Consider the following 63,616-nt stretch of genomic DNA (forward strand, 5'->3'; position numbering starts at 1 on the left):
CCCTTTGCAAAAGCAATTTGCAGTAGCCAATGAGCCTGAGCATGGATAATATGAGACTTCTTCTCCTCCACATTTAATTCAGCTTCTTCTATCTGCCCCTTTTGATGATCTAGATCGTAAAAAACAAGAAGAATTTCTGTTATTTGGCGCAATTGTTTGTGATTTGATATGGAAGCACTGAAACTAGGTTCATTTTGAGGGTTACTCCCCGAACCTTAATTATGTGTTTGCAAAGACTTCCATTTTGTTGAAAGATCATGGGAGTGCAAGATCCACCTTCTCCAGCCACTCTTGTCCTCACTCATTTAGCCCTCCTTCTGTCTGGTCCAATCCAAGAAGATCAATGATAAAAATCAATGTTGATGCGGCCCTAAATCCAATTAGTTCTGCTATTGATGTTGTGGCTAGAGATTGGAGAGGGTAGTTAGTTTTTGCGTGCTCCAAGAAGGTAAACACCAACCTTCCTCTCCAAGTGGAAGCTAAGTTGTAATATGGGCCATAAAGCTATATGCCAACTTGGACTTTGTAGCTATTTTCATTGGAGCGACTCCAGAGCTATGGTTGAGGCCATATCTAAGCCAAAGCCTGAAATCTCATGGAAAATTCTCAACACCTGCTCAGATATGTCTTATTTGCTTTCCCAATCCCCAAACATTCTTGCAAACTGGGTTCCTAGAACCTCAAATGGCGCTGCCCATTCCTTGGTCAAATGGTCTCTTAATCATGAATATTTTTTTTTTTTTTAGGGTGCTGCCTCTCTTGTTTTGAGTCTATTATCAAGGTTGAGGCAAGCAATCCTGCATCTTTGTAGCTTCACTTTTTCTTTAATAAATACTTCTTTTCCATAAAATAAAATAAAAATTAATTGTTTTAAAGTGAAAACTAAAATTTCAAGTACATCTATATTCACACTATATTTCCAAAATATTTACAATTTGATTGTTTTATGTGTCTATGTTAATTAATATAATACAATTCACGTAAAAGGAATGTTGACTGCCAAAAATAATAATAATAATAATACAAAAAAACAAAATGACTTATGCTTGTGGCAAAAACATCTAATTGATAAACACAAGACAAATATTTTTTTCATTAAAATATTGCTTATTGTTCACAAAATTGTTTTTAGTTTTTTAGATTAGTCTCAAGTAATTTCGTGCATGTGTCTATTTGTAGTAAATTTGGCCCTCTTGACATCAAATCCTATATGCATGTGTGCGTGAAAATTTTTCGAATCACTTTCTTTTTTGAAAATTTTAACCTTATAACATTTAATTAGATGACTTGCTATTAGTTATNCAATCCAATCTTTTTTTGCAATTATCGAATTAAAAAAAGTAAGCCTTTAAATTATTTAATATTGTCATAACTAATAGCAAGTCATCTAATTAAATGTTATAAGTTAAAATTTTCAAAAAAGAAAGTGATTCGAAAAATTTTCACGCACACATGCATATAGGATTTGATGTCAAGAGGGGCAAAATTTATACAAATAGACACATGCACGAAATTACTTGAGACTAATCTAAAAACTAAAACAATTTTGTGAACAATAACAATATTTTAATGAAAAAAATATTTGTCTTGTGTTTATCAATTAGATGTTTTTGCCACAAGCATAAGTCATTTTGTTTTTTTGTATTATATATTATTATTTTTGCAGTCAACATTCCTTTTACGTGAATTGTATTATATTAATTAACATAGACACATAGACACATAAAACAATCAAATTGTAAATATTTTGGAAATATAGTGTGAATATAGATGTACTTGAAATTTTAGTTTTCACTTTAAAACAATTAATTTTTATTTTATTTTATGGAAAAGAAGTATTTATTAAAGAAAAAGTGAAGCTACAAAGATGCAGGATTGCTTGCCTCAACCTTGATAATAGACTCAAAACAAGAGAGGCAGCAGAATATAATATAACCTATGATTCATTAAAATATATATATATATATATCCAAAAGATTTTTTTTTTTTAATTTATGTATAGTGGTTATGAAAAAAAATTGTAAATATGTAAAGTCATTCATTTCTTTTTCTTTTCTTTTTTTGAATTTTTTTCATTAAAAAAAAATTATATCTTAAAACCAAGAAAATATAGGGACAAATTAAACTTGTACACCATAAACTATCACCCATGTTTTTTTTTTTATAGCAAAAACAAAGTCTACATCCTTTAGCCAAAAACTATCGTCCACATTACACTTGCTCTATTTATATATGCTTTGGTTCTTATACTAATATGCATGCAATATGAAATTTGATTAATCACTTATATTTGGTCTAATTGCTAGTTTAAAATTAAAAAGTGATTAAGCCGTAAAATTAGTTATTGAGGCCTAAATATTTGCCTAGGTTGTTCGATATTGTCTTTTAATTCTCATTTAAACCTTCTACTAATATCACTTATTTATCTACCGATAATAATTTAATGATACAGGCAGACAACTCGGCATAAAAATATTATTTCGTCTGTCTTGTTCAAATTATATAATGATTATAGATCTGCTAAAATTTCAACAAAAAAGTACGAATCTCCATAGGACCAAGCTCAACAACAAAAGTTGAATTGTTGATTGGACCGCCTTTAATTGGGTTAGGTTCCGTTCTGCTGTCCCCTTCAACTCTCCATGTCATCCTCTTCATCTCTGACTTCTCTTGGTTTGTTGATAAGCTCATTTCCTTCGCCTCCTTTATCTGAAAGTTCAAAAACTAATAATCACATTGAGATTTTACACCCTCATAACATGGCTTTTCGGATTATCCTCTCTTCCAAAGTATCTGTTAATAACAGTTCTTTGTGTACGTGTCTTCTCAAGTATTAGTTTCAGATTAAATGACTTAATCAAATGATCTGGGACCATATTTTTACAACCATTTTAGGATAAAAATCACTGCAATAACACTAGGCAGAAATCAGACATACCGTTTTCCCAGTAAAAATCTTCTTCAGTTCAACATTGGCTAGTGTTGAATATTCAGCATCTTCACCCACCTGAATGCATTTTCACCAACACCAAAAAGTGTATAAGAACTACATATTTGACGTAGCAACATGAAAGGAAATTATATTAGAGCCCAGGAAAAGAAAATGAAAAAAAGATGTAGGATATCTCATGTTTGGACCAGGGCTTGGTTGCTATCACTACTACGAGAGCGGTAGGTACTATAGGAAACCAAAAGCAGCGCTTTTAGAAACCGCTGTAATAGGTTGACATATCTAAGCGTCACTCATACTTGGTTCACATCAATTTGAGTACAAAGATAAGCTTGATGCTTTTTATTATTTACCTCGTATAAATGAGCCAAACGGAGGAGCACACTTCCATCATCCAACTCCTGCAACATTAGTGTTAGGGAGCAAGAAAGAGAGAATCAAAAACTCAATTTATTCTACATTGAGTAAACATAGAAACCTGAAGAGTAATCAAAGCAACATTGATAGGCAAGCTGTAGTTTGGATCAATGGCAGTTGCTTTTGTCAAATGAGATGCTTTCCAGTCCTCCAACTTCTGAACATTAATTATATTAGTATGTAAACCAGCTATGAAGATAACATCCGAAACAGCAATCCAGCCATACCTCATGTGTGAAAGCTAAAAGAAGAGGCGAGTACACTTCTTGGCCAGTTGTTCGGCGCCAGCGTGCTCCAGCTCCTACCTGGTTAATGCTTACATAATAATTTCCGCGAACCTGTATGAAAGATATCAAATGAGAAATCAGGATTATGGATAATACAATCGAGTCATTTTCTATCTTTGAAGCAGTTCAATTTTATGGCCATTGGGCACTAATATATAAACAAATAACAACCCTACAATCAAAGTAAAAATAAGAAATGCAAACTGACCAAAAAGCTTTCAACTCCAAAATTAATCCAATGGAAAAGCACACTCATTGTAAGTCCAGTATGTAAAGATTAAATTAATAAGACATGTGGGAGTTGTTTGGTACATCAGTTTTTAGTTTTTAAACAACATTACACGCATTTTCATACACTTTTTCACCCACACGTATTTCCAAAAAAATTGAAAACTGTTGTTTAAACACACATACCAAACAAGTCGTAAACTTTCTAAAATTATATATAAAAAAAAATGTATGAATTTGACACCAATTAAGAACTCCCATGCCTTTTGTCAAATAAAAAAAAAAAAAAAGAATTCCCATGCTTTGTATAAAAAAAAAAAAAAAAAAAAAAAAAAAAAAACCCTTAATCAATCAATAAGCACAACTTGGATTAGTAACGGTGAATAAAAATTAAGACAACTTACATATATCTCATGCGTTGATGGTTAAACGGCTGAAATTGAAGAACCCAGCTTCTTTGGTGAGTTAGCCGTCAGGGTTCTTGTGGACCTTGTGGTTGGTTTGGCCGAGGAGGGAATTGAATAACTCTGTTTCTTCTTTCGTGGGTCTTCCAAAGGGTTTTGTTTAGTAGCCACTGGGTTTCTTGTGGTTGGTTTAGACGAGAAGAAGTGAGATGAAATAAGCAAGAGAAGAAGAGCAGAGAGAAGAGAGAAGCGTAGGAGAAGAGTCTCGGATTTGTTTTTTTGTTTGTGATTTTTTGTTTATATATGTTACCTGTTTTACCGGTTACTAGTATCCACTTAAAATAAATTAATGGTCAAGATCAAAACACAATTGAATTAATGGTTTAGATTTAAGTGGGCACCGTACCCCCCAAAAAATGAAGGGGGTACAGTAGAATGACCCTTTTTTAAATGACATTTGTCCTTTTGAGGAAAGAGAAATTCTATGTTAAAACAAAATCAATGAATATAATATAACCTATGATTCATTAAAAAAATATATATATCCAAAAGATTTTTTTTTTTTTAATAATTTATGTATAGTGGTTATGAAAAAAAATTGTAAATATGTAAAGTCATTCATTTCTTTTTCTTTTCTTTTTTTGAATTTTTTCATTAAAAAAAATAAATTATATCTTAAAACCAAGAAAATATTGGGACAAATTAAACTTGTACACCATAAGCTATCACCCATGTTTTTTTTTTTTTATATATAGCAAAAACAAAGTCTACATCCTTTAGCCAAAAACTATCGTCCACATTACACTTGCTCTATTTATATATGCTTTGGTTCTTATACTAATATGCATGCAATATGAAATTTGATTAATCACTTATATTTGATCTAATTGCTAGTTTAAAATTAAAAAGTGATTAAGCCTTAAAATTAGTTATTGAGGCCTAAATATTTGCCTAGGTTGTTCGATATTGTCTTTTAATTCTCATTTAAACCTACTACTAATATCACTTATTTATCTACCACTTTCTCAACAAAAAAAAAAAAAAAACTTATTTATCTACCAATAATAATTTAATGATACAGGCACACAACTCAGCATAAAAATATTATTTCCTCTGTCTTGTTCAAATTATATAATGATTATAGATCTGCTAAAATTTCAACAAAAAAGTACGAATCTCCATAGGACCAAGCTCAACAACAAAAGTTGAATTGTTGATTGGACCGCCTCTAATTGGGTTAGGTTCCGTTCTGCTGTCCCCTTCAACTCTCCATGTCATCCTCTTCATCTCTGACTTCTCTTGGTTTGTTGATAAGCTCATTTCCTTCACCTCCTTTATCTGAAAGTTCAAAAACTAATAATCACATTGGGATTTTACACCCTCATAACATGGCTTTTCGGATTATCCTCTCTTCCAAAATATCTGTTAATGTTCTTTGTGTATGTGTCTTCTCAAGTATTTGTTTCAGATTAAATGACTTAATCATAGAGAATGATCTGGGACCATACTTTTACTACCTTTTTAGGATTAAAATCACTGCAATAACACTAGGCATAAATCAGACATACCGTTTTCCCAGTAAAAATCTTCTTCAGTTCAACATTGGCTAGTGTAGAATATTCAGCATCTTCACCCGCCTGAATACATTTTCACCAACACCAAAAAGTGTATAAGAACTACATATTTGACGTAGCAACATGGAAGGAAATTATGTTAGAGCCTAGGAAAAGAAAATGAAAAAAAGATGTAGGATATGTCATGTTTGGACTAGGGCTTGGTTGCTATCACTAAGGGCGGTCTTCACTATAGTAAACCTATAGCAGCGCTTTTAGAAACCGCTGTAATAGGTTGACTCGGGAGAAGGGCCTAAGTTGTCACATATCTAAGCGTCACTCATACTTGGTTCACATGGAGTACAAAGAGGAGCTTGATGCTTTTTATCATTTACCTCATATAAATGAGCCAAACGGAGGAGCACACTTCCATCATCCAACTCCTGCAACATTAGTGTTAGAGAGCAAGAAAGAGAGAATCAAAAACTCAATTTATTCTACAGCGAGTAAACATAGAAACCTGAAGAGTAATCAAAGCAACATTGAGAGGCAAGCTGTAGTTTGGATCGATGGCCGTTGCTTTTGTCAAATGAGATGCTTTCCAGTCCTCCAACTTCTGAACATTAATTATATTAGTATGTAAACCAGCTATGAAGATAACATCCGAAACAGCAATCCAGCCATACCTCATGTGTGAAAGCTAAAAGAAGAGGCGAGTACACTTCTTGGCCAGTTGTTCGGCGCCAGCGTGCTCCAGCTCCTACCTGGTTAATGCTTACATAATAATTTCCGCGAACCTGTATGAAAGATATCAAATGAGAAATCAAGATTATGGATAATACAATCGAGTGAGTCATTTTCTATCTTTGAAGCAGTTCAATTATATGGCCATTGGGCACTAATATATAAACAAATAACAACCCTACAATCAAAGTAAAAATAAGAAATGCAAACTGACCAAAAAGCTTTCAACTCCAAAATTAATCCAATGGAAAAGCACACTCATTGTAAGTCCAGTATGTAAAGATTAAATTAATAAGACATGTGGGAGTTGTTTGGTACATCAGTTTTTAGTTTTTAAACAACATTACACGCATTTTCATACACTTTTTCACCCACACGTATTTCCAAAAAAATTGAAAACTGTTGTTTAAACACACATACCAAACAAGTCGTAAACTTTCTAAAATTATATATAAAAAAAAATGTATGAATTTGACACCAATTAAGAACTCCCATGCCTTTTGTCAAATAAAAAAAAAAAAAAAGAATTCCCATGCTTTGTATCCTGCAGAGGCAGTGTGTGGAAATCAAGTTATAGCATTAAATCAGGATGTATTGGTTTTTTTTTTTTTTTAATATATATATTGAGAACGAAATCATCGTATTGAATGCATCTTTTGGAAAATATTAGAAGAGCAGGAAGAAAGCTACGGTGGATAACAGAGAACAAAGCTATATATAACTGTGCGCGCCCAATACCGAAGCCCGTTGGGCTGGGCCTCACTTGGGCTCACAACTTATTTATATGGTGGGCTTGGATTTCCTACTCTGGGTCGTTCTTCTCGCTAAGACTTAACGTCCTCTCTGTTCTTTCCTCGTGAGTCTGGGTCACCTTCTCTTTCTGTTCACTCTCTGCATACACTTTTCTTACCGCCCATTTTTCCAACCCCCCTCTTCTTAATATTTCCTGTATTTATAGTCCATAGTTTAGTGGAGACGTCATAATTACTTGCCAGTAAGTGCAACTGGCGGTCCAGTATTAACGATCGTAAATGGGTGGTTAGGTGGGAGTGGGATGCGGTGAGGGTGGCGTTGGAACTTGGTTCCCATCCTCACGATAGTTCTCGGCAGCGGTGCTTCTCCGAGATACTGCCGGGCAGGTAAAGGGCGGGCGTCCCGAGAGTCGTATATTTACAGCTGTTCGGAAGGCCGTTGCTGAGAAATGATGAAAAGGCAAGGATTGGGCCTGCAGCACGCGTGGCCCGGGGGTGGGACGCCAAATAGAGGGAGACCGGCCTTATGGGCTATACTCCCAGGCCAGGGTCCAAAGCCTAATATAAGAAAAGGTGCGGGGGCCCGTACAATAACATAGATCAATGTATTAGATTATTCAATTACTCACTCAATGAAATTCATTCATTTCTTTACATTTTGATATGGCCATCCTCACATAGAGGTAAGTGTAGAAAAAAAATGGTAATTTAAAAGCATAAATTACTCATTCTATGTGCTATCATACCGTTAATCCTTCACATGATTCATCAACGCACACACTTTCATCCAATGCTTCACCCACTCCTCTAGAGTCATCATAGATTGTACGCCTTGCATGAAAAGAAAGGATAATCAGCTTGGCATGCCCACATCTAAAACAAAACACACATTTAACCTGAATGTTAAACAACAAGAAAATATGAAATTTGAACCTATGGAGCATTAGCTCTATTTCTCCATCTTCAATGCTGGCTCCACCAGTTGCACGGTCAACCAAGACTGATAATTCAGATTTATTATCTCTGGTATAAATTCCAAGATTAAGCTGAAAAAAGAAGAAGAAGAAGATTACCATTACAGAATTAATGTTATTTTAGTCATTAAACACAATGAGAAAGAACAGGTGGGAGCCTCTTTATCACTTTTTAAGAAAACCATATTTAATTTTAAAGAGCCCGAATATAATTATTGTCCTATACTAGTATTGGCCTTAAATGTGTCCTTGATCTTCATGCATTTCAAAAGTGAATAGCAGCCTAGGCTAGATGCTGTGTGATTAACCATTCAAGAGGAAAATTCTCCTCACAACCAGTCAACCACACACCTAAAACACGCATGCATTATTATATGCGGACATGGAATTATAGTCTTATGTTCGAATGTTGTTTCATATTTGTATATTTAAATGATAGGACCTATATAGACATCAAGAAATTATAAATCAGAGAGTTCGAATTCTTGATTTTTGAATGCAATTAGAAACCACGAGTCTACTCTAATCTCAAAATGAAAAATTATAATATAAAAAAAAAATAAAAAATAAAAACTCATAAGGATTGTCAAGATCAAGAATTAACAAGATCCTTGTAAGCTCAAACAATGCAGCCTAATTCATTAATAATGCATTTTTCCTAATGCACCCCCAAGTAAAATAATCCAGTGCTGCTAGTGTTTTACACATATATTGTTAATGTTAATTGATAGAGTGTTAAGAAGATTACTGGATAGTAGTTTCCTGCTACAGGTTGATTAACTGAAAGTGGCCAATCTGCTCTATAATCACGAATCTGCAAAATTATGACCACAGATTTCCAGTTACAACACAATAAACATTGAGAACACTAAACTCCATTGAAGGGGGCAACACTCTTAATGTTTTACACACTGCAAATGCAGGAAACTCAAAAATAAATAAATAAATAAATATAAAAAATAAAAAATAAATAATAAAAAAAGAAGAAAGAGAAGGGGGTGTTAAGGAAAGAAGAGAGGATTTTACTGTGAAAAGATGTACTACAATGATATTCTAGAGATATAATTTTAAGGAACTGAAATTCATTGGCTAACTTCTTGAATGGAAACTTAGCATAAAACTGGACAAATGTGTTATTTGGAAGCTATGATCAGCCAGCCAAGAGGACTAGAATATAACAGTTTATATTTGTTGCATGATTTGCATGCCAGAGAGAACCAAGAACAGATCTCTATCCATAGAGAGTACATTATGTAGGACTTCAATTTATTTTAAAAAATCAAAAACTTTTCACAGGATTGAGGTCAAGCCTACAAACATGCATAAATCAATGAAAATCTTCAAGAGTTAGGATTTAAATTTTCCTACCTCGCAAAGAAAAAGGAAAAATATATAAATCTACCATCTATTGAGTCCTAACCTGTGGCCAGGTTGGGATACTCTGAAGCTTATAGCTGAAAGTAGCACTACTACATGAAGGGTTACCTATTATTATTATTATTTTTAAAGAGGAAAATGGTGTGAGACAGAGTCATGACTCATACCCGTTCTAGAAAATCTCTTCCATTAGAATCAGTATAAAACACCTTGTTAGTGACCATATTTGTTGTCATTCGCGTGATGACCTCTTTACCAACACTATCATCCACAGGAATTGGACCAATCTGCAAATAAAATTTGTCAAAGACACTTAATTTGAGTTCAGAAAGATTAGACAATTTTTACTTTACATGCAGTAAACAGAAATCATTACTGGCCACAGTTTTCATATTATTTACATAGTTAAAAATATGTATAGAAGATGTTTCTTTCATCAAAATCTTTAGAAAAAGAAAGGTTCTGTAACTCACAGTGAATTCAACTTCTGCATGCTCCTTGTCTCTGTAAAGTCTGGTGATCTAATTAAAAAACCACCAGTAAAAATAAGCATGTCATGGATGGTGGAAGACACAAAACATTGAAGTATATAAATAAAGAATAACAATAAAACTTAATGTATTTATTAAACAGTTGTCACTGGGTCATAATCATAAGGTGTTAAGTTCAGAGATTTCTTTGTTGGTTTTGGAATTTCATATTGCTATTTAAAAAATATAAAAAGATGTAATAATTCCTATGTATGATTGGTAATCCTGCATGCTAATAAGAGACATATGAAGGTATGAAAGTCCCTATAAATTAAAGTGGTAGTATAGCATTTGTTTAAGAGTGTGAATGTCAGAAGATAAATCTTGTCCTAATATGTGAGTTAGTGTGAGAATACCAGAATAAAACTTTCTTTGTGGAGCTTGCTATTTTATTATTTTGGATATTTTTCACAACAATTTTCTTTTGCAGCTCATTCAATATGGTGAATTTGCAGACAAAAAAAAAGGCCATGTCCTCCTGTCTAGATTATGGTGGACAAGTGAGTTTAACGTCACATACCCCACAGTGATTTGCAACAATCATACTAAGTGTTCACAAATAGTAGGGGATAACATAGCCATAGTTATAGTGCCTACAAGTTCTAGATCACAATACAACTTGCTGAATTACGGAGAAAAGTACAAGCACCATACTAATTGATAACCTGACAATGCAAAACAGATTGCACTTGACAAACCAAACATGTAAACAAATTGATAACCTGGTATATCCATGAATTAAACCGTTGATGAACCTCATCAACCAATGGTCCACGAATGACCTTCAAGGGCACCTGTAGCATATCAAATTGCTTTTAGAACATAAAGGAAACCATATATAACAGATATTATTAGAACAAATACAAGAAAAAGTAGAATAGCATCCAGTGCAGCAAACCCTTAATTGTTAGGAAAGGTTTTGTTGATTTGAGTTGAGTACATTATTAGTTTCTAACGCATGTTTATTATTTAATTATATTCACATGTCACTGGTGAGTGGTTGGACATTTGGCAAGCATGAGTGACAATGGGAAAAGAAGGCTTACTGATCTTGCAACAATATTGGGACGGCCACTAGGCCGGAAAATATATGCACCAGAAGCCTGTAAGAGAGACAATATAACTATCATATCACTGAATCCAGTCATAATTACTTCCAAACCTGCATAAATATTGCATACCTGGGGATCGGCATCACCTGGGCTTGAAGCATACCAGAGATAACTCTGTCGTGTTGGTACATCGACCTGGCCATGACAATCATTTAAAGACAATTTTCAGTTTAACTAAAATAGTCTCTGAAGCATCTCTAGTAGTAGAATGAAACAAACTAAATATATTTAGGTAGAACAAGGTAGAACGCCCAGAGAAAGTGAACAGTACCCATCACTGCTAAACAAAAATTCTCTTCTCTTGAAGCTACATAAGATTGAATATCAACTTCCCAAGATAGAATGAAATGAAAATTGAATTTGTGGACATTCATAAAAATCATATTGGGTAATGCATAATAGTTTTGCAGTAAGACAGATAGTTACAACCTTCAAAACTGAAAAACAGACCACAGAAGAAGAGACAATCCCGCTCTTTTAAAAGCCCAGAAGGAAAATTGGATTGTACCAAGAAGTAATTTTGGAAGGTTTAAAAAATGATTGAATAAATGGGGCAAACAGGTGAAGAAGTCAACTTTAATGCTTACCCCGACAAACAAAGTCCTAATCTAAACCCTCTTTTGCAACTTAAACAGATTCTAATGTATTACATGGATGACTTTGAGGATTTTGGTAATGACAAAATAAATCATCTACATGCACCCGCATATAATATTACTGGGAAAATCTTACATGCACCAAGCGCATGAGATACTGTCTCTATATTACTCCTCCTTCTTGACTTTCTAAATCTATATATATATTCTTTAGTATGATGCCACAACAATCTAACTTGGATCATTTGGTCAGCAGTTTATAATGTACAAAAACTGGTTCAACCAATACTATCCAAATTCAAGGCTACTATTTGGGTACTGTGAAAGAAATTACCCCTGTTTTAGTATTGTAAATACGTTTGAGTTGACCAGAAGTCGAAGAAAAGGACATCTTTAGATTCCCAGGTCCAATTTCAATGGTCTCATTCTGTGTAGTGTCCATCGTGGAAAGAAATCCATTACGTATTTCCCCTGCACCATATGGGAGTGCATATAATATAAGATTAACTAGAATAAGTTCAGCCTCAATATTATAGTACTATCTGCGCCAAGCCATTCTAGTAAATGAACTTCATAGGAGTCCAAAATAGTTATGTAGCATTCATAGCCTAAAAAAATAATTAGTAGGGAATAGAAAAAAGAAAGAAGTCAAATGGCATTCAATAATGAGAAAAGAAATCAGACATATACCTTTCCCAGATGCATTAGAAATGAAGTAAGTGTTCCAACCAAGTGGCGGCACAGACGCTTGAAAGAGAAGCCAGTATTTAGGGATTTGTTTTGATGACTGCCCCAAGTAGGCCTTTGTATAGAAGATTCTTAAGTTGGCTGTAACGTTATCTAAAGTTACATATTGTGCCTCAATGGTATTGCCAGAAGAATCTTGGACAACAAGATTGGCGTCGTTAACCTGGTAGATATTTCCACTTTCAGATCACGCTGAAATGTAAACATCCTATCTATTTGCAAAATCAAAGGAAGCAAAGAGAGAAAATTTCTGTACTAAAAGTTTAAATTTTGCATTTCAAAGAACAAGTAGACGCGATATTGACTCTTAAATTACTAAGATGTAGAATGAGAAAGTCAAACAATACAACAAGATATATTAACACAGCAGACACTACACTACATACACTAAATGAGCAAATCAATTCCTTGACATGCTCAATGCATAATAATTAAAAATTCAAATTTTCAAAAGGCAACTACTTCTGATAACATGAATCAAATCAAGTACCGTCATTTTTTTTTTTTTTTTTGTTTTGAGCATGCCATAAACTTGAAAGTCAGATTCAAGCTTACAAAATAGATCCTTTTGAGGATTTTCTTCTGTTGTATACTTCTCGTATACTTGGTTGAAGACCCCTTGATGTCTTTTGGATGAAATTAGAAGATTATGTCACAGTCACAAAGTAAGCTTGTACTCACCGGTATTTTAATGATGTCCGTACGGTTCCATCCAAGGGGATTATATGCCACTACAACCTGAAAGTAACCATTAATACATAATGAATAAAAATCCCAATAAAGCATTATCTAATACCACAGTTAGAAAGATTAGAAAGGATTACCAAACTCTTCCCTTCTGGAGTATCTTCTTCTGTTGGTGGGCAGTAACTGATATTGAGTAATTGACACTGTTCAAACATTGAAGGAAAAAGGGAGAAAAAAGAGAAGAATCAGGATTAGGCTAGGGGGGGAGCAACCTGATTATCTGAGCTGCCACATATAACAAATGATGGAAAGTTCAAGAAAAATACTAGGAAAATAAATTCCTTGAAATAGACATAGAAGTAAAAGTACTAGGAACCACATTGAAACACCACCTGAGTAAACGTAAATGCAGGCGTCATACGTTGATCTCTTGATTTGTTGTTGGCAAGGCATGATAGGGCAACATTAACAACAGCTTCTGTCTATGAAAAAGTTGTTTCATTTTAAAGGATAGCTTAGAGAGATGTATCATACAATAACAATGGTGTAAAGACTATAAAACAAGACTCAAAAGGTCAAATTTAAATGAAGATTAGCTGCCTACCTCAGAGGCTCCAAAAGCCAAGCGTTTTTCGTAGTCATTGGTTGTATGTTGTTTAGCAGTGCCACTGATGGCATCATGATGCTGTGCAATCCCTAAAGCATCTGCCAAGCTGCTAGTGTTGGGACCATTGGATCTCTTTCCAGCCAAATATTCAATTTGTCGTGCTGCCTATTTTTAACAGAAGGAAATTTACTTCATTATGTTTATAGCCCAAATAAATGATGAGAAAACTCCACCCTATTGATGATAGGAAGAAGTTATCCTCTCTCTGCATGGAACACATCTTTGTGTTCCTTGCAGAGTTCTTGCTATCTAAGTGAACAACTTTTGAGACCAAATACCAAGCATGTATAACCAGGATTTTCTAGGATGGTAGCATAAGATGCTAGGTCGTTTGCATCCAGAAAACCAAGCTTACAGGAATGGAGGAAATAGCTACTCCCTATCTATTGTGATTCAACATAATCAGCGAGGCAGAGTGACACTGATGTCATACCAAATAATATCCACTCAGAATTCGGACATATCGCTTCAAGGCTGGGCGACTAGTGAAAAAGCCAGTCCAATATGCATTTGCTCTGTCTGCATATCTGCCAACAAGCATTTGAGAAGCTTATTAATGCAGTAGATAATTTCAATTGCTTAGTCAACTAAAGATAGAAGGAAAAAAATGTAATGCTTACGGTAAATAATCATTGGTTTTCAGTGGCCATGATTCATTTGCTGCATTTTTTGCCTTAGTATAGATAGATGGTGTAGAATACAAGGCATTAACTCGACCGTCCTGAGAATATTAACCACACTCATAAATGGATTACTATATTGAACAACTGATAAAGAGAGAGGAAGAAAAACAAGAATGTTCTAAAGCTCCATTCCCAATTTGAAATTAATTAAAATACATACCAAGAAAAGATGCATAATCATTTATAATGATAAGAATAGAATTATAATAAGTGAATACCTCTATAAAAGTATATTTATACAATGACTAACTAAGAGTATCAAACAAAGAGTAAAGATTATCAAAATTAATTTAGAAGATGTCTCCTTGAAAGACACAATCTACTGATATCATGATAGGAAATCATAATATCTTTCGAAGTACCAAGCTAAATGTTGTAATTATTAACATACCAACTCACAAATAAGTTTTAGTATAGAACATGAAATGCAGCATGATTTAACACACAGATTCTAAGAACACTTTAACCTCAAATATGCTAGTAGAGAAAGAAGTGATATAAATATGTGGAGAAATCAAAGAAAATTCCACAACTTAAATGCTCAATCTTTTTTGAGAGCCATTATCCAAATCATCTAGTAATGGTCTTGATATCAAGAGTCATTATCTAGCAAATCTAGTGCTATATTTGAGTTTTAAAAATTTCTCTAGTATACCAAGGGTCATACCTAGTGCACAAATCTTCCACTTTTGCTAGACCTAAGAGAGGTGATTGGTAGGCTGCCTAACCCCCAATTTATTTAGAGAGGCTAGTTCCCTGACTCTAATACCTATTGCTTTTGAGGAAAATTATCTAGTTTACATTTGAGGGAAATTACACATTGATTATAACATAAACCTTTATTGAAAGCCATCATACAAATTGGGATACTTATCGGTATATATATTTTTTAAATGTTGCAAGCCATGAAACTAGTATGGATTTGATATCCAGGGGAGGGGCAAGCTGGACCAAATAAGGAGTTATTGTGATTTAGACCACACCAAAATACTTAGGTTCATGTTTAGAACCATGTCAAGCATCAAATTGAAGGCAAATCAAGCTAAGATATTGCAACCTTGAAATCAAATTTCCAGTAAACACATTGATTATTTTCATTAAGACTCTACCTTGTTAACATAGTGAATAAACTTGTCCATTTGCTTGAACCAAGACTCAGCATATTGGTACCGAAAATCATCACCCATTGTCCACATGATATGGTTTGTCCGTGTCACATTTTCCTGTATATATATTTACAGTAACTGTCATATTTCAGTCTCCTTTATCTCTAAATACATCAGTGAACTATATTCTTATCAGGACCCTTAAGAGAGACAATTTAAGAGATATTAGTCAGCAAAAATTTTACCTGGAATGTGGCATTATTAATAAAATCATTAACTCGCTTTTCAACGTTGTAGTCATATAGTAAAGGATTATCCTGCAACTCACAATATATACCAGATTAAGGTGGTACACTCCACAAGAATATCTTATATCCAGAGAATGCTTGGCAAAAGTAAAAATAGTTGAAAAATTTTAACCTGGACGGGCACATAGTCATCATTGACTTCAAAATGGAAACCAGATGGAGGACTATAATGAACAGGAAAGGCATTGGTAAAAATCTGCAAAGGGCCCCAACATGTGAATAGTGAGTTCAAACGCCCTTTTCAAAGAAGAATGGTAAAAGTGCAGATGTCACAATTCCAAACCTGAGATGATGAACCAAAAGTTTTGGACCCACGCCATATAACTTCAAGAGATTTGTCATTCTTGCGTTTTGCTCTGTCTTGATAATCTATCCTTGCAAAATGTACAGAATCGAACCCAAGCTACAGAGAATTAAGAATCAAGAGGTATCAGTTCTTACTTAGTATTGAGGAAACTAAACCTTATAAAACATATCATATGAGAATTATAATGTTTACAAAATAGTGAATAAACACTCATGAAATAGTGTACCTCAGCCCCAAGTAGATAAGCTTGAACAGCAGAATGTCCAAATGGATCAATTTGCCATCCAGCACGAGGAATATAATTGAATTGCTCCTTTATGAAGCGATGACCTAGAGTTGTTTGGTCAATCATGTCTATATAATGGCATGTTGCTTCATCGTGCATGCACCAACCACCATTTCTGCAGATAGAAAAAAAGTTGTTTATCATCCATAGAAATGCATATAAAATTGAATCTCTCTCACACACACATTCAAGTTATTCAAGCTGCTTGCTAATGTCTTACATGAATTCCAATTGTCCAGAATCTACGAGTTTTCTCACTGTTTCTTGTGTTTCCACACTTTGCTTTACCCACCATCGAGTGAAAAAGGCCTATCATTCAGTGTTAAATTCCTTTAGGAACAAAGATGTGAAAACAGCAATATCATGATATGGAAAAAATTTACCAACAATGCAACTTAATCAAATTTATTACATTTTTCACGAATTTAAGAGATTAATTATGACATTCTTACAATATCATTGCAAATTTAACTCACGAATCACAAAAAGTCAAATTCAGTCAACATTCAATTACATTGCAATGTATATATCAAATATACGTAATGTGATTAAGAACATCGCGCTATTTAGTCAAAACTATTGATGTGACATCATAAATCGAAAGCCAAGAGCCTTGTCTCAAATGTCACTTCCTCGAATCACCTCACAATGGTCAGGTAAGGTCATGAATTCATAATCCATTAGGTTCTTGTATAACTTACCAATAAAAACAAATCATAACATTGAAACTCAGACACTAACCATTATACAACTACACATTAAGTAAACCCGGAAATCCCTCACACAATTCAGAGAACTCACCATCTCTGCAAACACAAACTTCCGATTTGGATCACGTAGCAACGATTCGACAACTGAGTCCAGCACATTCTCCACACAAGCCCCCTATACTCCAAAAAATCATACAACATTACAAAAAATAGTCTTTATACGATCTAAATTCACAACAAACCTTAATTATAACTACACATACACATAAACACATAGATGGAAGAACTATGACCTGGATACTGTTATTTGATCCAACATAGTACTGATCAATTGTTTTCAACCATCCCACATCGTCATGGGAATGTGGAACCAGATGAACATTCAGTTTGCCTTCCACAATACCACCACCAGTGTTGTACTTCACATAACTGCCACTAACACTCCCATACAAACCAAGACAAAGGAACACTACACACACAAAAAAGGAGAAAGCTAAACGACCAAATAGCTGTCTCATTTTCCAAACCTGAAACAAAACTTTCTCAGATAACCAATATGCCTGCTCGGTTTGCGAGCTAGCTGTGTTTAATATTTATAGAACCAAAGTTTTGTGAATTCAAGGTGTGACAAATAAGGACAAAATATGGTATATATATATATATGTATATATAAATGAATGAGAACTGAACTTCGGTTTCTCCAGTGGGAATATTGGCCGGCCGGCCTAGCCATTGGATTTATAAATGCAAGAAATGAAGTGTCCGTACTGATCATTGGATGAGGTTCCATTGCAGAGTTTGCCAAATGTCAATGTAAAATGTAATCTGAACTTTTCTTTTTTTATTTTATCATGGTGGACTCTATCTATAATTAACAAATTTCTTTTTGAATTCAAAAATAAAATTCTTAAAATTTAGATTTTTTTTTTCTTCACGTTCAAAAAAAAAACTACAATTATTACTTATCTCTAAAGTTTATTCTTTTTATTTGTTTGGAAAAAAATTTTAAAAAAAAAGTATTTTTAAATTATAATAAATACAAATTATTAACCTTTAATTTCAAAAAATAGAAGAGTCTTTGAACACGCGCATAAGTGCGCACACAGAAACTAGTGTAACTAGAAGTGTTTGAACTAGTGTGTGACTTGATGAAGTCAATCTTAGGATAGGGTCCAATGTGGACCGTAGATGTGACATTGCGGTTACATGAGATTATATAATCGAACGGTAGGAAAAGAGTGATGTGGATTATCCCCGCCATATATTGATTTTGTGGACGTCACAATCGTATGGTAAGAATAATTGTGTGCAACACCAATGACCAATCATATGGACAATTGAGGGGATTCTCAAAAAAAAAATATGGACAATTGAGGTTCAAAAGGGTGGGAGACTTGGCGGATTGGGGTTTAACGTTAGTACGCGTACAGTCAGTCTTGATATTGACACTCTCACAAAGTAGCAAACTCATGCAAATGCAATACACAATAAAATTTAACAAAATATGTTTTTTTTTGGTTACCTTTTTAATTTTTTGTCTAAAAAAAAAGATTGATAATTATGGTTGTTATTTATATTTTGATAGCTACAAGCCTATAATGAGATATATGAGGAATTTAAATCTAGGATGTCATAAACACATCAAGAGATATATATGAATTACAAAGCTCTTGGTTATTGTTGTTATCTATAGTCTTTTATATTTTTTCTAAATATAAGTTTTAATAATTATGGTAGTTATAAAAAGTTTTTTATTTTAATTAGGACAAGAATCCAATGAAATGTATGAATATAGAATGTGTTAAATATAATTTTTTCTTTATTTTCTTTTTATAAACATAAAATTTGATGATTATGATTGTTATTAATTTACATTTATTATGATTGTGATTGTATTGTATAGTGAATATGTGTTTGTGGAGTGTGGGGACAAGTGCTGGGCTAGATTAGAATTCTATCTTGTATTTTTAAAATTTAAAAAATAAAAAAAAGTCCTAATGGATGGAAGGTCTTCTACTAAAAATAATAATAATAATGGATGAAAGGTATAAATATGGAATAGAATTTATATTCAATTAAAAAATGTATGAGAATAATAATGTGCAAAATTGAGGTCTGGAAAACTTATATGGTGGCATGCTTGGCAACGTCCTTGAACGGAGTCCTAGGAGTCTCACATCGAAGGAGTCTTCCCCCACTTTCTTCCATGCTTTGCAACGTCCTAAGCATGCATAGCAACGTCCTAAGACGGAGTCCTAGGAGTCCCACATCGAAAGAGTCTTCCCCCACTTTCTGCCTTATAAGCTCTGAAGAGAAGGAGTAGTGTACCACTAGTTCTTTAAAGGACAAGTGGTACACTACTCCTTCGCTTCAGAGCTTATAAGGCAGAAAGTGGGGGAAGACTCTTTCGATGGGAAACTCCTAGGACTCCGTCTGAGGACATTGCCGAGCATGCCTAGGACGCTGCCATGCATGCCTAAGGTACCCACATTTGTAATGAGGAGTTATTATTAAAGCATATAAAAATAAGGGTAAAACTTAAATTCAATACTCTATGTGTATAGTGAATTATGTTTTTCAATTAAATTGAAATAATAGTTTACATTAAATTTAAATGTTTTTATACATAGTAACACTATTTGTGTTTTATTGGTGAATGCAACCAAGGTATCAAAATTTAATTATGTTTTACCCTTAAAGTAGTGTACTTTGAGTTTTACCCTTGAAATAATATTTCTCTAATTACAATTTAAAACCATAGTTAGAAGTCAACTGTGAAAATCATCATGGCTTTTCTTTTCTTTTGGAGATCTCCATAACTTCGTCATTAGAAAGGCTGGCTTGGTTGAAGCCCACCTTCTTTGTTAAGGGGTTGGTTGAAAAAATCCAAACCATAAAAATAATTTAATTTTTTACATTGGATGTTAGTAAGGATAAACATAACGAGGTCTTATTCCATTGTTTTTATTTTATTTGTATGTTTTAATGAGAAAATTAAAAACATTATCAAGATCACTCAAAAGGATAATGGTTGTATTAAAAGAACTCCGTTTTTTTTTTTTTTTTGGTGTGTGTGTGTGTGTGTGTGGCTTCAACTGCATTATAACCTGGCTTGAGGTTTCATAATAAACATTAACTGCATTATAACCTGGCTTGAGGTTTCATAATAAACATTATCCTATTTTTTAGAATTTATCGTAATCTTCCAAACAATTCAAAATAGTTTATTAATTTAGACCATTTATCAACCATTTTAACTATTTTTCCTAAGGGCTTGTTTAGATTGAAGGGGGAGGGAGGGAGAATGAAGAAGAGTAGAGTAGAGTTAACTGAAAATATACTAATTTTGGGTCATTTCTAACTCTACTTTACTCTCTCTTTTTTCCCTCAATCCAAACAGACCATAAAGAATAGTCATGCGCCACTTTCCTAGCAAATTAGTGGAACTATTAGACAAAAAAGCTATCAATACAATTAATTTAACTAGGAATTATTTCGTTTTCAAAAAAAAAAAAAAAAAAGGGGGAATTATTTGTTCTCTCTATGCGTATCTTCTTCGTTTCTTTGTCTCCTTTGGCATTTAACATGGTTATTAAACGTGATCAATTTGACCGAGGACAATGACAAGGATCTGATTAAACCACTTCACTGAATTATTCAGCAAATTAAGAAGACTTATCAAATAGGTTTTTTTTTTTTTTTTTTGGGGTATAGGTACTTGTTAGTATTTTAAGTAATAAAGACATATAAGGTTCAAATCTTCTTAAAATGTTAAAATGTATATTAAAAAAAATTGCTTTCCTTTTTTGGCTGTGTAATTTTTTAAATGAATTTGTGTTTCTTTTTTTTAGAGATAATTTCAAACTATAGGATTTGTTCTTGATAATTACTCGGAATTTTTTATTTTAGTTCTACATTGTTTTCATTAATTATATTTCAATTAATTTACAAGTGTGAGAAAGAAAGAGATCTATCAAATCAAGTTAAACAAAAGAAGATGGTATTCTGTGTTTCAAGTTTATATGTCATCTCCCTTATAGTAGATGAGTCCTATACACTTGTGGGGGGTGTGGGACTTACCTATTCTGAGAGAGATGGCATATACACCTGAAGCATTATATAATTGTTCAAATAAGTAGATGATATTCCGTGTTTCAAAGCACTCTATTTGATCATGAGGGGACGTTTTCAACAAAGTAGATTGTGTCTTTTCCCTTTTGTATTTTCTTCCTATCAAGTTTTTGATTGTTTGGTTAGTAGAATATGTACGTGTTCAACAATCAACAAATCAAGTACTATATATATATATATATATATATTTTTTTTTTTTTTTAAGAATGCCCGATTTCCTCACTCTCATCCAATACGTTTGTCCATTCTTAAAAAAAAAAAAAAAAATTTGACTTTCCTATTGTCATTATCCTTTATTTTTTTGTATGGATAAGATTGGCTTCTTTTTCTTCTTCTCTTTTTTTTAACGTGCATGCCCGGCATGCATGAAGATTCCTTTGTTTACCTTCATATATTCATCTAATTATGCAGCGCGTGTTCTAGTTAGATGGCCTCTGCTAGCAGCATAATGTATATTGTGGAGAATTGATGTATGTTTTAATCACCAATAATAGCTTTGATATTGGTAATTTTGGTAGGTAAGATTGTAATCTTCCAATCATATTTCACCGACATAAGCAAAAGTGATATATTTTACAGATCATCTTAACTGATCTAAAAGAAGAGAGAACACGAGAGATTCGCTTGCTTTTTTTGGAGGCTTGTGTATCTGCCAAACCAACTAAAACTGTAAAACATGCATTGGTTTTCTTCACGAGGCTGGGCACAGACGAGGACAAATGCTTATTAGTTATTACACAATTATTATTACAGTAGTGATTGATGAATTGGACACAGATTTTAACAAATTTGTTAAAGATATCGAAAAACTGCACCTAATATTTCATATTAATTTTATGGGTTTGTTGTAGGTGTGTGTGAGTGTTATTGTAAGTTTCACATTGGTTTGAAGCAGGCTTTTTGTGTTTGTAAGTCATTGTTCACATTTATCGATATCTTAAAATATTGGGCCTAGTGTGAACTTAAGCCTTATTCATACATTCGGATTAATTTCACTTCTGCTTTTTATTTTTATTTTTCTCTTTTCCAGCCCATTTAAGCATTTAAAAGCTATTAATAACCATTGGAGATTAGCTTCCTTAGTAAGTTAACTCATTAATTTATTGTTGTTAGTGGCTTATTTAACATACCATCAGAAATTTAGAATAATAGAGCTCTCCTTTCTTTTCCTAAAAGTGTTCTTCTTTCCCAGATTTTTCTTTTATGCAATTAACCATTTGTGCTTTAGCGAGCTTAAGAAAAGGCACATATTGGAAGGTTGTTTTTGAATCTTAAAACTTTCCAAACAAGAAGCATTTGTGAAGGACCCACCACTTTTTTGTTTTAAAATTAAGAAAATCATTTTAAAAATCAGTCTCCAAACAAGCCCTATTAATCTTATCTTCTAGGTTTTTCCACCAATTGAAAGATCTAATCTAATTCTCTACAATTTGCCATTTAGGCTAGCCTTAAACTAACCTCAACACAGCGTAGGCACAACATTGAGTAGAAAGGTGTAAGAATTATAAAAGTAGAGGGCCAAGGAGAGTGAAAATCATTAAGTACTCTATAGTAAATACTCCATCATCTCACAATCACATTCATGTTTAACCTTACCATGAATTCAATTAATGTGATCTATCACTATGAATGCGAGAATAAAGAACACCACATTACTATACTTCGAAAACTCCTAATAATTACTTAAAAGGAGAGGAGCTAAAAGTGTTGACCACCGAAAGGTTATGCCGTGATAAAAGATTAGCATTTATGGCATGTTTGGATAGAGGAGGGAAAAAAGGAGAGTAGAGGAAAGTAGAGTAGAGTTAACTAAGAATAAACTAATTTTGTGCTAAATCTATTCTACTGTACTCTACTCCCCATTTCTCTCTCTCAATCCAAACAGACCATTAGAGTTTGCTCAAGATGAAGTAAAGGGTTTTGACAAGAAAGAAGGCACCAACGAGAGTGGTGAATATTTTGGTAGATTTATAATTCCCATTCTTATTTTTAGAATCATGAGACACATAACCCTCGATCAAATGGAAGGCGCTTGTGCCATTACTATTAATAATTCGTGACTAGTTAAACGTTGAAATTGTACCGGTCAGTTCATAGCCTCTTAAGGTTGCGGGAGCATCCCCCGGGATTGGCAACATTATAACATAGATGGGGAGCATCCAATCATGGATTCTTTCAACATTGAGGGGCCAACGTAAATTCACTAACCACAAGAATTGCATATGTGGCTCTTGATTGATTACTAAAACCTTTTTATCATCCCAAATTCCATGACTATCTCCATGAAAATCATTAAGACCAAACCAATAACACAAAAAGAAAGGATCAATTTGGAGTAAGAAAATATAAACGTTGAAACATTGCAGAAATACATTTCAATGTAGCACATTCTTTTCCATATAAATATTGTCTGCTCTTCCAACGCCCTCTCAAGACAACTATAACCATCAATAATTCCATTTTGATGAATTGTGATGCTACAGTAGAGAGAGCTTTTTGACCTGAATGACCAATATTGATACTGATGTTAGTTAAAAAGCAAGAATATCTCAAATCACTGGCTGAGTGACAAACTTTAATTAAAAAATAAATAAAATATAAAAAGGCCAGATGGTTGCCAAGCTTGAAGCATCTTCCAAATTCCAACTCGCAAGCAACAACTCATGAAGTGAGTGCATTCAGGAAAATAATACCTCGCATGGTAAGGCAACTCCAGAGAATCATTTTTTCTCCTCCTCCTTTGGTGCCTTGTCTTCATTCTTCTGCTGGGGCTAAAATGAATGACAACAAAATCAGAAACTAATGGGGTGTACAGAAACTATCAGGATTGTAAAAAGGCTTAACAGATCCATAAACTCATGCCATCATAGATTCTGTACTGTAGATACTAACGTTAGAGCAAGAAGAATCTTAGACAAAATTCAAGATTTATCACAAATATGCCTGCTTCAACAACTATGTTTGTGTATTTCATTTCTTGAATAAAACCCAGTCCATTAAAATGACCTTAACACACCCATTCCATTGATAAAAATACTGATGTCTTCTACTTTACCCATAATATGTGGAAGTAACAACATAATTTCATAATCATTTGATCTAAATGCTCTACAAAGAACATAGCCAAATGAAAAAACAAAAAGACCTAGGATGTAGAAGATCATAATAATACTGATTCGAAATATTTGGATTCTAACATATCACTGTGTTACTGCATTATACAATACGCTAGTCTCTTCACATGCACAATGCAGGTGTTTTAGATCCTTTTCTTTTTTATAACCAAAAAAAAATACCAAGAGAGAGAAGATATGTAAAACGGAATAAGAATTTAAAAATATATATGATAAAAGTTTTGGGAGACGTTAAAGATAGTTACAGTAAAAACATGTACTAAAATTGAAACCAACCTATTTAATTTCCCACAGTAACTAGTTATCACTAAAAAAGTTTACTACATTTTACAAGTAATAAATTTTATTAAAAGTTAAATTAGGGCACCTAAGTACATAGGCCGTATACAAGACTCAAGAGAAATGCTACATGAGCTACTTTACTATTTCTGGTTGTTGAATTCAACTGAATCATACCCAAGAACTTAAATAGACAAAAAATAGTAAAGGCCTCTAAAAATAATGCTGATTTTAATAAATCCACTTCCTAGTGATGGAAAAGCCACTATCCAGAATTATCATAGCATATCAGGCACCAAATGATTGATCCATGGATTGGCAGCACATATTAATAGTCACCACCCACATCAATCTCAAACAGTTATTTCTTGAGCTGGAATAACAAGGTTAGCATATCACATCACAATGAAACTACTATTGCAGGGAGGGACAGGGCTAAATTTAAATCTATCCCAGGCCAACAAACTTGAGCATGTGTGGGTTGTAAATGACTCCTATTCAACTCTCTACTAATCCTACCAATCAGTTTGATGAACTCACCTCAGACTGACTTTGCATGGAAGCAAGCAAATCTTTGACTGATGGGTCATTTGGATCAACCCCTGGAAGCTGCAGAAAGAATAAATTGTAAACAGTGAAAATTAGCATAGATTATTTTATGCATCATTTTCAACATTGGGAGAGGAAAGGAAAGAAGAAACAAATTATAATTGTAGGTTTTGGAAAACGTACTGATGCAAGGATAGAAGAAACAAAAGACTGGTCTGTCAATAACTTGCTCATGTTTGATTGGTCTGCAGAATCACTTGTACTGTCCTGTACCGATAATTGGAGAGCTGCAACAACCGAATGACATGGAATTAAATCAACATATGTAGGTAAAGAACAAAATTTTGGACAATGGTGAGCGCCCAAAATATGCTTTAAAGATCTAGATGCATAGATGGTCAATAATATGCAGCTAGAAACATAAATTTCACTGCATCTTTTCCACTTACTATTAACTGGTAAGGACCAATCAAAAAGAGATAAGAGTTATGTACATCCTCAGCACTTACTGTGAAATGAGATGACACAGCCAACAAAGAACCAAGTTTGGCTCATTAATAAATACTCACCTAGTGCCAACTCTGGATCATCTGCAGCTGCCTCAGACATATCTGTGTCTCGAACTTCATGGCCCGTGGCAGGCTCATCCATTGACATTGCAAGGGCCTGCTGTAGCAGAGCATTGTCATCATCCTGTTGCATATATAAGGTGAGCTCATATATGATGGATTGGTAGCAATAAAGACAGATTGGAAACTACCCAAGAACTAATGGTAGGGTATGGCAATATATTAGGAGTAAATATTTTAATTGATACTAAGTATTTATGAGGTCTTCCTCACAGGTAGTTCTTTTTTTTCAATCAGAAAAGTATAAGTAGGGATTTCTTCACACTTTTTAAGGAAAGTATAGGTAGTTATAAGCACTTCTTCTACAGAAAAATGTGAGGAATGTGAGGTTCTTGAACTTACCTTTCAAACGTACTTCTAGTTATTGCTTAGTTTGTATTGTGTTTTAAATTCTAAATGTTACTTAGAATTAAGATGTTTGAAATATATTAGTTTCCTTATTTGACTCGATTGTTTAAAGTTTTTATTATTATTATTATTATTATTATTTATTGTGATTAATGTGTGAGGGTAAATTAGAGTACTTAAAAAGTGGATACCAAAGAATTTAACTCTCTTAATAATAGTATAGATTATACTGGCAGCAGAATTTTAATCAAAGAAGAAAATCTTCCATGTCAGAAAAAATAAAGAAAGAGGAAGAAATTTCTTCTAATTGGTTGGTAACACAGTTAGATAAAGCAGTTTGCTTTCATAGAGCACATGCTTATGGACATAAATATGCATGGCCAATACAAGTCTCAAAACCAACGAAATTTATTCATGGAAAATGTCAAATTGGTGTAGGAGCATTTATGGACTCCACCAACATCCCTAGAGGAGGAAGTCATGGGTTCATGCAAACTTCCCCAACACCCCTAGAGGTGTAGCAGCACCATGTCTGCGAGCAAGATTGAATTAATCTTCACTGTTTAACAAAAACCCATCCATCTTTTTGCTTTTTACCAAACCAGCCCCCACCCCTCTATCTCTCTTTCCAAAAAAACAAAAAGAAGAAGAAAATCCTCCCCTTTCTCTCTTTGCGAATTACAAAGAAGGAAGGGCAAAAAGGATTAAAAAACAAAAGGAATTAAGGAAACATGAAGGTGCTTTAATAAAAAAAGTGTATCAGCAGAACACATCATGAGCAGAAAATGGCACCAACCATTAAATCAGTTGTTTTATTGTCAGCTTCAGAAGTTCCAACACTTGCATGCTCAGTCATTGTTGCATCCTGTGTTCCAGATGGCTGTCCCTCTTCTTTTTCTTGTTTAGAAGTCTCCTCTGCAGCCTTTTTAGCAGCCGCTTCTTGCCTCGCCCTCTCTTCTTCCATTGAAACTCTCAGAGCAAGAGCCAGTTCAGGATCCAGGTTGGGATCCACACCAAACTCAAAACCAGTGACTCCACCAGCTGCAGCTGCAGCTGCTGCTGCTGCAAAACCACTTCCACCTTCCCCATCCCCAGTGAAGATGGGTGTACTGCCATTGGATAAAGCAAATTTAGAGTTTAAATCATAAAAAATAAATTATAAAATCAAAACTTTAATCTATAAAATAGGGAAAAAATTAAATCCCAACCTTATAAGTACATCAGAAAGAGCATTAGGGCCAGGTGGAACATGTACAATGTGGCTAGTGTCATTGTTGTTAACAGCAGCAAGAAGTGCATCCAGCTTCTCTGTCTTCGCATCATCTTCTTCACCGAAATTAACAATATCAAGTGCTACACTGTTCTTTTTTAACTTTCTTCCAATAGACTCCAATGTCTTTTTCTCTTGTTTGATAGGACTGAAACCACAAGATATGAAACGATGAAAATGTAAGAGCCAGAAAAAGAAAAAAAAAAAAGAAAAAACATAATGAGGCATGACTGTAAACACCTTCCAGCAAATACAATAATCCTCTGTTGCTGTTTTTTATTTTGGCGATGCTTAAGGGCCAACTGCGCCACCTGAATGCCAGCAGCCAGGTCCATCTCGCCACCTATTTCTAGACCTACATTGAAAGAGAAAACAAGTCACTCTAACACAGTTCATCTATACTGATTTTAGAAAGAGAGTAGAATTGGGTTGTCTCAACTTTTGATTTTCCAAGAGTCCTTATTAAATAAATAGTTAAAAACAAAAGGACAAAAGTTAAGATACATATAACAAAAACAGTAGTGGAGAGATGGTTATCGTTTAAAATTAAATTTTCCAAAGCCAATGAGCTGTAGCTCAACTAGCACCTCCTCCTCTTATAAGTAAAGTTTTGAATTCTGTTTCATTCCGGCTGGAAAAAGCCGGAATTTTCTGTTCTGGCACATAAACCAGTATGACAAACCCCCCACTCCATCTCAGTATAAATTTTGGCCTGTACTGGATTGTACCAGTCATTCCAGCAGAATTTCATCAATTCTGATGGAAAAATTGTCCCAGACCGAAACACAAATGTGAGGCTTAGTTGTAACTTCTTAAAGGAATGATTCCCACTTTAGTAAAATTGCCACCACCCCCTTATCAGATGTTAGGTTTTGCATTCCCCCAAATAATTTTCTTTTCTCTTAACACTCTCAGTTCATAAGCTCCCAACAGTCCCAAGATATCAACTCTCATATCACAATCATAATCCCCCAACCCCAAATCACAGCTCGCTTCTATGGATATTTACACATCTTGCTCCCAATTTCTTTTTGGTGTTAAGTAACAGCAAGAACAAGGTCTTCAAAAGCTCTTTCTTTGTCTTTCGCAAGTTACCATAAGTAAGCTCAATATTTGAATGCATGGTACTTCACAAGCTCTTGCTCAAATGTTCTTTATTTATTTATTTTTTTTTGTTTTTGGGTGGCTGTGTTCTGATATAAGTATGTAACTCAAATTTCATTACATAAATCACTAATTAAGTTTGTTGCCACTCTTTCTTTTTCTTTTTTTTGATGAGTAAAATTTGTAGCCACTCTTTCTTTTGCAAGATTTTGTATTATTATAGTTTTTGGTTTGTTTGGGACTGTACCTCTGTTTTGAATGTACTCAGTTTTGAATAGTCTATCAATTTGTATTTTTTTTTTATTGTTATACATATTTACGTTAAATGGATTTATATAAGTTAAATGAAATGGCATGAACTAAAACCTATAACGGTACACACCGGTACTGAAAGAGTCCATTCCAATAGCCAAACCAAAATGGTTGCCAAAATGGAATTCAAATCTTTGCTTGCAAGTCCTAGATGTAGGGTGAGAGTAACTTACCAAATTTTATTAAAAATATATATACATATATATACATACATATAAATATATATATATATATATATATACATACATAACTACAAATATAGTGGGGAAGAAGTTAATAACATTAAAGAGTATAGATATTGACAAAGTACAATCATATATCTAATGTTTGCAATGAAGAGGGTAGCAGCAGAACCAGTATTAAAATTCTTAAACATAAAAATTGACTAAAATGAAACAAGTAGAAAAATTCAAACAAAGGGAAAAGAACTAACCGTGCATACAAGCGAGGATTTTTCCAAGATCACTGGTAGGAGTGACCAAAACACGAACCCCTTTTCCGGCCATTGTGAGAACTCCCACTGTATTCTCCGGATTAGACTGTACTCATAACCCATTAATTTCATTCAAAGCTTTCAGTCATAAAGCCAAAAAAAAAAAAAAAACACCCTTTTCTTCATATACAGCAAAATTATGAACAAAGCACAGTAAATTGAACTTTAAAAAAGAATGAAACCCTAATCCAATATGTGGAGTAATTGAGGTTCCAAGTTTTGTTTTTCTTGTGTGTGTGTGTGTGTGTGTTTTTCCTGTTACTCAATTTTCTAAGCAACCAAACAAAGAATTGGGGAAAGTCCAAAAACTAAGAAAAGAAAGAAGATTAAGAAAAACCTGTGTTTTAGCTCCGCAAATAAGATTGACAGCGTCAGATTGGGCTTGAAATCTGGACGGAGCGTAATCGCCATTACGCATCCATTCGGAGTTGTCGATGCAGATCATTGTGGCCTAGCAACAAAATCAAAGCTCATGAATGTATCAGTAATCGAAAAGAAAACCCTAATTTGCAGAATAAGTATTAAAAAAAAAAAAAAAAAAAGGGAAATTCAAAGCTTCCGACTTGCAGTGTGATAAAAGTGAGGGATTGAGATTGAAATTACTGATTTGAAGAAAAAAGAGTGGAGATTACCTCGAGCACCATGGTTGCGAGCTTGTATACAGAATCGAAGGATCGTAAGAGAGAGAGAGTTTTAAGAGTACTTTTGATTTGAGAGAGAGAGAGAGATATTGGGCTTTACTTGCAGAGGAGGCTTGCTAATTGTAATTGATACAAATAATGACATGAGGTTTTAATCAGATGCGGCTGGGAACTCTTGAGTGTGCCACTTTTGTCCAATGAGTTCGTGCCGAGTCCGCTTTGGGAGTTTACACTTTAAAAAAAATATTAATGATAATAATAAAAGTGAATAAAGGTAGCTGCAAAGAACGACAACATAAACGTTGTCGTTTAGATGGTCTTCTTTAAAGTTGTGGAAAATTTCTGGACTTTGTGCTTGTTCTAAGAAGATTGATGACCTGGTAAAGTTAGGATTTCTTGAGTTTTATAGGATAATTCTAATGTGAAATTATTCACATTTTGTTCATTTACTTTGAAATGACTAGATTAGATTTTGTCTTCATTTTTATTTTTGGAGAAAAGGAGTTTCAGATTTAGTATAATAATAACAAAATCTAGGGTACATAACATCCCAAACATTACTAAAAATTTATTAAATATTTTGGGAGTATACTCCCTCTCTCTCACATAAAGATAGGCTACATAGTAGATAGGACTAGCCTCTATATGAGAGGGAATAAGTATTCTCGCAAAGTACCCAATAATAATCCAGCATTATTAACAGTTTGTACAAAATCTAGAAAGGAGGATTACAGTGCAAAAACAAAAGGCTTCATGTAGTTGTTTCCTTTTTTTTTGGCCAAAGAGTCAGCATATTGATTCCCTTCCCAATGAATGTATGTTATAGGTGGACCACTTCAAACCATAATCATAATTGAGAATGCTATAAGGGTGAGTGGAGTTCATTGTCTATAGTATCGTTTGAGGTAAGAATGACAAGTATTGATTTATGTGCTAAAAATCGAGGGTAATTTAGTAAGCAAAGCAAGTATCGAATTAACAATTATGAGAAGGAAGCGAGTGTAAACAATCATTATAGATGGCGTCTAAATCTTATAGTCAATATACGTGAAGCCCAGTAAGCCAATGACTAGGAGGGATCTAAGTTTGTCCTTCACACAAGTCATTATCTGTAAGTCAATTTTCGTTTCCATAAGAAATAAAATGTAGGGATCTTTGGTCTTCACTAACAAGAAAAATGCTCTAACTACTACTAAAAGCGAAAGGTTCCCAAGTCATCGACAATTCCAACTTAAGAGATTCATATTGGCCTCCATTGCTTCTCTTCTTTAACTTGTTGTACTCAAAAGTGTCAATCTAGCCCTCCAAATCCTTACGCGTTTGTTTCTATCCTACTCAAGAGATTGAATTGTAACACTCTTCCACATCCTCCCCCTTCAAATATTGTCCAAACATTTCCATTTGAATGCCCGTGATGCATGGCCCCTTCTCATCAATTCACTTTCCTCTCCACATGATTCCCTCTCTCCTAGAGTAAGTGAATATTCATTTTCCTCAGTATTGAATTTCTCAACATTTTAATACACTTTTCTCATTCCCTTGTACCAGAATATCGAGATTGTGTCCTAATAGTGTTGTACCTTGGACAATATAGTTGCACATCTAACTCTCAGTGATATTCTCATTAACCATGTCTCCTAGACACTGCCTGCCAAGCCTCACTAGTATCCATTGGGCTTTGGATTAGACGTATTTGCCTGTTGAGGAGAACTCCACTCAAATCCCAACCCATCAGCCAATCTCTGTAAGGCTTTTACCCTTCTCCCTTGCTTACAGCCATTCTCTTTCTTTCCCTAAGAATCCACCAACAAAAAATAAAAAAACAGCTTGTAATCCATTCATACTCAACTCAAAGACCACTTAACCACTGGAGCACCTCTGACCAATGCCACTGGTTGGTCTCAAGTTAGGGACTAGGTGTTTCTTGAAACAAGTCCTATTCTAATGTTCGTTTCCCCTCGAGAGCGTCATTTCAGCTGGGACCTTGTCAATGCATCAATATTAATGTGATCACCCACTATTATTGCTACAAAAGTTTAGATTCAAAATGAAACTACTCAACATAGTCAACCAATAGATATCTCTTGTTTTGTTTTGTTTTGTTTTTTAGGCAATGTGTGCAATGGATATATTTTACCAAATCATTGTTATAGGAGGCTAATGCAGTAGCTGATAACGAACTATGCTTCTCAGCCGTTTGGCTAAAAAAACAGCCTTAACGTTCATGTTAATATTAGCCAAATCCATGCTACAATTGGCCTAGGCAAGGGATTTTTCCGAGCTCTCTCTTATTGCTAGAAAATTTGATTATGAAATAAACATTTGTCCTTTCCATTGGCCTCTACACTTTGTGGACTCTGTAATTGTAAGTTTCCGCAGTATTGTGTACTTCCTTCTCCACAACTTCTTTGATTTTAGACATGGCAGTTGGGCTGGAAACATGAACCACCCTATTCCAACACGCTCTTAGTCCAACAGTGTCCACCAAGCAAAACAAATTATTAGGACATTGTATGTTCAATCAACTAAAACATTTTGAACACAAAGGTAATTCTACCTAGGAGACGATAAGTTTGAAGGAGCAAGTCCATTTTGATAGGCCAATCTGTCTGTTGAAGCCTTTTTCCCTAGCTTTTATTCCTTTTGGATGAATAAGAAACCATACGAACCAATCTACTAAGAAGATGAAAAATGGTTAACAGGTAATACTTGTTAGCAAGATAATTTTCTTTCTATACTCTTTTTTTTTGGGGGTGGGGGGAGGGGGGGTGGGTGGTGATCTGGTCATTTTGCAAGACGATATAACAATCCATTAAATGCCTTCAATGATCAATCTAATGCTAGTGTTGATTTATATACAAGCATAAAAAGCTTAAGGTGGTGTAAGGAGACATGAATCATCTTTGACATCATTTTTATCCTCACTGCTGTCGTCATGATCAACATCATCACTGCTATAACTGTCATAGAAAGGATCAGAAGAAACCGGTACTTGTATCATATCATTTGTAGATAGTTCATGAATTTGATCCTTTGACATTGAAGCCTGTTGATGTGAGAAAGATGTGTCCCGGACACCTGAGGAGCTTCCTTCCATGCTGTTTATGGCAAAGTCATCAATTCTTCCCACATCATGCACCACAGAATCCGAGGCTGCAGTTCCTGCACTCAGGAGTGCAACAGAGGAAGTACCATTCCTGGCCTTTACTCTCCTCTGCCATCTAACTAGTGATGTTCTCACATTTTCTGTCATTACAGACTTTTTGAACCTCGAACCCATCTACAAGATCATAATAGTGAGAGAGAGAGAGAGAGAGAGAGAGAGATGAAAACAAAGAAAAGCCAGACCTGTGTAATGATAACATAGAGTGGGAATGTTATAAAGCTACACCAGAACTGTGAAATGATCCTGCAGTAATCAGTAACTAATAACAATGAGTTCGTATTCTATCAGATTGATGCCATATATAACAAAACCGCATTGCAGTCCTGAGAGAATAGAAAATTTCTTTTGACATGTAAAGAAGATGGAGCACTATAATAAAGATACATACCCAAATGACAAACGAATCACAAGGAAGCTACGGTTGTCCATGAAACAGGAAGGCCCCTCAATTTCCCACTGGATAGAAAAAGTTACAGTTAGCATCACAAATAAAGTCTGCACTTACCAGAAGGAAAATTCTGGCAGTTCTTGTGTCACAATGGACACAACCAATCTTTATATATTACATCTTCATTGTAAGCCTACTGACTAAGCCATACTTTTATATTAAAAAAATAGATGCAATTCACTTGTATCAATGAGATATCGCAAGCCAACAATTATAAATATAATCCACTGGTGACTGTCTGAAGTACCCCAGGGATCTGCCAATGGAGGTTATGCATAGGGTATCGATGACTTGATGGTGATGGAATTTATAGACTGCAATGTCAAACTCGTTCCATATTTTGTTCGAGAGATGCAGCTTGTTTGATAAGGGAAATACTATACAACACATTCACAAATAACAAAACTCCCTCTCTCATGCACATGAATGCATGGTTGCACACACAAACATGTGCCAACACATACATAATGAAAGTTTTAGGGATTGGATTTTTACAATCATCATAGACGGTTAAGTTGTAATGCCTGCTAAAAGATTATGTCAAATTTATAAACAAACTCATTAGTGCTACTCAACCAATGAGCATAGTTATTAAAACCGGTCTAGTAATCTGGTGAACTAGTTCCTAAGCCAATCTGACTATTCAATCGGACCACCTAAGCTAGTGACCTAGTAAACATGTTTTAATGCAAAATGTTCAACTTGAATGGATTGTGTCCACCCAACCGAGTCCTTAGAAATTGCACAATATTAACCGTACAGCCCTTTGCAATTGTGTCTCTTTTGTTTAAATTTAGATAGTTAGATAATTTCATAAAGGTTAAAAAAAAAAATCTAAAAGTCAAAAAGTGAACCCTCTGTGCTTTGTCAAAAATGATTCCCAAAATTTCACTCCTCTTTGTGACTGTGATGAAGTACAGCGCTCTCCTTTTAATGTCTTCTATTATGTATATTATTACTCTGTCTAAAAGGGCACACATATCATTTTCATCATTTTAGTAGGTTGTTTATTTGCTTTTTGTTATGTGGATTTAGTTTGTTTATTCTGTTTAAGTAGGTTGTATTCTGTTTATTTTACTTGTGGATTGCATAATTCTTTTTTACTTTTTACTTTTCTCATTGTTTAATTCATAATTTTTTGGTTTGGTTGATACAATGACATGATAGTGATGAATTGTAGTTGTTACAATAATGGTTAAATGATTATATTCATTAGTCCTTAACAAATTAAGCTTTTGGGAGAAGTACTTTATAATGATATCAGATTAGATGGTACTTTTGTGTAGGAAAACCACTCTAACCATGTTGTTATTGGATGAAAATTATAATCAAGCTCTTACCAAGGACCAAAGGAATGAGGCCATCTCAAATGCATTCTGCAAAATAAATGCCTATGGCATATAAGAATTCAGTCACACAATAATATTTTAGAAGCCAAAATGGATTCCTTTGGTTCACTGACCTGGAAGGATATCATATGTATAAGCCATAAAACAAGCTTGGGCTTCCCAAACCAAAAGAGTTCATCCCTCAGGTTAAACTGATGGAATCCTGTAGTTGGACATTCATCCATGATTTCAACAGCCAACTTTACCACCACTCGGTGCAGTTTAGTGCCGATTAGGAGAATCAACTAACATATTAGTCAACAAAGAAAGAAATTAATGTTATGTGGATTTAGTTTGTTTATTCTGTTTAAGTAGGTTGTATTCTGTTTATTTTACTTGTGGATTGCATAATTCTTTTTTACTTTTTACTTTTCTCATTGTTTAATTCATAATTTTTTGGTTTGGTTGATACAATGACATGATAGTGATGAATTGTAGTTGTTACAATAATGGTTAAATGATTATATTCATTAGTCCTTAACAAATTAAGCTTTTGGGAGAAGTACTTTATAATGATATCAGATTAGATGGTACTTTTGTGTAGGAAAACCACTCTAACCATGTTGTTATTGGATGAAAATTATAATCAAGCTCTTACCAAGGACCAAAGGAATGAGGCCATCTCAAATGCATTCTGCAAAATAAATGCCTATGGCATATAAGAATTCAGTCACACAATAATATTTTAGAAGCCAAAATGGATTCCTTTGGTTCACTGACCTGGAAGGATATCATATGTATAAGCCATAAAACAAGCTTGGGCTTCCCAAACCAAAAGAGTTCATCCCTCAGGTTAAACTGATGGAATCCTGTAGTTGGACATTCATCCATGATTTCAACAGCCAACTTTACCACCACTCGGTGCAGTTTAGTGCCGATTAGGAGAATCAACTAACATATTAGTCAACAAAGAAAGAAATTAGAAAGGAGTGAAAATTGTAAATTTGGATTAAAAAGAACATGGAGAAGGTAAAGGAGATGTGATGGTGGGGACTTACAATTGCTGGAAGGAAGGAAATCCAAAAGTAAATATTGCTTCCTGGATGGGAATTACATAGTTCATAGTCTAGACATTAATGCCATAACTACAGATAGCATAAAACTTACAAGAATAAAAACATCGCTAATATTCAAACCAAAGAGCATTTTGAACATCCCAAGGAAATGTAATTGTTAGATTTGTGATTTATATGTAAAACATCCATTGTTGTGAGTGGAGCCACTACAGAAAATGGCAGCTGTCAACACAAGCCTAGTAAAATGTGGCAGAGGCATTTTTTTTTGGAAGGCCTAAATTGATACAATACCCCACATTAAATAATGAACTGTACATCCAATGCTTATGTAAAACATGAAGGACCATTCAATTCTGTTGAGATGTCCAATAGGCGCTGAAGAACGGCATATTTATGCCAATGCCACTTCATTAGATGTTCTTAGATTCCAGTAGGCATGGAAAACTAAACACACTATTTTATGCAACTTTAATGCTGTTTGCTTACATCAACACAGTTTAAATGCCATAACATCCCAATATGTTAAAAATGGGGTGACCGTAGTTGCTTGAGACTATCTCTAATTTCTTCAGTTTGAAGCATATCAAGATTCAAAGAAATTACCATGAAAATCTAGAAAAATGCAACATATTGCATATATCCAGAGAGGCACACTGCAAAAGGAACCAAAGAAATGATCAAATCAATTAGCAGAGGAAGCAATAACTAAATTCCTGACAACTTTGCTACTGTAAAAATGATACATTAGCAGTCCATAAACACATTTTTGAAATTGCTTGAAATTGTACTTGGATAAAGTCTGTAATTCTAAAATAAACAATACAAAACAAAATTTTTTGAATACCACTCAAATGAAGTTAATTATAGTGAGAGCACACGAGGAAATGGACGCCTGCACTGAAGTGATTTTCTTATTTAATGAATCTTGCTATTGGTGTTTTTGTCTTTATGTAGCATTTAGAAACCAAACAGAATACGGTGGCAACAACAAAAGTATATTAAATTATTAACTAGAACATGTAGGCATAATAGGCCAGCTACAGCCGACAGGTATGTGACCAACCATTAGGATCATGTCTATATATATATATATATATATGCAAATTTGTTACTTGATGCATTTGAAGTTGATAAATTCATCATAAGTATGCAAAATATAGGCTTCACTTTGTCTTCATAGGCATCCTACTCAAGGAAGGGGAAAGAACAAAACAATGGAAATACCGCATCACTAAATACAGAAACTTTCTTTGATTGTTAGTTCATTTAATTTATCTATACACCACATATTAATTCATTTATGATTTAAGTAAACTATACAATCAAGATCATGGCAAAAGTAATTAGAAGAGCTTATTCAGTACATTAATTTAAAAGAAATGTCAACTTTCAAAACAGGGTAAAAAAATAATACCTAATTCCAACAATATCTCGAAATTCTTCCTCCATGCTTCGAAGCATATAATTATGAAAATTATATGTTAGAGGAAATTGATGAGTCTACAACGGAAGAAACAAAAAACAAAAACAACAGAGTCAGCTAAGGAAATTTGGTCTCATGACCTGCCACATTCTATTTGCATTTTAAGAATTGAAGATTAAATAAAATTGAAAATAAGAACCAAAGAAATGCAAATGTGGCAATAGGATATTTTATACCATTCAAAGTTAGAACACGGACAATGAAGTCAACTCAATCTTCCACTACTAAAAAAATAATAATAATTATAAAAAACAAAATTTACAGTCCTCCAACCTCTTAGGTGCTATTGTTTACTTGATTTTTTGGCAATAGCCCACCTAAGTGAAGGATGATGCAGATAAGGATTAATAATTGGCATATATAAACATACAGTATTTTATATTTATCTTCGATCAAAAGATATAAGTGGATAAAACACTTCCATTTAAACCAAAAAAAAAAAAACACATACAGTGATGAAGCCCAAGCGCAAGGCCATGTAGTCAGCTCGATTTATAGAACTCCAGAACTGGCGGCTGAAACAAAGCTGCAGATTGAGGAATTTGGGTTTGGAATCACTATTTGGAATCACTAGCAAATGTGCTCCATATAAGAAACGTCAAGCTACATGCAATGAGAAATTATAATCTTTTCTCTAATAATCTTAAATTCTCAACTATTAGCACACACTCAACTGACTGAATTATAAATGTGCATGCATGGATGTATGCATATGTAGGTACTTCTGTATACAAAGGAGTAGCTATAATGGTAGAAATTGATCAAATATACAACTTCAAGCCCCTTATTTTTCTCCTTTTGTCTCTAGTTATGTTATTGCTGCTTCAGCAACTTTAATTTGTGTTTTTTGATAGTCATATGACACAGATCGAAGGAGCTGAAAATTTATTTGACCAACTGGAAAAAATTAGGATGAGTGTTAGTTTTGCATTGTTTTGTCATTTAGTTGTTTCAGATATGACAAAGTTGATCTGAGATTTATCAGTTTTTAAAAATCGTAAAAGTAATATTGAAAATATTTTTCTCAAAATAGAAAGAGGACAGGAGAATACCAGCCAAACAAGAACTCCATGCTGGCTCCATGGATGGGATGTGTGGTGAAATATGAAAGTTGTTAGTCGCCTCATTCTCATATTATCTGGTGTAGCTTGCGGAGTTTCTAGAATTCAAAAAATTAATATGATAGGGCAAAAGACTAGTTTGTGTAAGGCATCTAAAGAAACCTGGCTAAAAAATAGAAGAACGATAAAGGACATCCATATAATCATCGGGTGGAAAACTGTTCACCTTGTAAGCTCTGGATAGCCATAGATTTAGCTTCATTTTCCCATGTTCTCCAGCTGTAGATCTGCATAAGCTAAATTTTAGACTTTGCTGCTCATTTAACAAAGATTAAACCCCAAAGAAGAACTAAAGAAGGTAGTTCAATAAATAGATATGTCAAACCTTAATCATGGCCAATGCAATGGCAATGAAGCTGTAAATCACATGGGTAATGCCTAGAACAAATACAAGACGATGAAGCTGCTCAAGACTTTCATGAGAAGCAAATGATTCATGACCCTGGAAGCAAATAACAAATTTTGAAATAGTAATCATAGATATATGGTCTAATCACTTTGTTTTCCCTTAAATAAATTGACAGGTTACTGAGACTTATTAGTGACAGGCATTACATAGTTAGAACAAAGTCAAAAACTTGCTAAAGAAACAATAATTCAAATGGAGAGTGAGGAAACTTGCATTATTAGTGAAAGTCATTACATAGTTAGAACAAAGTCAAAAACTTGCTAAAGAAACAATAATTCAAATGGAGAGTGAGTAAACTTGCATTATTATCTATATCTGCATCCTAAATTCAATTCCAGAATTGTAAAAATAAATAAATTAAAATTAAAATCCTAATTCAAATGGAGAGTGAGGAAACTACCTCAGGGCAATAATTATGCCCCCCAGCTTTCACCTGCTCTCTGACAATGGAGTGATTCAAATGATTTGAGCCTGAAACAAGAATGCGCTTTACTGTTTGTAAGTCACCATCCAATGCACATGGATAAAATTGGCTGTTCAAAACCGAGGAGGATTTAACACAAATCTTGGCCACAAAAGCAATCCAATGTCCCATCAACAATGACAGAAGCCCAAAAAGCATTAGCTCTGTTTGCAAATAACCACCAAATAATGAAATTAAAGAAATTTCCAAAAGCTTCAACATAGTAATAAAGAAATCAAACAGAACCCATCTCTAATAAGAGCTTCAGTTGCTTTACCTTCTTTGATCTTTTCCAGAGCAGCTAGCAGAGGTTTTCTCTTAGTCTTAGCCAACCACTACTAGGCATGTTATTAATCATCACAAACATTAATGAAGAATTCGAAGAATAAAATAAAGAAGCATGTAAAAGATCAAAAGCAAACAGAGAAGTGGTCATTTTATACCTTTCCAGACCATTTCAAAGAGCCTTGAAAGAAGAAGCCAAAAGAAACCATGACAGTGATCACAGTTGCAACAGCCCAAGTAGGGGTCTCAGCCAAGGATCTTCCTTCCCTTGGTTCTTCCTCCATTTTTTGGCTCAAACCCACAAACCCTGAACTAATTTTGCTTCCGGGTGTCTGATGCTGAAAGTTTAAATCTTCAAAAAAAAAAAAAAAGTATTGTAGACCCAGTCGTCTCTGTTTTTGATGCAGAGTTCAGTTACAGACCATTAATAGTAACTGTTGGGTTGTTGGGTTTTGCTTGTGTCTAAACTTGAGACCGTACCATCAGAGAATTTAAGAACTTTGTGCATGGTGTGCCACGAGGGGCATAATGGGTCTGCACAAATGTGCCACACGCCGCATTGCATGCTTGGAAATTTGAAGTTTGAACGTGCTTATGTCTTTTTTCTTATTTGTTTTGAGAAACAATGTCTTTTGGTTTGTTTTTTGGTCTTTTTTCAGGAAGGGTCATCATTATCAATTGAAAAATGACGAAAAGCAAATGACAAAAAATTTTAGTATTAAGGAAATACCAAAGCCCATTGATTTTGGTTGTAGAATATTGCTTATATTCCTATTTCCCAAGGGTGATTTTGGAATTTTACAAGACGGCAAAAAAAAAAACTAAAATTTTAAATTACAACAACATTGGTCCAAGGAAACTGAACGACAACAATGGGGCCATATGTATGCTGCAACTTTTAAGATGCAACTTGAAACCGTTTTGCTCAAATTAATGAATTTAGTATGTTATTAGTTTTGGGGAGGTTGTATATTCATTGGATTTGGTATTAATATTCTGACTTTTAATCTGGTTGTTGAGCAGACGGCTCTAGACTTTTGTAATGGTAAAAAGCAGCTCTATGCCTCTATCGTTATGAATCCTCTTAAAGTCCAGAAGGCAGATATGGATATGGATGGCAAAGGATCTGGTGACTTTCACGCCCACTCATTTAAGGCCCATTGGTAAAGCAGTGGCAAATGTCCAAATGAAACAATATTAGTTTTTCACATTTTCTTGTATTTTGTAGTATTATAAAAAAGAGATTAAATTTAACAACAATGTGGTGGAAATACCTTTGTTTATACCCTCCAATCAAATGATGCCACATCAGATTTTTCACACGATCTCACATAATAAAATGAGTAAAAACTAACACACATGATCACAATCCTCTTGTATATATCCAAATATTAATTAAAAAAACAAACACAAAACAAAAATGTTGGAACCAAACCACTGGAGACGAAGGAGCACCCATGATGTCGTTTAGCCCAGGCACATGATGCTCATCTCTAGCTTTTTATTTGACAACGTCGTGTACAAGTCGACAATCGATTCTGCAATATCGCAATGGGTTCATCAATCATCATCATTGATAGTGGAATAATTGAACCAAATCTCAAATTCAAAAACAGTGAATTTTAGACGCACAAAAGAAAGCGAATGAATTTACATGGTTGAACTTGATATAAAAAATCCTAATATTTGGCATATATTTAGACCTCATTAAACTACATTAAACTATCTATCATATTAACAAAGCTTGTCTTCCCAGTTAGCTGGACTAGCTAGAGCACCATATGAGTTAGCCTTGCGCCAAATTGTCCTCAAGAAAGGCAATAAATCTCAAATCTAAAAAACAGTGAATTTCATACCCACAAAAGAAAGAGATTAAATTTACATTGTTGAACTTGACATAAAAAATCCTAATACCTAACATATATTTAGACCCAATTAAACTACATTAAACTATCATATTAATAAAGCTTCTCTCGCCCCTTCTAGCATATATGTAAACCCCATTAAACTACATTAAACTATCATATTAATCAAACTAGCTGGTCGCAAAATGTTCACGACTTGCAACTAGCTTGGAAAAAAAACTGAAGAACCACAATCAGATTGGTTTGAACCTACCACTTAAGATTTAAGAATCCAATCAAAACCCATTTAAGATTTGCAATTTTTCTGAAAAAAGGAAGAAAAATTTGACCTTGTTCATATTCAATTATTCTCCCTCCCATTGAACCTACCACTTAAGATTTCAGAATCCAATAAGAAAAACAGCAAAACCCATACCAAATCAACAAAACCCATACAAAATCAAGTGACTGACGTCCCAAAAAACCCAAACCCATTGATATTTCGAAATTGAAAATAGGGGAGAACCACCAAATCATGAGAAAACAAACCTTGAGATTGTAACACTACACTAACGGCGGATTCGACATCTTTTTCAGGCTCTAAAAACAACTCCGGTGATGACTGTGGCGGAATGGAGCTCCGGTGTGAGGACAAGGAGGAGAGTTTGCCTCTGGTTTTCCATTCGGAGAAGAAGCTTTGAACATGTTTGAGGAATATTTGGGGTTTTAATTGGGTTATAATTGCGTGTAATAAGGTGTATTGTGTCTAAATGTTTTTGCTGACATGTCGCTTTAGGATTGGCTGGCGTAAAAGGTATCTTTTACGCCAGCTCCGGATGTAACTTATTCTCATTAATTTATGGGTCATGCTAACGTTTTAATACTACTTTTATGGAAAATGAAAAAAGCTGTCAAAATATTAATTACTTTTTTTTTTCCATAAAAATTTTCTTTAAATAAATTATTAATGAGTGCCCTAAGGGCACTCGTTAGCATTTCCCTTAATTTATTAATAAAGCTAGTTGTAAAGAAGAGTAAGAAAATAGAGCAGTTTGTCAATGCAGTTCGCAACTTGGCTAGTCGCGAAGTGGTCATAACTTATCTAGTCAATAGTTTTGTTTTTTTAATTGTTTCTAGTTACCAAACAAGTTTTTTTTGGTTAAAAATAGAAATATGTTTTCAAAAACAAAAAGCCAAGGAAAAAAATAGTTAACCAACATACCCTTAGATTTAGGTCTAAGTTTAAGATTCTATCTGCTATTCCTTGAAGTTTTAGAGTTAAGAAGCAGAAATGTATGTTTAATTTAAGATTCTCTTTGTTAATCAAAAATTTATGTTCAAGATGGAACAATAAGATATTTGTTAATAATAACATATACAACTAAAAAGTCCAGTAAAAAAATACATACTTTTTTATTATCAAAAATAAATTAATTAACTTGAATAGTAATAGAAATGTAGATTTTTAAACATACAAGCTTAGTGTTTTTGTGGTACTTTTCATTATACATTTATTAACTTGTGATTGGGTTTTGTAGGGGATAGCAAAAGGCATATGAGTTACTTGAGAGGGCTGAAATGAGAAGGAGGGCTATGGTCGATTCTTTCCTGAAACAGAGAGATCTTGAAGAAGATTCAATTAGAGTTTACTCTGGTTGGATTTGGGTTGTCTGCACTTGGATGGTATGAGACATACCAGTCTAGTGCAAGCTTCAATCATGTTGAATCTGTGATGGACGATATCTAGTGTGGGGTGTCGAGTATTCAATCTGACATAGGTGAATTGAAGTCAATTGTTTTGACTTCTTTTGACCAACTTCAAGTTGCTTCTGATGTATTTCTGTAGAGGATGGAGGAGCGTGAAACTTCTGTAACATTAATTGATGTGCACCAGGGAGCTAAATATAGGTAGATGGTGTCTTCATACAATACAATAGTTGGTAGGTTTGATGTTTTGTATAGTCAGCTTGACACCATTCTCAGGAAAAAATTTGGGTTTTGTAATTGATTTTGGTCTGTACACCATTGTTAGGAAGAAATTTGGGTTTTCTAATTGATTTTGGTCTATACAAGGTCCTGTACAAAAAAAATATTTGTTTGAACTTTTGCTTTAGGTTGAGTAAACTTTTCTATTAACTTGTGCCTGTATTATGATATTGATAAATAGTTGAGTTAGTTTTTTAAATTGTTGTTGTCTTCTAATATATTTAGAATTGTTATTATTATTATTGTCTCATATCATTGCCCTCCATATTATTATCTTTCAAGTTATACATGACAAAATCTGATAAACACCAAGTCATTCATTATCTTTTGAGTTGTACAGTCTATAAAAAACTGGACTTAGACGTGTTCGTGAAGCGCCACTAGAATCTAGAGGAATATTGACATAGCAAAATCTAGACCATTAAATCATTAAAAAGTGATTAGAATTTTTTTTTAAAACTATTTGGTAGAGTACCCTAGGAAATCTAGAGGATTTGAATCACATCTATTTGATTGATATTTAAGTATATGATTAATATTTAAGTATATGTAAGTCGTGAAATGGTCGCGACTTGCCTAGTCTATAGTATTGTTTTGTTTTGAAAAGTAGAGCAATGTGCGTATTAATTTATTAATAAAGCTAGTTGAAAAGAAGAGCAAGAAAATAGAGTAGTTTGTCAATGCAGTTTTGCAACCTGGTTGGTTGCGAAATGCTCATAACTTGTCTAGTCAGTAGTCTTGTTTTTTAATTGTTTTTAGTTACCAAATAAGTTTTTTAGACTAACAAATGAGAATTGCACTAAATAATTTTTTTTATGCAATGCTATTACCTTGGTTCCATTAGCCAATGAGGATGAAACTTCAAGTAAAACCCATTTTTCACAAGCCCAAAAGGTGAAGCCCATCCTTGTAATGTAAAAGGTGAAAATCGCTCCATCCCTCACTCTACACTGGCTTATTCTCTCTCTGCACTCATAAGAACTCTGTGATTCCGACTCTGCACTCACAAGAACTCAGTGATTCAAACGTAGATAAGATCTCAAACAATGGCTATGAAGAAGATTTTGGAAAGGAATAATCTTCTTTTTGGTAGTCAAGGTAGTAACCATTGATTATGATTTATGTTCTTGGCAATGAATTTGACATAATTTTCTTACACATATAGATGTAGATAGACATTCACATATAAAATGCTATGTAATTATGACACATCAAGAACTTTGCTTTCATGTAACAATGATAGAGGATACTTAGCATATCTTTCTTGGGTTTATTCAAATTATCGGTCTCGATGGTTTATTGCTTATGGTGTGATTGTTTTATATAATAATTCAACCAAAAATAGTTACTGAGTTATATAATTATCATTCATGCATTTTAAAGAAAAATATTGATCAAATGGTTTGGGTTTTTTTTTTTTTTTTTTTTTTTTCATATTTTACATTTCAGGGTTTGCTGTGACTTAAGCCGCATTTTCTATGGTAATCAAACACTTTAGAGTTCTGTTTTTGTTTATATGAGTCCTTAATATGTTTAAATCTTTGGTTGGTTTATTATTTATTTTCCTTGATGTGCCATATCATAATAGGTTGTTGGTTATATTGCATCTTCTTCATGATCACATGCTAAAGAAAGAAATTACTCTCATAAATAGCTGCTGTATCTCCATCATTATCACAAGATGGAGATAAACTTATTTTCATATACTTCTTTTGTTTTGTCTTTTAACATGTAAAATGATCATTAAATACTAGTTTGTTAATAATAACATATACTAGTAATATAATACAAACTTAGTGTTTTTGTGGTACTTTTGCATTATGCATTTATTGACTTGTGAATAGGTTTTGTAGGGGACAGCAAAAGGCTTATGAGTTACTTGAGAGCATAGTTGTCAAAACGTGAATCGTATCATGAATCAATCTTTTATTTTTATACATCGTAACGTGTTTCGTAAAATACACAAACACATAATGGAATTTATAAAGATATACATATATGAAGGGTATATTCATTATAAATTTTAAATATATTCAAATAATGACTAATTTATTCATCACTTATTAAATAATATTTAACAAACTAACTAAATAAATCAAACTAGCTAGCAAATGCTTATAACATACACATTCAAATTACTTAAATTCAAAAGTGATAATATATTACAAATGACCCAAAAATAATAATTTATTTTCATTATATTGGCTAATCAACCTTATCTAATTCAATGTTATCATCATGTTTATCATTTTGCAAACTTATTTCTACATTAAAATTTTCTTCATTGTCATTAACATTTACTATCTCTTCTTATTCTTTTTATTTTAATAATTTTAAAATTTTGTTCTTGGCACTTATAACGGTATTGACAAAAATAAAAAAAATAAGTTTATTATCAATTAATGTCTTATTTTATAGTATAGAAAATAAATTTGTAAATATTAAAGTGAAGTGTAAGTGTATATTGTGTAGTCCAAATTTTGTAAAAAAAAGAGAGGAGTAACAAAGCAATGATTGATTCTTTCTTGAAACAGAGAGAGAAGTTGAAGAAGTTTCAAATGAAGTTCACTGTGGCTAGATTTGGGTTGTCGGCGCTTGGATGGTATAAGTCATACCAGTCTAGTGTAAGCTTTGGTCATGTAGAATTTATGGTGGTGGATATCCAGTGTTGGGTGAATGATATGCACTCTAATGTTGGTGAATTGAAGTCAACTATTTCAACTTCTTTTGATCAACCTCAAATTGCTTTCGATGTGTTTCACTAGAAGATGGCCGAGCTTGAAGCTTTTGTAGCAGTGGCTGATATTAATTGGGAAGCTAAGTATAAGCAGATCTTGTCTTTGGTTGTTAGGTATAGTTGGCCTAACACCATTCTGAAGAAGAAGTTTGGGTTTTTTGATTGACTTTGGACTACACTAGGGTTTGAAGAAGAAATTTGGGTTTCATGATTGACTTTGGTCTATACAAGAGCCTGTAAAAAAAAAAATTTGGTAGAACATATGCTTTAGGTTGAGCAACTTTTCTATTAACTTCTTATGTCTTCTAATATATTTAGAATTATTATTATTATTATTGGTCCATATCAGCATTAACACATTATCTTTTGAGGTGTATGCTACAAAATCTAAGTCATTCGTTTTCTTTTGTTGCAAATTGTTTCTTCTTTTTGTTTGCACCTATGATTTTAATATTTTTAATATTTACAGTTGAATGTTTAGGGGTGTTAAATAGTTGGGTTGGGTTGGGTACATAAACCACCTTATCCGTTATAAACTAACCCAATAATCAATATAGATAACAAAAATGAGTAGACCCCAATACAATGAGCAAATTAGATATGTAAAGCCTTATCTTTCAAACACTTAGATTTACTACAAAAATCAAGTGAAAATGTAATGACCTAATGGACCAATAGGAAGCAAGAGCAATTGAAGTTAGTTTTTTTCATTAATGTTTAGACAATTTTTCATAGCTTTGTATAATTCCATCAACAAACAAAAGCAACAATTAAACACAAAAAATTGTAACTTTTTGAATTCTCTAAGTTCTAGCCACAAAATACTAACTTTTTAAATTCTCTAAGTTCTAACCACAATGTACAAATATAATCCCAAAGATATTGAGAGTGAGAATTTTATCTTGTATAGGAACGAAATAGTAAAAAAAAAAGAGTGTGTGAGAGAGAAAGAAATAGATGTGATGCTGGTTGCAAACTGTTGTCTTCGATCATTGCCTTTCCACCAAACTAAATGAAATTCATCACTGAAAACCACTGAAAGAGAATCAAATAAACACCAACTTCATACTAGAGGAGAAAGTGAATAATTAAATTAATAATTAAAAGAGTGATTAGGATTATTAAAAAAAAAAAAAAAACTATTTGATAGAGTATTTTAGGAATTCTAGAGGATCTGAATCACATCTTATTTGATTGATATTGAAGTATGAGATTAAATTCTATAAGGACGTGGTGTAAAACCCATGTTTTACCCCTCCAATCCCAATATGCCATATCATCTTGTCACATATTTAAGAATAAATACAATCACACACAATCAATTCATATAACCATATATAAATCCAACCAAATTGGGAATTTATTGAGATGTTATTAGGTGGGATATGATGTATTGAATTTTAAATAAAATGCTGATGTGGCAATCACTTATTGAATGGTGTAAAACCTATGTTTTACACCCCATCCTTATAGAATTTAATCTCATTGAAGTATATGTAAGTCGCGAAATGGTCATGACTTGCCTAGTCAATAGTACTGTTTTGTTTTGAAAAGTAGAGCAATATGCATATTAATTTATTAATAAAGCTAGTTGAAAAGAAGAGCAAGAAAATAGAGTAGTTTGTCAATGCAGTTTTGATTGATATTGAAGTATATGTAAGTATATGATTGATATTTAAATATATGTAAGTATATGATTGATATTTAAGTATATGTAAGTCGCGAAATGGTCGCGACTTGCCTAGTCAAAAGTATTGTTTTGTTTTGAAAAGTAGAGCAATATGCATATTAATTTATTAATAAAGCTAGTTGAATAGAAGAGTAAGAAAATAGAGTAGTTTGTCAATGAAGTTTTGCAACTTGGTTGTAATAGCAATGCTCATAATTTGTCTAGTCAGTAGTCTTGTTTTTTAAACAAGTTTTTTTGGTTAGACTTCAAGTCTAAGAAGTTAATGAGTTTTTTAGACTAATAAATGAGAATTGCACTAAATAATTTTTTTTTTATGCATTGCTATTACCTTGGTTTCGTTAACCAATAAGGATGAAACTTCAAGTAAAACCCATTTTTCACAAGCCCAAAAGGTGAAGTCCATACTTGTAATGTAAAAGGTGAAAATCACTCCATCCCTCACTCTACAATGGCTCATTCTCTCTCTCTCTGCACTCATAAGAACTCTGTGATTCCGACTCTGCACTCACAAGAACTCAGTGATTCAGACGTAGATAAGCTCTCAAACAATGGCTATGAAGAAGATTTTGGAAAGGTATAATCTTCTCTTTGGTAGTCAAGAAGTAGAGATGTATATGATGTATTTCCTTAAGCTTTAAAAAGCTTAGTCTTTTTTACTCATTGCCCCCCCTCTTTCATCTTCAACCTTGTTTTGTTGCTTATGTGGGTTTTTCTATTGTAAAGTTTGTATTTATTGCTTGGTTCATATTTTTATTTGATGAATATGAAATATCGACTTACTTTGATTTTGAATGTAAAAAAAATCTCCTTGTTACATCTTTGGTATTAATCTTTCATTACATACTATGTTTTACTTTTTTGATAGATTATTGATCGTAATGCCTGTTATAATTGTGTTATACATAAAAGTGTGTTATTCTTTATTACATCTTTGGTATTAATGTTTTATTACATATTATGTTTTTTCTTCTAAATTTTTTTTTTTTATGTAAAACTTCTGAAAAGTTTTTGGATAGCTAATTGATCTTAATGATTGTTATATGTGTTATACATAAAAGTGTGCTATTGATCTGTTATAAGCGATCCGTTTCAGTACTTTTTTAGGAATTGTTTGGTTTGGTAGAACTACTGAACCTTTACAATGATTAAAAAAAGCCCACCAGTCCTAATCATTTTTCACTATAGTTAGGAATGAATGGCTATAAGGGGTAAAGTTGCAAAGGGCCGAAGTGAGTGAGAGAGAGATAGGGAAATCTGAGAGACTTTATCTGACCAGTCTGTCCCTCTAAATTCCGCCATCAAGTCACCATTATAGCTCCTAAACATTGCTAGTGAATTTTTTAGTTATGATTTTAAAATTTGCTGACAAAATATGTTTTAGGTTTTGGTATTTCAATTGAATTGCTTTTGATTTAGGCTTAGGTTTTGGTATGTTACTCTTTAGGATGATTACGAGATAATAGTTATTAATTATAATAGTTAAGGTTTCAATCTGTTTTCCATGTTTGTTTTCAAAATGTTGTTGGGATGATCATTTAATAGTTTTTGTGTTTCCCCTAAATCTGCTATATTGGCTATTGTTTATTTTAATACGTTATGCATAGACTTGGATGATGGAGAAATTGAATTCACAGATTGATGAGATTGGAGACGTAGTGGGTTTTGACAAGTCCAACTAACTTTTGACTTCTATTGATAGTTTATTTGTTACTTTTTCAATGCTATGATTTATATTATCAACACCCTTTTGCAACCCAAGTAACTTAATGCATATAATATAATCCAATTTTTGTGTTACCTTTGATCTTGTGCAATTTAATTGGTGGGTCTCGTCGAACATAATAGACGTAGTGGGTTTTGACAAGTCCAACTAATTATTGACTTTAAGTGGGTTTTGACAAGTCTAACCAATCATTGACTTCTAGTGATAGTTTATTTATTACTTTTAACGATTAAAAAATGTCAAGATTTATATTATCAACACTCTTTTGCAACCTAGGTAACTTAATGCGTATACTATAGTGTAATTTTTGTGTTACCTTCAATCTTTTGCAATTTAATTGATGGGTTTCGAACATTATTTTGTATTCTGTCTGTTTCTAGGATTGTGCTTTAGTAAAATTTGGGAGCATTAAGAAGCATGTGACAATTTTACTTTAAAGCATATGTATCCAATTAGAAAATGATATAGGTATTTTTTGTTCCTTGATGAGATTTATTTGAATTGTAGTATTGTACTACAATTCAAATATACACATATTTGCAATGATATTGCAAATATTGCGTATATTTGCAACGATGCAAATTGCAAATATACGCACCATTGCAATGTTTTTTTTTTTTTTTTTTTTTTTAATATAAATATATATATATATATATATATATATATTTTTTTTTTTTGATGAGTGTCTCTTCTTACATATATGGCAGTTGTGAGTGACTTTGTAATAAGTCTTCTATCATTTGTCCTCTAGATCATAAAAATGTGTATATTCTTGTCACTGTGTTGATTCTCTAAAATTGTATTTTAGAATCGACCAATTCTGTTTCCATTTTTTTTAAAAGGTGATAATTGGGCATATTTGCATTTTAAGGAATAAAGTAAAAATATTGCAATGATGCAGCAAGTGAATTTCACCAATTGGAGATTTTTGATATTAAAATATTGTTAGCTACTTGCTTTAGTAACCATTGATTATGATTTATATTCTTGGCAATGAATTTAGCATAATTTTCTTACCCATATAGATGTAGATAGACATTCACATATAAAATGCCATGTAATTAGGACGCATCAAAAACTTTGCTTTCATGTAACAATGATAGAGGATACTTAGCATATCTTTTTTGGGTTTATTCAAATTATCGGTCTCTGTGATTTATTGCATATCTTCTAGACTTATGAACGCTTCCATAATCGGTATGAGTCTATCTTTCTTGATCATATTTGAGGATTAGGGTTTTATTTATTTATTTTTACCAGGTAACAAAGTAAATTCTTTTATCCAGTACCGTTTAGATACTGATTATTAGTCTCTTTGCGTTTTTATGGTTGTGATGGCTTTTTCAGTGGGTCATGTGCACTGTTTTCAGTCCCACAAACTTCATTTTCAATCAAACTTTTATTAAAAATAAATTTCAAAGCACTATTTATATATTTAAAAATTATTTTTTGTTTTTAATTTTTGGCAAAATAAGTAGTATCCGTATCCGGATACGCCTTGGATTTTACCTTTTTTTTTTTTTCCCCTAACCCTAATTCTGTTTTGTAGTGGGTCATATTTTATCGGGTATTGGTGCTTGCTACTTACTGAGACAAGCCTATCGCGGCTTTAATACATTGTGCGGCGATTTGCGGGGTACAAGGCATGTGCTATTATTACCAAATTAAACAATTAAACATAACTGAGTCTATGTATTTATTTGTTTTAAATTTAACTTAGTTATTAAGGTTTCGAATTGGCACATTTTTAATCTTTTTGATGAATTTATTTTTCGTATATACATATTTGGTTAATAAGTGTATTGCATTGTAGCTCTAAACCTTTTTGGGTTGTCTTGGAATGATGTTTATATGTTTCTGGAATTTCAATCTACATTTTATGTTATTGTCATTAAAATTTCTTACTGATATTATAACAGGCGAGCTCGCATCCAAAACTTTTCAAATGTGCAGCCTGCAGTCAAGTATGTCTTGTGCTCCTCTATACCTGTTTTTATTTATTTATTTTATTCTTGCGGCATGCTTGGTTTACGGTAATGGTGATTACATTATAATAGGAATAATTTTTAAAAGGAATAGAAGAAGCTGTAATGGAATAGCTAATATTATTCATGTGTTTGGTGAGAACACAGGGAAAGATGGTAGAATAAAAACAATTAAAATCAATTTTCCTAAAATGTATATATTTATAAAATATATTGATAAATTTCATGGGTTTAACTTAATCTATTGAACAATTTTATCTCTATAATTGTTTTAAAAGAAAAAATAAAAATGATAACATAACTAAGAATTTAACTTTTTGAATATCATGGGGCCCACTATCATTTGTGATCATATGTAACTAGTAATTAAAAAAGAGTAAAACTCAAGGCATTATTTGTAATACTATCAATTGCTAAATTTGCAATCTGACAGTTTTATTCATCAATTGCAGATTTTTTTGTTTTTGGTCTATTAACTAGTTATATCACAGCGACTAACAAAACATAAATTAGTGGCGGTGAATGTGAAAACCTTGTTTGTGGGTCTAACATGGGAGAAACCATCAACAAAAATAGGGACTGCACCAAACTAGTTGTGGGTCTAATATGGAAAATGGTAGGAGAGAGAAATTGCAAAAGACTAGTAGTGGCAAAAGAAAATTTTCATTTGGAGGAGCGGCTGCTAAGGGGGTTTTTAGGAATTTTATTTATAAGGGTATTGCATTATGTTAAGGAAAAGAGATTATGATGCTTTTGATATTCATAGGGAATGACTATTCCTTGCAATACAAACACAACCAAACAACATAGGAATATCCATTACATTTTAGTCCACCAAACTTGCTCTTAGTTTTAATTGAATTGATTTAAAAGACTATAATTAGGTTTCATATAATTAAATTGATTAAGGCTCTTGTCATTGAATAGGGGACCTAAGTTAGAATCTTCTTGTCTCCTCAAAAAACCAATTGGTGTCTTAGCTTAATAATAAAGAATAATCATCATGAAACAGACATCATAGGTTCAAATCCTATCATATCTATCAACAAAGGATAGAGCAAGCTAGTACCTTGGGTTGCTTTACTGGCTCTTCGAATTTCCCATTCTTGATAGCTTCCAATTCATTTGATCCTCACCACACCTTTGAATGGAAGCATAAAGAAAGAGTCTTATCTTTTTCTTTTTTCTTTTTCTTTTTCTTTTTTTGATAAATAACATTAGGAAAAAGAAGAAGATAAAAGACTCTTTAACTATTGAATTATAAAAAAGAATAGGAAATTTGAGGTATGGTCTTCTAAAGACACACCTAGGCTATTAGTGGATGGAGTAGACTCATTGCTTTTAAATGAAATTCACAGGAATTAATAAATTTTGTGAATGGTTCACACTTAACTTTCCACCTACAAGTGGAAACTTCATGGTGTTTTCAATGGAGACTTCCATAATTTCAATCCCCCCACCCTTAACTATTGAATTATCAAAAAGGATAGGAAATTTGAGGTATGGTCTTCTAATGACACACTTAGGCTACTAGTGGATGGATTAGACTCAATGCTTTTAAATGAAATTCATCTGAATTAATAAATTTTGTGAACGGATCACACTTAAGGTTCCACCTACAAAATGGAAACATTTTAATTTGTTTATGAATTTACTTTTTCATATACAGTTTTGTTTAATAAGTGTATTATATGGCCTTTTGGTTTGTCTTGGAATAATGTTTATATATCTATAAAATTTCTATCTGCATTTTATGTGATCAGTGTTAAAATGTCTTTTTTATAATTGACTAGTACATGGTGTCTTGTTTTATGTTACCCCTAATTTTAGAACAATTTTTGCCTCAGGCAAGTTGATAATTTTCCAAAACGAAACTTGTCATATGTGCAGACTGCAGTCCAGTAAGTCTTCTGCTTCTCCATACTTGTTATTTATTTATTTTTTTCTTTCTTATAATTTTTTAATATTTATTTTTATTTCATTTGTAATTTTAATTAAATCAATTTGAAAGAGTATAATTAGATTCCAATTAGCTCAACTGGTAAAAACTTTTGTCATCATATAAGGGACTTGAGTTAGAATCCCATCTCCACAAAAAACTATTTGGTTTCTTGGCCCGATAATAAAAAACAATCATCATGCAGCAAACGCCATGCATTCAAATTCTGTCATATCTATGAAAAAAGGTTAGAGCAATGTACCTTGGGTTGCTTTATGAATTTCCTATTCTTAGATAGCCTCCAACTCATTCTATCCTCCCTACACCTTTGAGTGGAAGCATAAAGAAAGAGGCTATCTAGGAATTTGAAATTTTAGAAGCAAGGAGCCTTGCACCTCAAGTGGCACTTCCTATTGATCATGGAAATTAATAAATTTTGTGAATGTTTCACCCTTAAGGTTCCACCGATGAATGAACACATTCCAATTTTTTATTTATTTTTTTATTTTTTTATGTATTTTTTAAATATATGTATACAGTTTTGTTTGCTAAATGTATTACTTGGTAGCTCTAAACCTTTTGATCTGTCTTAGAATGATGTTTATATGTTTCTGGATTTTTTTATCTACATCTTATGCGATCATCATTAAAATTCCTTATTTATAATTGGCTGGTATATATATATATATTTTTTTTATTTACAATTGGCTAGTATATGTTGTCTTGGTTATATCACCTCTGATTTTGGAACAATTTTTGGAACAGGCATCACAATGAGTTGAAGCAAAATTTTTCATATTGGAGGGCTGCAGTGCGGTACGTCTTGTGCCTCTCTAGACCTGTTAGTCATATTTTAGTGTCTCTTTATATATTTATTTTAGTCTTATCAACAAATTTATTTATGTACTTCTATCAAAAAAATATTTATTAATTTTATTCTTGGCTTGAATTGAATTGGTTTGAAAGAGTTTAAGTAGGTTCTAGTTATCTTTAGCTAAACTGGTAAAGATTCTTATCGTAGAATACAGGATCTAAATTAAAATTCCATCTCCACTAAAAAAACCAATTGGTATCTTAGCTTGATGATTAAAAACAATCTTCATGGAGCAGACTACATAGGTTCAGATCTTATTTCATCTATATACAAATGTTATAAACCAGTACCTAGGGTTGCTTTATTGACACCTCAAATTTACCATTCTCAGATGGCCTCCGACTGTTCTGTCCTTCCTACACCTTTGAATCTAAGCATAAAGAGGCTATCTTAGGATGGGAAATTAGAGATCCAAGAGCCTTGTAGCTCAACTAGCAATTTTTTGTGTTTCCAACAATGACGTCTAGGGTTCAAACCCCCCATCCACTTTTTTTAAATAGGTAATAGATATCTTCATTAAAAAAAGTATGTCATGTTCAAGATGATGAACAGAATGTACTAGAAACAAATACAAACAAATCAAATAGCGATAGAATGCAAGAAATCAAATTATAAAAAAGAATGGGAAATTTGGGTTATTGTCTTTTTATGGTGCACTTTGGGATGTTAGTGGATGGAGTAGACTTGATGCCTTTAAATGAAATACATTGGAATTAATAAATTCATGAATGGTTTACTTGTAAAAAAAAAAAAAAATTTGTGAATGGTTCGCATTTAAGGTTCCACCTATGAATGGGCACATTTCAATCGTTTATATGTATTTAATTATTTTGATAATTTGATAGTTATAACGGGAGAGGAGGGATTTGAACTTTGGAAATCTTCATTGGAATGATTTTTATACGTTTTTGGAATTTCTATCTATATTTTATGTCATCATTGTTAAAATTTCTTTTGTATAAAATGACTAGTATATGGTGTTGTGTTATGCCACCCCTAATATTTTAACAATTTTTGAAACAGAGGACTTGACATTGATCCGAACCGAAACTTTGTACATTCGCAGCCTGCAGATGAGTATGTCTTATGCTACTCTATACTTGTTATTTTATTTTTCTTTCTTTTTTAATTCTTACTTTTAATAGAATTAGCTTGAAAGAGCATAATTAGATTCCAATTAGCTCAATTGGTAAGTACTATCATTGTCAGTAAGGAACTTGAGTTGGAATCCCATTTTCACAATAAAACAATTGATGCATTGATTTGATGATAAAGAACATGCACCATAGAGCGGACCCTATTGGGTCAAATCTTATCATATTTATACAAAAAAACAGTTAGAGTAAACTAGTACCTAGTAGCTTTACTAGCAATCTTTCTTCAAGCTTCCATTCTATTGCTAGTCTAAATATTATATTTACATATGATTATTTTTTTTAATCTTCTATTTTGAGATATTTATCCATTATCTGAAGCATCCTTTTTTTCTTTTCTTTTTTTGAGATAAAAGGTAGAAAAATCATCCTTTTTTTTCTTGATTGTACTTGGTTTGTTTACAAAAATTTATTTTTGAAATGGGATTCAAGTAATAGCCCAGTGGTAATGACATCCTTTGTGGTGTTCCATGTTTGTGGTTCAAACTCCACCTCCTTGCCTCTACTATCTACCTATAATTTTTTTTTTTTAATATTCCTTTGTGATGCAACTTAAGAACTTCTTGTCCTTGACCAAGGATGGAAATCTCTAAATATTTGAATTATTTGATGATAAAATTTTAGTAAAGAAGAAGCTCCTCCTTCTCATTGGCTAGCTTAAAATATATATACTTGCTATAAGTTGAGAGACAGATTTTTGCTTATAAAATGAAATGGAGAAAAAGAAAGAAAATTGAGACATCTTTTTGTAGAAAATTATAACAATCTATAACTTAAAAACTACCTGACCCCATGTAATATATGTTACTTGATGCCAAGAGCTATTATAAAACCTAGAAGATTCCGCGGTACACTACAGAGACAAAAGCTAGAAATAATTTTTAATTGTTTAAATTTTTTGAACAACAACTTGATCGAGCCTTAGTGGACTATAGGGTTGCTTTACTAGAAATCAGAGGTAGGATGGTGTGTCCATTACATCCAGGGTTCAAATCTTCCCTGCTTGTGACTATTGAATTATCGAAAAAAAATTAGGGTAAGATTGTCCTCTGTCGTCTTTGTCTACTTTTTAGCTTAAGTTGGATCAGGTTAAGTTGTTGTGTCTCGTCTTTGTTAGATTTTAATCAATGATTGAAAATATGGAAGGGAAATTCTAGATCACATACATCTCCATTGTGATGTGGCTAGAGAGCTTTGGAACATGTCTTTCAATGTCTTTGGGGGTTGATTGGGTTATACCGTGTGGTATATTGGAGCTTTCAGCAAGCTGGCAGTGCATATTTGGTAGATGCAGCCATAGAGAGATTTAGAACACTGTCCCTCACCACCTATTGTGGTGTAGTTGGAGAAAAAGTAATGCTAGAAGCTTTAAAGGATTCAAAAACTTTGTCTTAGACCTAAAACTTTTATTCTACAAATCTCCATTTTGAGTGGATAAAGGCTTGAGGCCTACTCTCCTTTGCAAATTTACCTAAGATGCTTGACAATTGTAATTTTAGGCTTAATCCCGAGCACATAGGTTGCACCTCTTTGCGTTTAATTTGACTTAATGAAATATATATATATATATATTGATAAATTTTATTGGAAAACTAAAACAAGTACACTAGAATTATACTAGCTGAAAGATATATGATAGTTCTAAAATTACAAAGATCATATGCTGAAATAAGTTGGAATGAAAAAACCTCCCTGAAGCTCTCATCCACTCTAGTGGTCTTCATAAAATACTCTTTTAGTTCTAACATTGTCCGTTTGCAAACTTCAAAGCTCCTTGCATTTTTTCCCCCTCCAAATGCTCCACATCAAGCAGTGATGAATAGCTTCCAAATTGCACAGCTTTGATGTCTTCCAAAATGACCTTGCCAAATAGCTAGTAAGTCAACAACCCTCCTAGGCATCAGCCAATGAAACCCAAACATGGCAAGACCATATTCCACAATTCTCTAGCAATAGGGAAATGCTACAAAAGTCGATTCACTATCTCCACATCCCTCTTGCACATACAACACCCACTCACCAATATAATGTTACGATTACGCAGTTTCTCTGCTATTAAAATATCACCCAAAGGAAAATAGCCACCTTAGTGGGCACTTTAGGCTTCCATATGCATTTCCATGGGAAATTTTCAACTCCAGTGGGGACTAAAACTCTATACTAAGATCTAACTTCAAATTCTTTGTGAGGAAATGGGCTCCAACATAATTTATCCATGCCCACACCATCAACTTTAGTCGAATACAAAGATCCAAGAAAACAGAGAGAATTCCAATTCCAAATCCTGAATTGCTCGAGAAAAGTTTAACTCCCAATGAACTGAACCATCCCTGGAAAGCATATGTTGAGCTACGGTAGCTTCCTTATTCTGAGCTAGACGACACAACTCAGGAAAAACCTCTTTGAAGGCAGTTTGACTAGTTTCACCACATCAAATATCCAACAAGAATTTTTTGCTAGTACCATCTCCCACCTCATTTGATATAAATGAGAAAATTTGTCCCCCCCACGCTGTATATATTCCACGGACTCACCCCATAAGCCCCTTGAGCAGCCTTTGTGCACCAACCACCCCCCATAGAGCCATACTTCAGATCTACTACATGTCTCCACAAAGCGTCCCTCTCCGTGCCAAACCTCGATAACCATTTCCCTAATAGGACTTCATTCAGTTCATTGAATAATCTGATCTTCCTAATAGCCAGCCCACCATTCTGATACGACGAACACTATTATCCCAGTTCACCAAATGGAATTTGGATTCCTCCCCTAGTCCTCTCCAAAGAAAATCACACTGTAATCTCTTGATATGCAAAGCTGCAACTTCAGGAATAGGAAATAGAGACAGGAAATACATTGGGAAATTAGAGATTATACTTTTTAGAAGGGTAGTTTTACCTCCCTTAGATAAATACATGCGTTTCCACCCGCTAATGATCTCTTCATCTTTTCCAAAACAGCATTCGAGGTAGAATTTGATTTAAATTTAGCACCCAATGGTAATCCCAATTATATCATTTGTAAACTTGCCATTTTACATCCCAAAATATGTGCTAGAACCTCCAAATTCGGCACATCCCCCCAACTTGTACCAACTTAGATATTTGTCCAAATTAACTTTCAGTACAGATAAAACTTAAAACCCAGTAAAAAGAAATTGCAAGTGCCAAATCGGTCTAGGATCAACTTCACAAAATATCAGTGTCGGCTGCAAAAGTAAATGAGAAATCATAAGATTATTCCTCCCCTCCCTGTCCACTGAGAAACCTGCAAGAAGACCGTCACCAACTGCTTTCTCCATCATTTTGTTCAAAGCTTCCATTACAAGACAGAGCAGCAGGATAATGGCCCACAATTTACGTTCTCCCCACCCCCCCTTTTTATGACTTACGTCTTGTATAAACAGGTGAGCATAATCCAGGTTTTGAAAGTATACTGATGTGTCTTCACATATGGAATCCGCATCTACTTATGTTTCTCATGTCAATGATTTTCCTGTTTCTTAAATTTCCTTTATCAATAATTCCATATGGTGCTAATTTCTGTGGCCTTGGTACGTGTTTAAAATCATAAAAGGTCCTTGCTATTGCATGCTAATGACATCATTTTTGGAACAGGCTAGCTAGAATTGAACACATAATTCGCACGAGAGGAGAGTCAGCCAGGTCTATGACAATTGGGGAGATAGCTGAGGAACTTAAGTATGTCTTTTCTTCAGAAATTGATACTTTTGTTTTGTTTTTGTTAGTCTTGGGAGTATGTTATGTTTGGTTTAAATAGATTTTGTGTTATAATGGCACCATATGAAGATTGCCTTTCCCATTTGAGTAGAGTTGATATTTGACAATTAAAGGTTCCTCTGAAAGAAGGACCACTCAAATGATTTGTGATTAAGTGGGATAACGCATGAAATTTGGTTTATTCTTTTTGACAAGCTTTGGGTCAAATCTACTCTTCTTTTTGACTTGTACAAAAGAGAAAAAATCTACTCATTTTTTTGGTTAACAAATTGAGATTCATGTTTGGTTCTTTAGGGGTCTCACTCTGTTGATGTAGCTATATGCCCACGAGGGAGTGGGTTTATTGTGTGTAGAAAATGGTGCTTACATATTCTCCCTCCTTTTCCTGTTTCTCCTTGTAACATATTTATTTATGATTTTTCAATGTGCTTGTCTCAGGGATTTCGGATTTATATGGCAGATATTGGCTGCAGCTGAGGAAGGGGATGTGAAGATGAAGTAACCGCATTGACTGTCGGAGTGATATTTAATTATAGGCATGTCATTTAATCCTATCCTTTTTGTAGGGAAGCGTGTTTGAACCCTTGTGCATGGTAAATGGTCCAAGTCTATCATGCGTATGTAACTGATAAGGGATTTGAAGACGAAGCAGCAGCATTGACTGCCCGGATGATATTTAATTAGGCATGTCATGTAATCCTATCCTTTTGTAGGTGTGTTTAAACCTTTGTAAATAAGTAAATGCTCCATGTCTAATTTAAATGTTTGCTAGACATTATCTAATTTAAATGGTCTAAACCAAGTGGTATTAGTTTTCACAAAAGAGATGAAATATTGTTATTTTTGGCTCTTATAAAGGAAAAGCATTAATATACTACCCTCGTGGATATCAATGAATTGCTGGAATGTACATTTGATTTGAGTGATTTAGTTTAGCCTTTGCCAATTAAGTACCTTGATCAAACTGATTGACAGGGTAATAAAAATTAAGATTATTCACACTGGCCTCTTTAAAAATCTAGCCAAAAAGTACCTTGATCAAACTGATTAACAAGGTAATAAAATTGAGAGCATACACACTGGCCTCTTAATCTAACCTAACTCTTACCAGAGTGCAACATCTTTTACAGTTTACTTTAATTAACCCATTTTTCACATACTCTTATTTCTGGCGCTAGTATTTCTCCTTTTCTAATTAAATACCTTTCTAATGTGTTTTTTTTTTTTTTCTCTCTCTCTCTCTCTCTCTCTCTCTCTTAATCTTGTTCTTAGGCTAAATTTTGGTCCCTTAAATTGTGAGATTTTTTATTTTGGTCTTCCAAGTTTTGTTCTATTTTTTCTTTTTTTTTGAGACGTTGTTCCATTTTTTCAACCTAACTCTTCTCATTATTCAAATATAGGTTCTCTGAAATTATATAGACAGAAAAACAGTAACGTCTTTTGCTTAGTCAACATCAATACAGTACATGTTATTTAATTAACCTGTTACTCCAAAACATAAAGGAGAGAAGCCAATTAAACTTCAAATTATAGCTTATTTTGGTTACAAAGATACATACAAAATATGCATAGTGGAAACACATAAAATTGAAGAGCACATAAAGAAGACACAAACAAAATATATATGTTGTGGTACCAGTACAGTAAGCTAATTCTAGCGAAAGCTTGAGATAATAAGAACGAAGGCACTAGATTATGATTACGAGGTGGCTCAAATTATAGCTTATTTTGGTTACAAAGATACATACAAAATATGCATAGTGGAAACACATAAAATTGAAGAGCACATAAAGAAGACACAAACAAAATATATATGTTGTGGTACCAGTACAGTAAGCTAATTCTAGCGAAAGCTTGAGATAATAAGAACGAAGGCACTAGATTATGATTACGAGGTGGCTCCAAGAATTTTTTTCAGGGTGTTCTTCAATAAGCATAAATTACACAATCTAATAAAAAGAAAATTTTGTATATTGACAACAACAACGATAAAAAAAATAAAAAAAATAAAAACGCAAATACATAAAGTTTACAATTGTCTTCTATATTGTTTTCTTATCAAATATTTGTCTATAATTCTAGAAAAAGAATAAACAATAAACTATAAGTTCATTTGAAATATTAGTAAAATTATTAATTATTGTTGTTTAGTTGTTTCATTAATTTTTTTATCTTTTATAAACTATAATTTATTATATTGTTATTTTATTAATTATAAAATTATTAATTGTTGTTTAGCCTAATATAATTTAATTTGTTTGTCTTTTATAATATATTGGTTAATTAAATTATTAATTATTGTTTGTTAGTTGCTTCTCTCAATTAATTATTGATTAATTAAATGATTGTTTATTAGTTGCATTAGTAGACACCCTATTTGCATTTACCTCCCCCAATTCATATATATAAAAAATTAAAAATTCAATATATTAGTTTATTTTTTCAACTCTTAGAAAAAGTAAGCATATCTGCATAGGGTTATTTTTATAAATAAAATAATAAAATCATTAATGGCATCTTATCAAAAAAAAAAATCATTAATGGCATTTTTGTAAATAAAGCTAACATTTTGAATAATTAAAATCATATAACCTTTTTGATATTCACTTTTCCATTTCCCAAACCCACCCACGTATGCCACTCTTTCTCACCTATCCAATTTATTTCAATTGTCTCTCACACTTTTCAATATTCTTTTCAAAGTTTCAAACAGCTGGATGCCATCACACCAGTGCATTCTCTCTTTCCCAGTCCCTCGTCTTGTTCTTATTATTTGTCTTGTTCTTATTATTTTTCTTTTCTCAGTCTTTGTTGCCGCCACTATATATATTTTTTTTCTTCGATGTTTTAAACTGAGACGAAAACAGCCACAGAACACAATTTTGGTTGAGAGTGTTCCTAATTAAATTGTGAAAATAGAACAAATAATTTTTTTTTTTTTTTTTTGGGTGTTCCTAATTTTAGTTGAAGGTGTTCCTAACTATTGTTGCAGCCATAGAAACTTCCACTACTTTTTCCTTGTTGCTGATATATGTAAACTCTGTGGTCAAAAGTCAACTTGATTCCAACAACACACACAAGAAGCATAATAAATTCTTTTTTCTCAGATTGTTTTGCATCAAAGCTGAGATCGAGCAGAACAAATAGAAGAGCTTTGAGATCGGGGGTGTTCGGTGGTTAAGTTCAAACACACTTTTAAGCATTTTAAACAACATTACACACATTTCTATACACTTTTTTACCCATATATATCAAAAATATCTAAATAACATTCCTCAGACTCCTCTTCCAAACGCTCCAAAATCTCTGTTTTTGGTAAAGTCGGGTATATATATATATATATATTAGTATTGTATTTGTTTCTTAATTGGGGTAGTTTCCAAAGCTATGGCAGGAGAACTTGCTGCAGGGTGTGTTTGTAGAATTATTAAGCTTGTGAGTGTGTACAACAATGGCGGAAATAAGAGCAAGCAGTGAAAGAGAAAAAGGAAGCGAGAGAAAAAGAGAGAGAGTAACTCAGAGTAATATCTTTCACTGATGATTGAAATGAATGAATTAAACTACAATCCCCAAAAGCTATTTATAAATACATCAAGAACAATCTAGAGACTATAACAGTTATAACTGAATGTAACCAACTCCGCAATATACGCCGAGATTCTTGGAATGACAACTGGAAGGTTTAGAGGTAGTTGGAGCTCTCTGAAGCTAACTCTGAATCTCAGCATAGGAACAGAATACTGGAAGAAGGTGGTTGGACAAGACGAAGTGAGGCCAACACACCAAAACGATCCGTTTCATTAAACAATACTCAGAACACCAAAACGATCCGTTTCATTAAGAATATAAA

General features: G+C 33.1%; 5 protein-coding genes across 6 annotated transcripts; 1 reads left to right on the forward strand and 4 right to left on the reverse strand.

Annotated features, from left to right (window-relative positions):
- Nucleotides 1-2,407: 2,407 nt before the first annotated feature.
- Nucleotides 2,408-3,910, reverse strand: LOC136069471 (alpha-mannosidase-like). The gene is made up of 6 exons (XM_065778023.1): nucleotides 3,863-3,910; nucleotides 3,595-3,705; nucleotides 3,429-3,524; nucleotides 3,304-3,351; nucleotides 2,939-3,007; nucleotides 2,408-2,709 (listed from the first exon to the last, which is right to left on the reverse strand). Exons 1-6 carry the CDS (start codon nucleotides 3,908-3,910, stop codon nucleotides 2,521-2,523), a joined length of 561 nt encoding a protein of 186 aa, XP_065634095.1. The 3' UTR covers nucleotides 2,408-2,520.
- A 1,471-nt stretch (nucleotides 3,911-5,381) lies between these two features.
- Nucleotides 5,382-17,985, reverse strand: LOC112038246 (alpha-mannosidase). The gene is made up of 29 exons (XM_024071046.2): nucleotides 17,719-17,985; nucleotides 17,517-17,600; nucleotides 16,936-17,024; nucleotides 16,656-16,830; nucleotides 16,406-16,525; nucleotides 16,235-16,318; nucleotides 16,060-16,131; nucleotides 15,818-15,931; nucleotides 14,646-14,746; nucleotides 14,459-14,552; nucleotides 13,963-14,130; nucleotides 13,751-13,840; nucleotides 13,496-13,561; nucleotides 13,353-13,409; nucleotides 12,615-12,834; nucleotides 12,259-12,395; nucleotides 11,398-11,463; nucleotides 11,263-11,319; nucleotides 10,939-11,010; nucleotides 10,160-10,207; nucleotides 9,854-9,973; nucleotides 9,058-9,123; nucleotides 8,269-8,381; nucleotides 8,082-8,166; nucleotides 6,526-6,636; nucleotides 6,360-6,455; nucleotides 6,235-6,282; nucleotides 5,855-5,923; nucleotides 5,382-5,624 (listed from the first exon to the last, which is right to left on the reverse strand). Exons 1-29 carry the CDS (start codon nucleotides 17,941-17,943, stop codon nucleotides 5,436-5,438), a joined length of 3,036 nt encoding a protein of 1,011 aa, XP_023926814.2. The 5' UTR covers nucleotides 17,944-17,985; the 3' UTR covers nucleotides 5,382-5,435.
- A 5,770-nt stretch (nucleotides 17,986-23,755) lies between these two features.
- LOC112038247 (26S proteasome non-ATPase regulatory subunit 4 homolog) lies at nucleotides 23,756-30,440 on the reverse strand. Its single transcript, XM_024071047.2, has 11 exons — nucleotides 30,307-30,440; nucleotides 30,012-30,125; nucleotides 29,615-29,720; nucleotides 28,006-28,120; nucleotides 27,704-27,913; nucleotides 27,292-27,604; nucleotides 26,088-26,211; nucleotides 25,702-25,805; nucleotides 25,510-25,578; nucleotides 24,250-24,327; nucleotides 23,756-24,057 (listed from the first exon to the last, which is right to left on the reverse strand). Exons 1-10 carry the CDS (start codon nucleotides 30,316-30,318, stop codon nucleotides 24,277-24,279), a joined length of 1,218 nt encoding a protein of 405 aa, XP_023926815.1. The 5' UTR covers nucleotides 30,319-30,440; the 3' UTR covers nucleotides 23,756-24,057; nucleotides 24,250-24,276.
- A 2,662-nt stretch (nucleotides 30,441-33,102) lies between these two features.
- On the reverse strand, nucleotides 33,103-40,997 carry LOC112038252 (MLO-like protein 4). The gene is made up of 15 exons (XM_065778040.1): nucleotides 40,253-40,997; nucleotides 40,087-40,144; nucleotides 39,747-39,973; nucleotides 39,263-39,379; nucleotides 39,104-39,164; nucleotides 38,869-38,975; nucleotides 38,268-38,342; nucleotides 37,748-37,833; nucleotides 36,937-36,986; nucleotides 36,316-36,356; nucleotides 36,038-36,208; nucleotides 35,916-35,966; nucleotides 33,870-33,937; nucleotides 33,664-33,724; nucleotides 33,103-33,595 (listed from the first exon to the last, which is right to left on the reverse strand). The coding sequence occupies exons 1-15, from the start codon at nucleotides 40,376-40,378 to the stop codon at nucleotides 33,188-33,190; spliced, it is 1,707 nt and encodes a 568-aa protein (XP_065634112.1). The 5' UTR covers nucleotides 40,379-40,997; the 3' UTR covers nucleotides 33,103-33,187.
- Nucleotides 40,998-48,658: 7,661 nt separating this feature from the next.
- On the forward strand, nucleotides 48,659-60,589 carry LOC112038250 (uncharacterized). 2 transcript variants are annotated; one of them, XM_024071049.2, is made up of 8 exons: nucleotides 51,218-51,271; nucleotides 51,624-51,717; nucleotides 51,994-52,038; nucleotides 53,907-53,960; nucleotides 54,764-54,814; nucleotides 55,896-55,949; nucleotides 59,644-59,727; nucleotides 60,205-60,589. In XM_024071049.2, exons 1-8 carry the CDS (start codon nucleotides 51,253-51,255, stop codon nucleotides 60,266-60,268), a joined length of 465 nt encoding a protein of 154 aa, XP_023926817.2. In that variant the 5' UTR covers nucleotides 51,218-51,252; the 3' UTR covers nucleotides 60,269-60,589. The 2 variants fall into 2 exon arrangements, with proteins under 2 accessions (XP_065634113.1, XP_023926817.2); XM_065778041.1 differs by lacking the exons at nucleotides 51,218-51,271; nucleotides 51,624-51,717 and adding an exon at nucleotides 48,659-48,925.
- Nucleotides 60,590-63,616: the final 3,027 nt, after the last annotated feature.

The sequence above is a fragment of the Quercus suber genome, unplaced genomic scaffold (genome assembly GCF_002906115.3).
Source record: "Quercus suber isolate HL8 unplaced genomic scaffold, Cork oak 2.0 scaffold_172, whole genome shotgun sequence".
Lineage (NCBI taxonomy): Eukaryota > Viridiplantae > Streptophyta > Magnoliopsida > Fagales > Fagaceae > Quercus > Quercus suber.

Excerpts from the sequence above, each read along its gene's own strand:
- LOC136069471 (XM_065778023.1), bottom strand. The coding sequence starts at position 3,910 with ATGAGTGTGCTTTTCCATTGGATTAATTTTGGAGTTGAAAGCTTTTTG. Across the intron at positions 3,706-3,862 it reads TTGGAGTTGAAAGCTTTTTG|GTTCGCGGAAATTATTATGT; the intron begins GTCAGTTTGCAT and ends TCTTTCATACAG. Across the intron at positions 2,710-2,938 it reads AGATTTTTACTGGGAAAACG|ATAAAGGAGGCGAAGGAAAT; the intron begins GTATGTCTGATT and ends TTGAACTTTCAG.
- LOC112038252 (XM_065778040.1), bottom strand. The coding sequence starts at position 40,378 with ATGGAGGAAGAACCAAGGGAAGGAAGATCCTTGGCTGAGACCCCTACT. Across the intron at positions 39,380-39,746 it reads GGCATAATTATTGCCCTGAG|GGTCATGAATCATTTGCTTC; the intron begins GTAGTTTCCTCA and ends ATTTGCTTCCAG. Across the intron at positions 33,725-33,869 it reads GTGATTCGTTTGTCATTTGG|GATCATTTCACAGTTCTGGT; the intron begins GTATGTATCTTT and ends TGATTACTGCAG.
- LOC112038246 (XM_024071046.2), bottom strand. The coding sequence starts at position 17,943 with ATGAGACAGCTATTTGGTCGTTTAGCTTTCTCCTTTTTTGTGTGTGTA. Across the intron at positions 16,831-16,935 it reads TCTGGACAATTGGAATTCAT|AAATGGTGGTTGGTGCATGC; the intron begins GTAAGACATTAG and ends TTCTATCTGCAG. Across the intron at positions 14,553-14,645 it reads AAAACCAATGATTATTTACC|ATATGCAGACAGAGCAAATG; the intron begins GTAAGCATTACA and ends GCTTGTTGGCAG.
- LOC112038250 (XM_024071049.2), top strand. Across the intron at positions 53,961-54,763 it reads TATGTGCAGACTGCAGTCCA|GCATCACAATGAGTTGAAGC; the intron begins GTAAGTCTTCTG and ends TTTTTGGAACAG. Across the intron at positions 59,728-60,204 it reads GAGATAGCTGAGGAACTTAA|GGATTTCGGATTTATATGGC; the intron begins GTATGTCTTTTC and ends TGCTTGTCTCAG.
- LOC112038247 (XM_024071047.2), bottom strand. Across the intron at positions 29,721-30,011 it reads TTTGCGGAGCTAAAACACAG|TCTAATCCGGAGAATACAGT; the intron begins GTTTTTCTTAAT and ends TTATGAGTACAG. Across the intron at positions 27,914-28,005 it reads ATTATTGTATTTGCTGGAAG|TCCTATCAAACAAGAGAAAA; the intron begins GTGTTTACAGTC and ends TTGTGGTTTCAG.